General features: G+C 42.8%; 1 protein-coding gene and 1 pseudogene across 1 annotated transcript; one reads left to right on the forward strand and one right to left on the reverse strand.

Annotated features, from left to right (window-relative positions):
- Positions 1–20,628: 20,628 nt before the first annotated feature.
- Positions 20,629–22,646, reverse strand: LOC138652252 (nucleolar transcription factor 1-B-like; annotated as a pseudogene).
- A 20,248-nt stretch (positions 22,647–42,894) lies between these two features.
- LOC138651296 (uncharacterized) lies at positions 42,895–60,334 on the forward strand. Its single transcript, XM_069741385.1, has 6 exons — positions 42,895–43,077; positions 46,585–46,728; positions 49,061–49,154; positions 50,124–50,224; positions 56,890–57,021; positions 58,073–60,334. The coding sequence occupies exons 1-6, from the start codon at positions 42,918–42,920 to the stop codon at positions 58,204–58,206; spliced, it is 765 nt and encodes a 254-aa protein (XP_069597486.1). The 5' UTR covers positions 42,895–42,917; the 3' UTR covers positions 58,207–60,334.
- Positions 60,335–63,349: the final 3,015 nt, after the last annotated feature.

The following is a 63,349-nucleotide window of genomic DNA, read 5'->3' on the forward strand; positions in this document are numbered from 1 at the left end:
TATATACAGGGGAGTGGTACAGTGCAGTGTATATATACAGGACAGGAGGAGTGGTACTGTGCAGTGTATATATACAGGAGAAGTGGTTCTGTGCAGTGTATATATACAGGGGAGTGGTACAGTGCAGTGTATATATACAGGACAAGAGGAGTGGTACTGTGCAGTGTATATATACAGGAGGAGTGGTACTGTGCAGTGTATATATACAGGAGGAGTGGTACTGTGCAGTGTATATATACAGGAGGAGTGGTACTGTGCAGTGTATATATACAGGACAGGAGGAGAGGTACTGTGCAGTGTATATATACAGGAGGAGCGGTACAGTGCAGTGTATATATACAGGAGGAGTGGTACTGTGCAGTGTATATATACAGGACAGGAGGAGTGGTACTGTGCAGTGTATATATACAGGAGGAGTGGTACTGTGCAGTGTATATATACAGGAGGAGTGGTACTGTGCAGTGTATATATACAGGAGGAGTGGTACTGTGCAGTGTATATATACAGGGGAGTGGTACTGTGCAGTGTGTATATATACAGGAGGAGTGGTACTGTGCAGTGTATATATACAGGAGGAGCGGTACTGTGCAGTGTATATATACAGGAGGAGTGGTACTGTGCAGTGTATATATACAGGAGGAGTGGTACTGTGCAGTGTATAAATACAGGAGGAGCGGTACAGTGCAGTGTATATATACAGGACAGGAGGAGTGGTACTGTGCAGTGTATATATATACAGGAGGAGTGGTACTGTGCAGTGTATAAATATAGGAGGAGCGGTACAGTGCAGTGTATATATACAGGACAGGAGGAGTGGTACTGTGCAGTGTATATATACAGGAGGAGTGGTACTGTGCAGTGTATATATACAGGGGAGTGGTACTGTGCAGTGTGTATATATACAGGAGGAGTGGTACTGTGCAGTGTATATATACAGGAGGAGTGGTACTGTGCAGTGTATAAATACAGGAGGAGCGGTACAGTGCAGTGTATATATACAGGACAGGAGGAGTGGTACTGTGCAGTGTATATATACAGGAGGAGTGGTACTGTGCAGTGTATATATACAGGGGAGTGGTACTGTGCAGTGTGTATATATACAGGAGGAGTGGTACTGTGCAGTGTATATATACAGGAGGAGTGGTACTGTGCAGTGTATATATACAGGAGGAGCGGTACAGTGCAGTGTATATATACAGGACAGGAGGAGTGGTACTGTGCAGTGTATATATACAGGAGGAGTGGTACTGTGCAGTGTATATATACAGGGGAGTGATGGTACTGTGCAGTGTATATATACAGGAGGAGTGGTACTGTGCAGTGTATATATACAGGAGGAGTGGTACTGTGCAGTGTATATATACAGGAGGAGAGAAACTGTGCAGTGTATATATACAGGACAGGAGGAGTGGTACTGTGCAGTGTATATATACAGGGGAGTGGTACAGTGCAGTGTATATATACAGGACAGGAGGAGTGGTACTGTGCAGTGTATATATACAGGAGAAGTGGTACTGTGCAGTGTATATATACAGGAGGAGTGGTACTGTGCAGTGTATATATACAGGAGGAGTGGTACTGTGCAGTGTATATATACAGGACAGGAGGAGAGGTACTGTGCAGTGTATATATACAGGAGGAGTGGTACTGTGCAGTGTATATATACAGGGGAGTGGTACTGTGCAGTGTGTATATATACAGGAGGAGTGGTACTGTGCAGTGTATATATACAGGGCAGTGGTACTGTGCAGTGTATATATACAGGAGGAGTGGTACTGTGCAGTGTATATATACAGGAGGAGTGGTATTGTACAGTGTATATATACAGGACAGGAGGAGTGGTACTGTGCAGTGTATATATACAGGAGGAGTGGTACTGTGCAGTGTATTTATACAGGACAGGAGGAGCGGTACTGTGCAGTGTATATATACAGGAGGAGTGGTACTGTGCAGTGTATATATACAGGGCAGTGGTACTGTGCAGTGTATATATACAGGAGGAGTGGTACTGTGCAGTGTATATATACAGGGCAGTGGTACTGTGCAGTGTATATATACAGGGCAGTGGTACTGTGCAGTGTATATATACAGGGCAGTGGTACTGTGCGGTGTATATATACAGGGCAGTGGTGCTGTGCAGTGTATATATACAGGACAGTGGTACTGTGCAGTGTATATATAGAGGGGAGTGGTACTGTGCAGTGTATATATACAGGGCAGTGGTACTGTGCAGTGTATATATACAGGGCAGTGGTCCTGTGCAGTGTATATATACAGGGGAGTGATGGTACTGTGCAGTGTATATATTGCAGCAGCCGCCCAGGCCCCCAGCACCTGTCCTGTATATATATTATATATACTGTCATACAGGCTGTACAGATACAGTATATACATATACAGGACAGGTGCTGGGGGCCTGGGCGGCTGCTGAAGTATATAATATACAGTATATCAGCTGTGGCCGCCCCAGGTCACCCAGACTGTCAGAATACAGGGATACATCGCACTCACTCAGGCGGGTAGGAGCCCCTCCGGAATCTGCCTGTCCTGATAAGTTCAGCAGCCAGCGAGGGGCGGACAGGAGAGCAGAGCAGGAGAAGTACTCTCTCCGCCCACAAACAAAGTCACGCTGCGTTCTTAACCCCGATGTGCCTGCACTGCCTGCACTGACTGAAAAGATGCTTGTGCCAGCAGGGCTAGATGCCCGCCCCCCGCATTGTGCCGCCCGGGGCGGCCCGCACCCCCCTTCCTACGCCACTGCATGTCTGAAAAAAGGAGGAATAATTGAGTTGATACAACATTACTGTTACGATCTTGGATTCACATTAGTCTCAGATACCTATTGTGAATCCTTTCTAAAGTGGTTAAAATTTAAGGCTGCATTGAGAAATGTCCGATCTATCAAAATATAAAATAAATTAATCCGAACTGTTAATCGGCGTAACGAAGGCACAGTTCAAAACACCAGAATTATGTTTTTATTGGCCTCCGCAACATTGCAATAAAATGCAATACGAGGCGATCAAAACATTGTATGTACCCAAAATGGTATAAATAAATTCATAAGCTAAGGGTGCAAAAAATAAGCCCTCAGCAGTCCCAGATCCCGAAAAATGAAAACGCTATAAGCCTTGGAAAATGGCAACAGAAGCAAAAAATCTTTTTACACAAATGTCCGACTTTTTTTTTCACGACTTAAATAAAAAAAAAAACCTGTATATATTTGGTATCTGCTTAATTGTACAGGTCTGAAGAATAATATTGCCAGGTCAGTTTTACCATATAGTGAACCTGGTAAATGAAAAAAAAAATAAAATAAAAAACAATTGTGGAATTGCACTTTTTTTTCAATTCCATGCACTTATTTTTTTTTTTCCATTTTCCAGTAGACTATATGGTAAAATAAATGTATGTTACGATTCCTCCACTCGTGAGTGATTGCTATGCTGCCAATGGAAACTGTGTCTTGCTGAAGTGTCATTGTTTTGCTTGACAGCTTGGCTGTCCAATCCTGTGACAGACGTGCTGAGCTGTCGACGCTTTGATTAACAGCTCAGCTGTCCAATCTGTGACTGGGAGGTGCAGGACTTTCTCCAGGTGTTCCGTGTTCTGGAGATTGCCCAAACTATTTAACTGAGCTGTCTGCCCTGATCCCTGACAGATGTAGTTTGTGCTTCCTGGTGAGTGTTAGCCTGATTCTGTTGTTCTGATCTTCTGTTACCTGACTTGGACAGTGTCGTGACTATTCCTTTGTCTTGTTCTTTGGTTTTGATCTGCTGTCTCTTGATATTGACCCTGAACTGTGACCTGACTTAGTCTTTTCCCTTGATTATCTATGTGCTCTCTTGGTATTGACCCGGAAAGTCTGACTTTTCTGCTTCTCATTTTTTTCCAAGAGTAGTGACTAGCATCACAATGTAGTAATTGAAAAGTATAACTCATGCCATGAAGAAAAAGCCCTTATACAGCTATATTGATGGAAAAAGAAAAAAGTTATTGTCCTTGAAAGAAGGGGAGAAAAAAATGAAAAACTGGAAAATTGCTCAGTGGTTAATGGGAATTTGTCAAAAAATTTTGCTATTTAATCATAGATCAGCATGAAGTAGGGACAGAGTCTAATTCAGGTTGTGCTATTCACTGGACTACTTATTGTTTCAATAAAATCAGTGATTTATCAGCAGGAGATTATCACTAGAGGACTAGTTGTCTCGTGCCATGTAGTCCTCCTGCCCCAACACTGATTGGTAGCTTTCTGCCAATCAGTGTTGCGGGTGGGGTTAAAGAGAGCTCAGCATTCAGAAAACTACTAGATCTACAGCAAAGAAAACTGATTTTTATCAAAATTGCACCCATCAGCTCAGTAAGTGACACATCACAGGATACAAGGTCTCTTTCTATACATAATGCTGTTCTCGCATAGCAATAAAAACCTGGTGACTGATTCCCTTTAACGATGTAGAAATGCTTGATTTTTTTTTTTTTTCTACTCTTTAAGGAGAAATGTTGCTAAATTTTGGAAGAGTAAAGACAATGGTTTAAATTTTATCCGGATTATTACATGCAGCCAATTTTGACTGAGTTGTGTTCTAACATCAGGTATCAAAGTAATTGTGGAATTATTGCGAAAATGTCCAGATATGCTTGGCACGCTAGGTACATAGAAGAATAAATTAGGTGGCACGCCACTTTTATCACTTTGGTATAAACACAACATATTTCCCTTTATTGTGTCATTAGTAAAAGTATAGCGATCAAGCTTGGACTGGCCCATAGGAGAAGCGGGGAATCCTCCGGTGGGCCCTTGTGCCGAAGTGGGCAACACTTTATGAGCAGTAGTTGGCACAGTACACTTGATCCACTTTATACAAAGGCAACATCATTCATTTAACAATCTATCCAGGGTATTATAGAGAATAATTACATTTGTAAATGAGGCTAATGAAATATTTGCATGGAACTGAACAGCGGCCCCCCAGAGTCAAGGTTGTTGATGGGCTCTTGGCCCCTCAGCCTGACAATGATAGGGATATATCCTGTGCACACATCGCTGATCCGAAAATACCCTGGCAGAATAACTCCGACACTACATGGAAATCTGTTCTTCCTTTATGGCCACAAAACCCATAAGTGGTTATAGGTTTACAGAAATGGCTTAGCGGATGATTTCTTACTGGCAGCGATGGGTGGAATGAGCACATTGGTGGGCGATGAATGCTGGAGGACACACTGGGGGGGGCAATGCTGGAGGACACACTGGGGGGGCAATGCTGGAGGACACACTGGGGGGGGCAATGCTGGAGACACTGGGGCAGATGATTGCTGGACACACTGGGGCAATGCTGGAGACACTAGGCCAGATTGCTGGACACACTGGTGGTAATAGGCTGGACACACTGGGGCAGATTGCTGGAGACACTGGGGGTAATATGCTGGACACACTGGAGGCATGGGCAGAATGTAGACATGGGGCAGGATTGGATCATGGGGCAGGATGGGGGAGATCATATGGTGTAGAATGGATACTCATGAGTGCAGGATGGGAGAACATATGGCTGGAGCCAGGAATGAGATAAACGGGGCCAGCGTGGGGAATATTATTTGTTGTGAATACGGTTGTCGGGCTCCCTCCTGTGGTCATGAATGGTACTTCGGCTGGTTCTGTCCATGGACTTCCTCTGGTGGGTGTTTCTGAGTTTCACAGGTGACGAGGTTAATTTAACTCCACTTAGTTCTTTGCTCCATGCCACCTTTCAATGTTCCAGTATTGGTCTAGTTCACTCCTGGGTCGTTCTTGTGACCGGTCTTCCCATCAGAAGCTAAGTTCCAGCTTGTATTTCTTTGGTTTGCTATTTTTCTGTCCAGCTTGCTATTTAATTTGTTGTCTTGCTTGCTGGAAGCTCTGGGACGCAGAGGGAGCGCCTCCGCACCGTGAGTTGGTGCGGAGGGTCATTTTGCACCCTCTGCGTGGTCTTTTTGTAGGTTTTTGTGCTGACCGCAAAGTAACCTTTCCTATCCTCAGTCTGTTCAGTAAGTCGGGCCTCACTTTGCTAAATCTATTTCATCTGTTTGTATTTTCATCTTTACTCAGTCATTATATGTGGGGGGCTGCCGTTTCCTTTGGGGAATTTCTCTGCGGCAAGGTAGGCTTTATTTCTATCTTCAGGGCTAGCTAGTTTCTTAGGCTGTGCCGAGTTGCATAGGGAGCGTTGGGTGCAATCCACGGCTATTTCTAGTGTGGTTGATAGGTTTAGGGATTGTGGTCAGCAGAGTTCCCACGTCCCAGAGCTCGTCCTTATTATCAGTAACTATCAGGTCATTCCGTGTGCTCTTAACCACCAGGTCCATTATTGTCCTGACCACCAGGTCATAACAATTATTACCATAGGGGCTAATTAAGGGATATTATTACTGCAGTGATGTATTTATTTTATTTTTTGAGTATACTGTTTTAAATGGGAACAGTCCTGTTACTGTGCAGAGTGACACTATATCACCTTTTTTCTTCATGTGGTGTAATGTAGAAGTTGTGAAAAATTAAGTAATGTGTTCTGCAAGCGGAGCTCAAGATAACTGTGTTATTTTCTGCAGAAACGAGTCCTGGCTGGAAGGAATGATGGCGGTCTGTGCTGGATCAAAGATGAAGGACTTCACCTAGAGACGTCACTGGTGAGTCAGTGTTACCTATACACTGACACTATACATTGTATACTATATACAAAGGTCCTGTGTACAATGTCACCAGTGATCACTGTATTACCTATACATTATATACAGAGCTCCTGTGTATAATACCACCAGTGATCTCTGTATTACCTCTACACAGACACTGCATACTAATTACAGATCTCCTGTGAATACTGGCACTTATGGTGATAGTATTGTGTTTTGTTTTTTTCATTACTGATCAGTATTGTAGTATTCAGTCACTATGTGGTCTGGAAATGGTGTTGTGGTATTTGTCCCTTGTATGTGCTATTTGGTCACCAAGTGGTAATAAGTGGTCTTGACATGGTGCGGTTGTAGTTGTTCCTTGTATGTGATATTATTGGTCAAGATATACCTAAATTGTATTGCAGATTTTAACAAATATTTAATAGGTTACAGTAGAGTAGGGCCCGGCCATTTTTTCCCTTCACCATGACAGCGCCGCACGTGAGAGATGGCATCCGACCCCAGGAACAGGAAACCTGTAGCAGAGATATAAGAATGGGGCGGCCCCTCTCTCCTCAGTTTGGTTTCCTGTTCCTGCAGGTGGACGCCTGTCGCAGAGCTCCTACCTCCGGAGGGATACCCCCTCTGATGAGTCCGGTCCGGAGGCCGAGGTCCGCGGGGAAGCCAGCCGTAGTCGGCGGGATCGCGTGCGGTGCTGTCCGGTGTTGGGCTGCTGGGTCCGCGCCATCCCTTTCCTCGCTGGACTCCCCGGCGACCGCTCTGTGCAAGAGGCCGGTCCGGGGTTGCGGGGGCGTGTCCCTCACTGACGCTGGCACCGAAGTGAGGGATGACGACTTCCGGTCGCAGGAAGTGACGTCACACGCCGAGGGAGCCGGTGTGCTGGACACTTCCGGGCGGAAGCTGATCCAGTGGCGCGCACACCGCTCCTCTATAAAATACGGCAGCAAAGAGGAGTCGCTGGTCCTGCTCTTCAGACGGAGATGACCGAACCAGCGGTAGATCCGGAGCTGCTGATGCCTGCGCCTAAAATGTCGGAAGACACTCAAGCTGCAGGGGTACCCAGGGTCCTGGAGGGGTGAGTGCCTTTGTAAGGCAAGCTACGCACACACTGATACCTGTACACTGTGTTTTGTAGGAAGGGAAAGCCACCTCCAAGCAAAAGAATAGGGTCTGTCCACTATGTATAGCCTAGGGAGTTTTTCTTTACAACAAAAAGATCTGCCAGCCCTGTATTGACAGAACAGTTGCGGAGGAATCTTCTTCCCTATTACAAAACATTAAAACAATCATACGGGAGGAAGTTAAATCTACAGTTAAAGAACAGTTGAGACATCACACAAAGGAGACCCCCCCCCCCCCCCTCCCCCAACAAGTGAACAAGGGTCGGATGTAGATTCAGGGGATGAGCCGGGAGCCTTAACCCCCTCTGATGCCTCAGATTTAGACTCCTCAGATGAGGAGTATGGCCGCCCATGCTTTCAGTCGGAGGACATTGGAAAGCTGCTCAAACTTGTCAGAACGACTATGGGAGTAGAGAACCACGGACAATCCAAGACACCATGTTTAGCAACTTGGAGGAGAAGAAGCGAAAGTTTTTCCCCTTCCATGATAACATAATTAAATTAATAAAACGTGAGTGGAAAAAGCCTAATAAAAAGATGTCTGTCCCTCAGGCATTAAAACGCAAATACCCCTTTGATGAGGAGGTCTGTGAGAAGTGGGATAAGGCGCCTAAGTTAGATGCAGCCATCGCCAGCACTTCTAAGGGGGTTGCGTTACCATTTGAAGACATGGGAGCCCTAAGGGACCCCTTCAACAAAAAAGCAGATGCTTTTCTAAAGTCGGCTTGGGAAGCAGCGACATGGTCATTTAAACCCGGGGTTGCTGCCACTTGCACGGCACGTGCTATGGTCAAGTGGTTAGAGGAGTTAAGTGACCAAATCAAAAACAAATGCCCAAGAGAGAGGCTTCTGGAAGCATTGCCCTCTCTGCAAGGCGCCGCAAGATTCCTAGCAGACGCCTCGATAGATTCAGTTAGAAGTGCCGCACGCGTGTGTGCCTTATCTAATTCAGGAAGGAGAACATTATGGCTGAAAAATTGGACGGCTGACTTCCAATCAAAGGTCAAACTCTGCGGAGTACCCTGTGAAGGGCAATACCTTTTTGGCAAATCTCTAGACGAGATCCTTGAGAAAGCGTCGGACAAAAAGAAGCGGTTTCCACCCCCTTCCTTTCCCAGGCGCCGATGGGATACCTCTCGTTCGTCCTTTCGTGGTGGATATAGAGGGACCCGCGGCCGATCAGATGACAGGTCTAGTCGAGGCAGACCCTGGAGAGAGCAAAAGGAAAGGGGATTCCTTTTCAACAAACCTCCCCCCAAGCCTGATCCCAAAAATCAGTGACGCCAGCATTCCGGTGGGGGGAAGACTCCGGCGGTTTGTCCATCACTGGGCAGCACTGCCGGCTTCTCATTGGATAACAAATTTGTTGTCAGAAGGTCTAAAGTTCAAATTCTCCAACCTCCCACCAAATCGTGTAAAAATGACCCAGGTGGGGGGAAAAAATCAGGCCATATTAGAAAGAGAAATTTATCTCCTCATGCAAAAAGAAGTGTTAGAAGAAGTACCCCATCAAGAGATAGGGAAAGGGTTCTACAGCACTTTATTTCTAACACCAAAACCAGACGGCTCGCTAAGGGTAATATTCAACCTAAAAGCCCTAAACCATTACATTCAAATAGACAAGTTCAAGATGGAGACTTTAAAGACCGCAGTAAAAGTACTCGACCCAAACTGTTACATGGTGGTGATCGATCTTACAGACGCTTACTACCATGTGCCAATCGCCGTCCAACACCAACAATACCTAAGATTGGTGGTAAATCTGGGAAAAACCCCCGTCCATCTACAATATCAATGTCTTCCTTTTGGGGTAGCCATTGCGCCCCGTATATTCACAAAAATTATTTCCGAAGTAGCATCTTTCGTCAGGAAAGAAGACATAATGTTGGTACCCTATTTGGACGATTTTTTGATAATAGCAAAAAACAAAGAAAGTTGCAAAAGTGCGGCCGCAAGGGTGCTGGAGGTACTGACCAATTTAGGATGGATGATAAACCTGAAAAAATCAAGGCTTGTCCCAACTCAAACCCAAGAATTCCTCGGAATTGTGTTAGATTCAGTCAAGCAGGAGTGTGTCCTCCCACAGAGGAAAGTTCAATCTATCCAACAGAGGGTAGAGTCATTCCAATTACAACAGACTATCTCTCTGAGAAACGCAATGTCACTCCTAGGGGTCCTAACGGCAACGATTCCAGCAACGCGATGGGCACAAAGCCACACACGGGAGTTACAATGGCAGATACTAGCCGAACAAGAGAAAAATCCATACAATCTGAATCGGAAGATTCTTCTGTCACCAGAAGTTCAAAACTCACTAGAGTGGTGGCTGAAAACAGAAAATCTAACCAACGCAGTGCCATGGTCAGTACGAGATCCAGTAGTCATTACTACCGATGCGAGTCCGTGGGGTTGGGGGGCACATTTGGGAGATCAGGTCCTACAGGGTCAATGGGGAAACCCAATGACAACAGCGTCCTCCAATCTAAAAGAATTGTCTGCGGTGAGACTAGCACTTCTTCATATAGGGGAAAGGATTCTGGGAAGACATGTGGTAGTGTTATCCGACAACACAACAATAGCTTATATAAACCGCCAAGGGGGCACAAGATCAACATCCCTTATGGCAGAGGCCAAAGAACTTTTTATATGGGCCGAAAACAACCTTCTTTCGCTAACCGGAACATACTTGAAAGGATCAGAGAATCAAGTAGCCGACTACTTAAGCCGTCACACGTTACATCAGGGGGAGTGGTCCCTGAACCAGCAAGTATTTGGGAAAATATGTGCCAGCTGGGGCGTTCCAGACGTAGACCTGTTCGCCACAAAACAAAATCGGAAGGTGAAGAGGTTCTATTCTCTGAACCCAAGAGAGCACCCGGAGGGGGTAGACGCGTTCCTGTATCGGTGGAACTTCCATCTAGCATACGCATTCCCCCCAATACCATTAATCCCAGCAGTCCTCAGGAAAATTCGGGAGGACAAAGCACGAGTGATCCTCATAGCTCCCTTTTGGCCGAAGAGAGCGTGGTTCACGTGGCTCAGGCGCATGTCTATCTCGGACCCGTGGATCTTTCCGGATGCTCCGGATCTTCTATACCAAGGGCCAGTTCAACATCCCCAAGTTCACAGATTGCATCTCACCGCCTGGAACTTGAAAGGGGACTTCTGTTAGCAAAAGGATTCTCAAGCCCTTTGGTGACCACATTGCTTGCTAGCAGGAAAAAGGTCACCTCAGACAAATACCAAAAAATCTGGCAAAAATTCCTAGATTTTTCGGGACGACAGTTGTCTGACTCTGGTCAACAGGTCCCAGTAAAAGAAATTCTTGAATTTCTCCAAAAAGGGTTGGATAAAGGTCTGTCTACGAACACCTTAAAGGTGCAGGTCTCTGCCCTTGGTGCACTGTTCGATCAAAAACTTGCTGACCACCCTTGGATCTATAGGTTCATTCGAGCCTCCTTTACTTCCAGACCCTCAAAATTAATACCTAAGATAGCTCCCTGGGATTTGAATTTAGTTTTAAAGGCTCTTACCGTTTCCCCCTTTGAACCTCTGGATTCTATATCAATAAAATCCTTGACTCTAAAAACGGTTCTCCTAGTTGCCTTAACGTCTGCCCGCCGTACTTGTGAGTTACAAGCTATGTCGGTGAACCCTCCTTACACTAGTTTCCATGATGACAAAGTAGTTATTAAAACCGATCCTGCCTTTCTTCCGAAGGTCAATTCTAAATTTCATAGAGACCAGGAAATTATTCTGCCCTCTTTTTGTTCCCAACCAAAATCCCAGGGAGAGAAGACCTTCCATTGTCTCGATGTCAGACGCTGCCTCCTTCAATACTTAGAGGCCACAAATTCCTGGCGTCAGTCATCGGCCCTTTTTGTCACCTATCAGGGGACAAACAGGGGAAAAAAGGCCTCAAAGGCAACTATTGCACGGTGGTTGCGTACGGCTATTTCACTTTCGTATTCTTTTTCTGGTCAAGTTCCCCCACAGGGTGTTACGGCTCACTCCACGCGTGCTATAGCCACTTCTTGGGCGGAAAGGGCTAACGCCTCGATAGAACAGATTTGTAAAGCGGCAGTATGGTCATCACCCTCTACCTTCTTCCGACACTATAGGTTAGACTTAGGTCAATCAGACTTGTCTTTTGGGAGAAAGGTGTTGTCTGCTGTCGTCCCACCCTAGGAATCTTCTATTTTTTTCCTCTCACGTGCGGCGCTGTCATGGTGAAGGGAAAAATGATAATTACTTACGGGTAATTTGATTTTCCGGAACCATGACAGCGCCGCATTAATTCCCGCCCTATCTTGGTGATGGTTGTGTGATTCACAAAAAAAAAAAAAAAACTTATTGTATATGGATAAATGTATATATGCAAAGCATGTGTGTACACAAGAGCTAACGAAATAGCTATACAAATGTAAATGATACATAACTGTGTACTAACAAAGCGGTCATCTTCCATACTCTGCAAACAAACTGAGGAGAGAGGGGCCGCCCCATTCTTATATCTCTGCTACAGGTTTCCTGTTCCTGGGGGCGGATGCCATCTCTCACGTGCGGCGCTGTCATGGTTCCGGAAAATCAAATTACCCGTAAGTAATTATCATTTTCTGGAATAATCTGGTTCGGGTATATCATGACCCCCGTCACATGACCGGGGGTGCCCAGTGTGTGAACAGCCCGGGGCCCTGGCTACCCTTAATCCACCCCTGAATGCTGGAGACAGTAGGGCAGATTGGAGGACACACTGGGGGGCAATGCTGGGGGGCAATGCTGGAGGACACACTGGGGGGCAATGCTGGAGACAGTGGGGCAGATTGGAGGACACACTGGGGGCAATGCTGGAGACACTGGGGCAGATTGGAGGACACACTGGGGGGCAATGCTGGAGACACTGGGGCAGATTGGAGGACACACTGGGGGGCAATGCTGGAGACACTGGGGCAGATTGGAGGACACACAGGGGGCAATGCTGGAGACAGTGGGGCAATGCTGGAGACACTGGGGCAGATTGGAGGACACACAGGGGGCAATGCTGGAGACAGTGGGGCAGATTGCTGGACACACTGGGGCAATGCTGGAGACACTGGGGCAGATGATTGCTGGACACACTGGGGCAATGCTGGAGACACTGGGGCAGATGATTGCTGGACACACTGGGGCAATGCTGGAGACACTGGGGCACATTGCTGGACACAGTCTGGGGGCAATATGCTGGACACACTGGGGGTAATATGCTGGACACACTGGGGGCAGGACTGGAGGCATGGGCAGAATGTAGACACGGGGCATGATTGGATACATGGGGCAGGATTGTATCATGGGTCAGAATGGATACAATGGGGCAGGATGGGGAGATCATATGGTGTAGAATAGATACTCATGAGTGCAGGATGGGAGAACATATGGCTGGAGCCAGGAATGAGATAAACGGGGCCAGGGTGGGGAATATTATTACCATAGGGGCTAATTAAGGGATATTATTACTGCAGTGATGTATTTATTTTATTTTTTGAGTATACTGTTTTAAATGGGAACAGTCCTGTTACTGTGCAGAGTGACACTATATCACCTTTTTTCTTCATGTGGTGTAATGTAGAAGTTGTGAAAAATTAAGTAATGTGTTCTGCAAGCGGAGCTCAAGATAACTGTGTTATTTTCTGCAGAAACGAGTCCTGGCTGGAAGGAATGATGGCGGTCTGTGCTGGATCAAAGATGAAGGACTTCACCTAGAGACGTCACTGGTGAGTCAGTGTTACCTATACACTGACACTATACATTGTATACTATATGCAAAGGTCCTGTGTACAATGTCACCAGTGATCACTGTATTACCTATACATTATATACAGAGCTCCTGTGTATAATACCACCAGTGATCTCTGTATTACCTCTACACAGACACTGCATACTAATTACAGATCTCCTGTGAATACTGGCACTTATGGTGATAGTATTGTGTTTTGTTTTGCCTTTTTCATTACTGATCAGTATTGTAGTATTCAGTCACTATGTGGTGGTAATATGTGGTCTGGAAATGGTGGTGTGGTATTTGTCCCTTGTATGTGCTATTTGGTCACCAAGTGGTAATATGTGGTCTTGACATGGTGCGGTGGTATTTGTTTTTTGTATGTGATATTATTGGTCAAGATATACCTAAATTGTATTGCAGATTTAACAAATATTTAATAGGTTACAGTAGAGTAGGGCCCGGCCATTTTTCTGGAATAATCTGGTTCGGGTATATCATGACCCCCGTCACATGACCGGGGGGGCCCACAGTGTGTGAACAGCCCGGGGCCCTGGCTACCCTTAATCCACCCCTGTATGTGTCTGATGTCTCCAACCTTGTGGCACAGCATCTCACTGCAGGGACAACCCCTTCTTGTTCCTCATGTTTGGCTACGTTAAAATAAAAATACCTATACTCTCCTCCCGCGTCGGCACCGTTCCAGCAGTGTCGGAACTCGCGTTCCTGGGGCTCATGTGAGATTATTACGTCACACGATCTCTGCTTCCAATCTGCCTCGGCTTCAATTTAACCACCTTCAAGCCAGGGCTACGACTACTCTGACTGCCTCTTGATCGATTTGTCCAAAGGTGGGGACAGTGAAACCGGTGCTGATTGGGCTCTGAGCTAACGTGTTATAACAACCTCATGTGAGCCCCAGGAACACAAGTGCCAGCACTTCTAGAACAGCGCCGACATCAGAGGTGAATGTAATTGTATTCAATCTAACGGTACCAAACATGGGGGATGAGAAGGGCTTGTCTAAGTAGTTGACAACCCCTTGAAGATGAATTAATTGCTTAAATTGTTATGGGTTATGTGACAAAACACTCTGGGATCGCCTTTGCTGGGGTCAAAGGACACGTGGTTTGTGCATTGAATCTGAGGCGTACAGCAGGTTTCTGAGCAGGCTGACCTCAGGTCAGATTTATTAATGTGAAAGCAACACAAAAAACAAAACATAAAAATAAACCCTAGCCTGTCTGACACTAACTAAACAAATACGTTGCTATCTCAACAACTGGGGGGGCTTCTCCCACCCAGCTAACATCACACAGATGTTGAGCAGAGCTCTTCACTCACGTTTGTCTCACACAGGCAGGCAATCTGTGTGCCCCAGGCAGACACTGGAAACACCCAGCTGGTCATCTTTTATTCCTGCAATCATTAACCCATTAGCACCCTGAAGATACTGAGTGGCCTAATTCACATAGGACAAACACCTGGGCGAGATATACCTGCCTCCATCTACCACACCAACATGAGTCTTACATATTCCCCCCCCCTTGCTCAGACCACTTCGGTCGAGCAAGAACACTTTTGAAACAGTGCACTCGGGATAGGGCATCGGCGTTCCCCATCTGCACCCCAGGTCGGTGCTCCACCGTAAAAGAGTAAGCCTGCAGGGCAAGGAACCACCTGGTTACCCGACTATTACGGTCCTTGTGGAGGTGCATCCACTTGAGAGGGGCATGGTCTGTGACCAGCCTAAACTTCCTACCAGCCAGGTAATACTTGAGGGAGTCGAGAGCCCATTTAATGGCTAGGCACTCTTTTTCAACCACGGCATACCTCTGCTCATGTACATTCAGTTTCTGACTGAGATAGAGGACCGGGTGTTCGACTCCGTCCCTCACCTGGGAAAGTACAGCTCCGACACCAGTATCAGAGGCATCAGTTTGTACCACAAACTCGCTGCTGAAATCAGGAGTCACTAGTACGGGCTGAGAGCACAAAGCCCGTTTCAGGCTGTGGAAGGCCTCTTCAGCAGCTGAGGTCCATTTTACCATGACGGAACCCTTCCCCTTGGTAATATCCGTCAAGGGAGTAGCCATGGCTGCAAAATTGGGTATGAACCGGCGATAATAGCCGGCAATCCCCAGGAAAGCCTGCACTTGTTTCTTGTTCACTGGTTGTGGCCAGCCCTGAATTGCCTGTATTTTGTCGATCTGGGGTTTAACCACTCCTCGGCCAATCACGTAGCCCAAGTATCGGGCTTCTTCAAGCCCGATGTGGCATTTCTTGTGGTTTGCCGTTAAACCTGCATCTCGCAGGTCATCAATCATGGCTTGTACCTTCTGGAGATGAGTTTCCCAGTCCATGCTGTAAATTACGATGTCATCCAGGTAGGCAGAAGCGTACTGTCTGTGAGGCCTCAAGACTCGATCCATCAATCTCTGGAACGTTGCGGGAGCTCCGTGAAGTCCAAACGGCATATAGACATACTGGAACAGACCTTCCGGTGTAGCAAATGCCGTCTTCTCTCTGGCCGCCTCGGCCAGAGGAATCTGCCAGTACCCCTTTGTTAAATCCAGGGTCGTAATGTATCGGGCTTTACCAAGCCGGTCGATCAACTCATCGACCCGGGGCATAGGGTACGCATCAAATTTAGAAACTGCATTCAGTTTCCTAAAGTCATTACAAAACCGGATGGAGCCATCCGGTTTAGGTATCAACACAATTGGACTGGACCAGGCGCTGTGTGACTCCTCAATGACTCCTAAGTCCAACATTGCCATCACTTCCCGGGAGACGGCTTCACGGCGGGCTTCCGGAATCCGGTAGGGCTTCACATGAACAGTGACGCCAGGCTCTGTGACAATCTCATGTTTCACCAACTTCGTCCGGCCAGGTTTTTCGGAGAAAAACTGTCGGTTCTGTAACAAAAATTGCTTAACCTCAGATTTTTGTCGTTCTGAGAGAGTCTCAGCAACCTGCACCTCTGGTACAGTAGGTGAACAAACCGGACGGGGCAGATCCGCCGTTAGGGCAGAGCGGTCTTTCCAGGATTTTATCAGATTCACATGATAAATCTGTTCCGGTTTTCTCTTACCCGGCTGGTACACTTTATAGTTCACTTCACCAACTCTTTCTCGGACCTCAAATGGGCCCTGCCATTTCGCCAGGAATTTACTATCCACCGTAGGGATTAGGACCAACACCCTATCGCCGGGTGCAAATGTACGGACCTTAGCGCCTCTATCATAACTTTGCCTCTGGGCTCCCTGGGCCTGTAACATATGGTCCCTAACAATGGGCATGACAGCGGCAATACGATCCTGCATTTGTGTTACATGGTCGATCACCGTTTTAAAGGGAGTGACTTGACCTTCCCAGGTTTCTTTTGCGACGTCCAGCAGTCCCCGGGGACGACGGGCGTACAACAGTTCGAAAGGCGAAAATCCTGTGGAAGACTGGGGAACTTCCCTAATGGCAAACAGCAAATAGGGTAACAAGTAATCCCAGTTCTTCCCATCTTTGTCTATCGCCTTCCGGAGCATCTGTTTTAAGGTTTTGTTGAAGCGCTCAACCAGGCCATCTGTTTGAGGGTGATAGACAGACGTACGCAACGGGTCTATTTGTAAGAGCCTGCAGAGCTCCTTCATTACCCTCGACATAAAGGGAGTCCCCTGGTCGGTGAGTATCTGTTTTGGAATTCCCACCCGACTAAACACTTGTACCAATTCCTTGGCGATCGTCTTGGTAGCTGTGTTACGCAAAGGGACGGCTTCCGGGTAACGAGTGGCATAGTCCACGATGACGAGGATATGTTGGTGCCCACGTGCGGATCGGGGAAGGGGCCCAACCAAATCCATCCCAATTCTCTCAAAAGGGAACCCGATGATAGGAAGGGGTACCAAAGGGCTACGGAACTGAGATTTAGGGGCCGCGATTTGGCACTCTGGACAGGACTCACAATAGTTACGCACATCACAATGTATTCCAGGCCACACAAAACAATGCAATATCCTTTCTGTGGTTTTCTGTACCCCCAGATGTCCCCCCATTATATGTCCGTGGGCCAAATCCAGTACCTTCCGCCGATAAGGTTTGGGTACCACTAACCGTTGCACTGTGTCTTCCCCTTTTTTTTTTCTACCTGGTAGAGCAAATCATTTTCAAGAACCATATACGGGTACGCTAGCCTAGTGTCAGGTTCTACGGGTACCCCATCTATCATTTTTACATTTTTCCTAGCCGGAGTCAGGGTAGGATCTTTCATTTGCTCGCTGTGGAAGTAATCCACCTGGACTCCCAAATCTGGCAGGCAGGGTGCCGGATGGCTGTCTGCCTCCGCCTCTCGCTGAGGTTCCTCTGTTTCCCCCGCCATGACGGAGAAGGGGTACTGAAGGTTAGATTCACTAACCTCCCCAGCAACATCTTCCTGTGGGGTCTCCTCTAGGGACTCGGGACCTCCAGATGGCATGGGAGAAGATTCACGGGTACAGCTACCGTGAAGGAGTAACTGATTCTCCCACAACTGCCAGAAATAGGGAAAATCCCTGCCCAGGATTACATCATGTAACAATGCGGGAACGAGTCCCACTTTGTGCTGCACTGACCCATAGGGAGTAGAAATCCATATGACCGCTGTTAAGTACGAGCGGGTGTCACCATGCACACACGTCACAGAAAACTTGTCAGACGGACCAGACGGAAGTGCCACTAGACTAGCTTTCACCAGTCACCACACTTCCAGAGTCTAGTAATGCCACAACATTTTTCCCATTAACAGATAATTCACACAGGTGTTTCACTGTATCATTTTGACCCGCATTCACACTCACTAGCTGTGTAACCAAAGACATACGTTTTCTAGAGTCTATAACGTCGCACTGCATGGGTTCAGCGGTAACAGGACAGTTCGCAGAAACATGACCCTTCTCATGGCAGCGGAAACACCTAACAGGTCCCCTACTGAGACCACCGTCCAATACTCTTGGTCTCGGAGTGCGAGCAGTCCCGGACTCCTCCCCCACAGTTTTAAGCGATTTTCCTTCACCCGTGGTCCCTGGAACAGTCTTACCGGTTCCACGAGGAGGAGGCACAGTCCGGGGTTTGGCGGTGTCGTCGGGAAGTCCTTCTGCCACAGAATAACGCTCGACCAACTCCACAAGTTGATCCGCTGTCGTGGGATTTCCTTGGCTTACCCACCTTTTCTGCGCTGGGGGTAGTACTCTCAGGTACTTGTCCAGGACAACACGCTGGATTATTTCGGGTATTGTCAGTACCTCGGGTTGCAGCCATTTCTTTGTCAAGTAGATCAGGTCGAACATCTGAGACCGCGCTGGTTTATCTTGCTGGTATGTCCACTGATGTACCCTCTGTGCACGGACAGCCGTCGTCACACCCAGCCGGGCCAGGATCTCAGCTTTCAGCTTCTCAAAGTCCTGAGCGACCTCCGGGTCCAAATCATGGTAAGCTTTTTGGGCCTCGCCGGAGAGAAACGGGGCAATCAAATCGGCCCATCGTGCCTTCGGCCACTTCTCTCTCAATGCCGTCCGCTCAAAAGTTGTCAGATATGCCTCGACGTCATCTTCTGCAGTCAGCTTTTGCCAGTATCGACTCACATGGATCCTTCTGGACTCTGCTTCCGGGTCAGCGTCAGGCATGCTCACCAGGCGCTGCGCCACCTGTTGGAGAAGTTGGCGGTCTGCAACCGTCATGTCCAGTAACTCCTTCAGCTGTGCGGCCATCAAGCGATTAGCTTTGTGCTGTGCGGCAGTGGCCTGCTGCTGTACGGCAGTGGACTGTACTAAGGCTTTCACCACGTCTTCCATGCTGTCGCCTGTGCCACGGTATGCCCGCATTCTCCACCACAATGTGACAAAACACTCTGGGATCGCCTTTGCTGGGGTCAAAGGACACGTGGTTTGTGCATTGAATCTGAGGCGTACAGCAGGTTTCTGAGCAGGCTGACCTCAGGTCAGATTTATTACCGTGAAAGCAACACAAAAAACAAAACATAAAAATAAACCCTAGCCTGTCCGGCACTAACTAAACAAATACATTGCTATCTCAACAACTGGGGGGGCTTCTCCCACCCAGCTAACATCATACAGATCTTGAGCAGAGCTCTTCACTCACGTTTGTCTCACACAGGCAGGCAATCTGTGTGCCCCAGGCAGACACTGGAAACACCCAGCTGGTCATCTTTTATTCCTGCAATCATTAACCCATTAGCACCCTGAAGATACTGAATGGCCTAATTCACATAGGACAAACACCTGGGCGAGATATACCTGCCTCCATCTACCACACCAGCATGAGTCTTACAGTTAATTTAATAAGAGTTTGGTTAAAGAAGTCCTCCTCCTCCCTCTTAATATAAGGCAGTTATATTATATAGCACTGTGTACTTACAATTGCTCATTTTGCCTTTCTACCCAGTAAATTCTTCTCTTTTCTCTGCTCTATGTAGAAATAGGAAGTCTCTTTTCTCTGCGTGAGTAATCCCCCTCTTCAACTCCTGACCCAGCTATTCCGCATCTCCCCCCGCCTCGCCAGGGACTTTTGCAGTGATGACTCATGCAGGGAAAATTTACCTCCTGTTAATTATTAATCATGTGATGTATACTGTATACCTAATTGAAAAGAGAAGAAATAACGAGGTAGTTAAAATGAGCAATTGTAAGTACGCAGTGCCATATAATATGATGACTGCAATGCAAGAAGGTAAAAACTTTGATGGGCTTGACACGAGAATTTTGCCAGTGTGGACATGTCCACAGAGCTACATGTGAAAGGGGCTGGCCGACACCCCCATTTCAGAAGACCAGTCCCTTCTTTGTCTATGCATTTCCAGTAACAGAGGGGGCTGGACTACCTATTGAAGTCGGCCAGCCCTCTTCACACACAACATTGACGACATGTCCATCATGTGGCTTTTCCACAAACTGAAAGTGGTTTTGCTGGGTCTGGCTCCGTCATCTTGAGATCAGTGCATCTTTCATGACTAGCAAATATTCATTGCAAACACAACTAAAGATATTTTATCCTGCTGGACCATCCCATTCAAATACGTCAGCTCTGTCTTCTTTACACTCCCCTCTTCACAGCTATCAGTTCTCCATCAGAGTCAGAAGAAGATGAAGAACTGGATCCCGATTCATTATCATCGTCATCTTCCTCGTCGTCATATTCATTCTCTTCACCATCTTCACGGTCTTCTTCACTGCTGGAATCTGAAGAGTCTCCATCATCAGAAGAATCCTTTGTCCTCGTCATCATCATCTGATCTGCTTTGAGCGGACGGTTTTGGATTTGGGACTTGGCGATTTCAGCTTTGTTGTACTCTTGCGCTTATTAGATGTCTGCTCTCTGTAAGCTGCCCGGTCCTGAGATGATAAACCCTTCATCCATGTATCAAGTTGCACACGGTACACTCTCTGCTGATCTTCTGCCAGCTTCTTGTAAAACTCCTTCTGACTGGGGGAAATCCGTTGCCAGCGGCTGCCAATTTCTACCATGCGCTCTTTCAGTGGGAGATGATTTAGCTCGCCATTTGAGAGAAGCTCCTGTGAGAACTTCTGATAACCATTCATTGGAGCTTTTTTGGGTTCTCCCTGAAACTTAATTTTCTTCGCAGGAGCTGCAGTGGCTGGAGCAGATCTCATGTCACTTAGTTCTCTCTCATATCGTTTCTGGTCCTCTGCTGCTTTTTTTTTATCCACATTATTTTTTCCTTCTCCATATTCAACCAAGTGGACTCCATGCACTTTAAGGCTTTGGCTCGGTCATTCTTAAACCTGGCAAGTACGCAGTGCCATATAATATGATGACTGCAATGCAAGAAGGTAAAAACTTTGATGGGCTTGACACGAGAATTTTGCCAGTGTGGACATGTCCACAGAGCTACATGTGAAAAGGGCTGGCCGACACCCCCATTTCAGACCAGTCCCTTCTTTGTCTATGCATTTCCAGTAACAGAGAGGGGGCTGGACTACCTATTGAAGTAGTCGGCCAGCCCTCTTCACACACAACAAGGTAGTCCCCAATCACGCTCTGTTGCCAGATTTCTTCAGAGGTTTTCGGTGTTTCTGGGAGTTTCCCCCGCTCATCTGCAGCCTTCTTCTTAGGTTTGCTCTTTGTCTTGTTAGCATCCTGAGTAGTCACCTTCGATGCTGGATTGCTTTTCTTGCTAATGCCTACCATCTTTTCTTCTGTGAGGACCCTCTTCTGTTCCTCTTCAGGGAGGCTCTCAAGGAAACGCATCAACTCTACTTCATATTCTTTCTTTTTCTGTTCACACTTCTTGTGGTAAGCATCTTTTTCCTTCTGAGAGAGTAGTTTCCACCGTTGACTGCAAAGGACCATACGCTCCGTGCTGGGGACATCCTTCATATTGGCCATTAGTTCTGCACAGTACATGGCATAGCTGTTTGGAGGTGGTTTCGTTGGTCGGCCGTCAAACTTGTCTTTAAGCTGGCGTTCGGCCTTGGTAAGTGTGGAGCGGGTGATGCCCTCCTCAGTGAGGTTCATTTCTGGGTGTTTCTGGATGTATTCTCGCATTATGTTCTCGTATTGCTTGCGATGTTCCAGTGCTTTGTGGATCCATTTGAGACGTTTCTTATCTGACAGTTGAGACCACTGCTTTGACAGGGAGTCCTTCACATCCTTGGTCCTGGCATCAGGCTTAATTTTCAGGTAGACTTTCCTCTCGTGATTGTACCACAGTTGTTGAGGAGTCTTGGGTTTTTCAGGGACGTCAGATTTCTTGGTAGTCTGCATGAGGTCTGGATGTTCCTCTCTGAATTTTGCAAGGTTCCTCTCAAATTCTAGCTTCTCTTTGGAAATCCTGAACATACTTCATCTTCTTTTTCTCTGGTAATTCTTTATACTTTTTGGACAGGATTTTGGGTTAGGTCTAGGTTGCTCATCTCTGGATGTAGCTTGGCGTATTTGGCCCTCTTCTCCATGAAGAAGCGGAAATAGGGTGTGAGCGGCTTCTTGGGGAATTCAGGATGTTTCTTCAGCTTTTTTCCTTTGTATGGGTTCTTCACATGTTCCTCTGCGCTATTATTTTCAGATCTGGACACCATTCAAGTACTTTAAGTAGTATCTAAAGAATTTTTATTTCTGTTAGACAATCCTCTAAACGACACCTATCCCCTATAATCGAGTCAAACCTGAAACTCTCCACTTTACAAGGAAGCGGACTCTACGGAAACACAAAGTGAAGGCAGCCATTTCAGGCTTTGAAGGACTCTTCATGAAGCCCCCTCGATGAGCTGCATTGTGTCCAAAATGGCTGCTTTCTCTGTGCATGGGGTAAAAACTTCTTCAGGGCTTCAATAGCCTCATAGGGCAAGAGACTTGTCACCATTTATAGGTTATGCTGTACAGTCGGTATTAGCACCGTGAACCTTTACACCCACTTTTTGACCTGGAATGATATGCAGAGCTTTTCAATTGTTTCTTTCCTGGCCCTTTTTATTTGTATTTTTTTTTTTAAATATCTTTTGGTTTACTTTCCTATTATGTCTGCCCACTTGCTTTTCTACTGTACCCTGCCTGTCACTTACTTGACCCTATCACGTATACTTGGTTGTGTCGGTTGTAGTTTATCCTCCCTCCTCTTATGTATTTTTAACTTGCATCACTTGTGGTTTTTTTTTTTTTTTTTTTCTTTTCTGTGCCCATAAAACGGTAGGACATTCTAATGAAGACCATTTGCAAAGTGGCTTTATTTTCAATCCTAGTGCATTGGAAAACAATGGCAGTGAAGGTGGACATGTCCATTAAGTAATGTAAATTTTACTGGAGGCAGTGCATTCTTCGAAGTGAGGATTGTACCACCCAAACGCTATCATCAGTTGTGTTTTTTTTTTTTTTGTTTTTTTTTTGTTTTTTTTGCTTCTACTTAGACTTTCTTCTTCACTCGGACACCATATTAGAATTTAAGGTTGTGTTTTCATAGCACTCATTTCGACATGATGATTATCTTCTAGGTGCTGGGTCTATGCTAAAAACTCGAGTTGCCAAGAATGCATGGGTGGCTGTATCTATTCACTTCTGAGTGGTCCAAAAAATGGCCACGCATTTTTGGAACTTGTGTAGATGAGAATTGAGAGCCATGCAGTCATTTTTTTTTTAATTCTCATTACTGGGTCTGGTTTTCGTAAGTGGGAGCTGTCTCTATCAGTGTTGGCAATAACACTTAATAACCCTCCAGAGAATGGCGGTACAGCAGGAAAGCAAGAGGTTTTCATATGTCAAATACATGTTACATATGTGTGAGGTCAAGTGCCCCTATTGTTTACAGGAAATACAGCCATTTTGTTCCTCATTTCATTGAGGTGTCCTGAGAACAAAATGGCCGCCTCTGTTAACGATAACCAAGGCACAATCCAACTAAGAGTAGTAAATATAACAGTTTTGTTTTTGTTTTTTTAACATATCCAGCTTATTTTAGTGTGTTTATTGAATTAGCATTTCCCCTTCTAATTTTTTTTCTTTGTTTCTCGATCTGGGTGGGAGACCATTTTAAGAAACTTTTTTTTTTTCCCCTGTTTGATGGGAGGGGGGATTTAAATGTAGATTCTTACTTTGCTGGTTGAATGCATGGTGAGAGGAAAAAAAATGTTTCTATTCTTTTCCAGGTTTTCCTACTATAGACGACTATATCTGATTCGCCTGACTATTTGTGATCCATTTTATTAATAAAAGCAAGATAAATATTGGCAATGTTTGCTGCATTTCTCTTTCCTATGTATAGGTGTCATACATGCTGCTCATTCCATTGTTCTGCACACATTTTAATACATTTGGCAATCTGGAAATATTAGGCTAATAGAAAGAAAGGACTGTACTAAATATCAGTCTCCTGTCTCTATTGAATAAATGTCGAAACAGCAGCAGCATGGAAGATAATATACATCAATACTAAGCAGTGTTGCTATGAATCCAGCTCTGGGATGAGATAAACACTTACTAAAAGCAACAGCATTATCGTTGTTGTTTACTCTTTATTTGCTGTTTTGTTGAGATCAACTTTCAGATTATCGGTACTAGTGACTGTAATAATGATTCATTCCAAAACTTTCACTTTTTTTATTACTTGAAGCATGTTTTGGAAAGTAGTTTTTACATAATTTCTAACCTTTTTAGACATGCATGTTCCTGTATAAAAGAAAGCTAATTATCATTCAAAAATTGACAAACGCAAGACGGATTTCATCATCCAAGGTATCATGATAATAAGGATAACGGCGCCAACATGACAATATCTGTAGGTTATTCAGCACAATCCTGCTGACGGGTTCCCTTTAAAAAATAAAATACCCTAATAAAATGATTTATAAAAATAATCACGTTGTCAATTTTTGCATGATAATTAATTTTCTATTATATAGGGACTTGCATGTCTAAAAAGGTTAGAAATCATTTCAAAACTACTTTCCAAAACGCGCTTCAAGTAATAAACACTGGTGAAAAGTTTTGGAATGAGTCATCACTACAGTCACTAGTGCCGATAATCTGAAGGTTGATCTCATGCAGAACTGTCATATTACACTTGTAAGCTGCTTCAGCTTTCATCAGAACTTGGTGTATCGCTTTTTCCATTATTGTTCTTGCCAACCGTCCCAAATTTTTAGGTACAGACCTGGTAAAAATTCAAGTCATTTCCAGACCAAAAAAGGTGCAGTAAAATTAATCCTGCCCAAAAGTGGGTGTTCCGGCAGACTGGGGAGTTCTGGGGCGTGGCTTTGTGTGGAACTTAAAGGGACTGTGTCACCTGAATTTGGCGGGACTGGTTTTGGGTCATATGGGTGGAGTTTTCGGGTGTGTGATTCACCCTTTCCAGATTTTGTGCTCACTTGAAAAGAAAATACTATGTCCCTGAAATAGATTTGCTAATAATGTGTATGAGAAAATACGTCCTCTTTAAAGGGAACCTGTCACCTGAATTTGGCGGGACCAGTTTTTGGTCATATGGGCAGAGTTTTCGGGTGATTGATTCACCCTTTCCTTACCCGCTGGCTGCATGCTGGCTGTAATATTGGATTGAAGTTCATTCTCTGTCCTCTGTAGTACACACCTGCGCAAGGCAATCTTGCCTTGCGCATGCGCAGTATGCTTTGCCCAACTGCGAGCAAAGCCGAAAAGCATTAGTGCGCCGGCGCATGCGCACTAATGCTTTTCGGCTTTGCTCGCAGTTGGGCAAAGCATACTGCGCGTGCGAAAGGCAAGATTGCCTTGCGCAGGCGTGTACTATGGAGGACAGAGAATGAACTTCAATCCAATATTGCAGCCAGCATGCAGCCAGCGGGTAAGGAAAGGGTGAATCAATCACCCGAAAACTCTGCCCATATGACCAAAAACTGGTCCCGCCAAATTCAGGTGACAGGTTCCCTTTAAAGAGGACGTATTTTCTCATACACATTATTAGCAAATCTATTTCAGGGACATAGTATTTTCTTTTCAAGTGAGCACAAAATCTGGCATTAACTTTGAGGAGGGGGAGCTGATTCTTGTGCTGCCAATTGGAAGAAGCAAACCAAAAAGTCACTATCGACCCTCTAACATGCCTTGACATACAACTTCGTATAAAAGTCATATGACAAGGCTCGTTAAACGGTTGATATTTACTTTTAGGATTGCAACTTCCAACAGAAGTTCCATGCAATGTTCCAGAGGAACATTGCATGGCTAATAAGACTCCTGACTTTGACATGCCAGACCAGGGATGTCACTCTCCACAAGAAGAAACATTGCCCCTTAGATCTTGGTCCATTGATTAAATTGCGAAAATTGATTTTAATTTTTTTTTCTCGTAAATTTCCACCCAAAAATATGAAAACATGAACTCCCAATGAGCTGCTTCTAAAGAAATAGATTAATCCTTTAAAGCATCTATGTGGGAGGTACAGTCCCTTCAAACATTAAGCCAATTTTCTGATTGCATACAGTTTTCATCAGCCAAGCTAAGAAGTTGCAAAATAAGAAGTTTTACCTCTGTGAGCTCCTGTTACATGCTGCACACCATTCTCTCACACACAGTGGTATCTTTCAACTCATAGGCAGGAAGTCTCACAAAGCTGTCAAGTGAGACAGTGGAGAGCCCGACTGCAGCCAAATCTAGCTTCCCTCACAAATCGAGGTTTTATTACTAAATTAGAGGGTACATTGTTAAAATATATACTGCATATTAAAGAAAATGTTATAGATGTTAATCCACTTTTACGTAGTTTCCAGGGGAAAAAAATTGTAGTTTTAAAGAGGTTGATTAGTAACCTCAGCTATGAATTCTTCTGCTTGTTTAGTTTTCTCTGAAAGTCTCGTACACATAGGGTTTTTTCAGTCCCAAAAAAAGATGGTATGCTGTGGTGCATGTATGATAAAGTCATTGACGTTCTGGGACTCTGTCTTCACAATATATTGTAAGGTCAGTGATGTTAAGGCTACCCCAAAAATTGCATTGTTATCAGTCCTACCTGTTTGTTTCAGATGTGTTAAGCAGGATGTAGCGTGACACTTGTGGCAGCGAGAAACTGTAATTCCTAGGCACTGTAAAACGCAGCAGACAAGAAAGTGGGCTATAACTTTTAGTTCATATGCAAATGAGGATGCTTCAGTGCACCCCAGGTATGGCAGAGCATTTGGTGTACTGTAATGCCTCCTCATTGGCATATTGGGGTCTTTACTCCATTTTGGAATGACAGTGCTCGCTTCCTAAGGCGAACACTGTCTGAATACTGCATTTTCATCCCTGTCTCTTCTCTGCTGAGGCCTCACTGCACTTTCAGGTGTATTAGTGTAGCGAGCAGCGTAAGAAGAAAGGAGGCAGGGAGGAGCACACAAGCGGCCGCACACACAGACAGCATTCAGGCAGGGCTCACTCTGAGAAGAGTCCAGTCAATCAGAAGCAAGGGAAGGACCCCAATACGCAAATGAGGAGGTGTAACAGTGCAGCAAATTCTCAGCCTCGCCAAGGGTGAACTGAAGCCTCCTCATTTGCATATAGCTATTTTTTTCAGGCTCTGTACCAGTAAAAGGTAGAGTGCTAGTATGGTTGTTAGCGATACACTGCTGTATAGCCTCTTTAAAATACATTTTGGGGTCAAAGACTCCCTATAAATAGAACCTGTCACCAGGTTTGGTCCATACGAGTTACGGCCATTACCCTTCAAGACTAATCTACAGCATTCTATAATGCTGTAGATAAGCCCCTGATTCGACCTGGAAGAGAAAAAAATAACTTTAATTTATACTCACTTGGGGGTGGTCCAGTCCGATGGGTGTCGCAGATCCTGGTCAGGCGCCTCCCATCTTGTGACGCCGCCCAACTACTTGCTTCACAGGCTCCCCGGCATCGCACTTCTGCGCAGGCGTACTTATCTTCTCTGAGGGCACAGCAAAGTACTGCAGTGCGCAGGCGCTGGGCCTCTTACCTTTCCCGGTGCCTGCGCACTGCAGTACTTTGCTCTACCCTCAACAGGGCAGATAAGTAAGCCTGCACAGGAGCGTAATACTGGGGAGACTGTGTGGATGACGCATGGACACATCATCCACATGATGCAAGCAGGAGGAAGGGAATCATGAGAAGATGGGAGGTGCTGAACCAGGACCTGCCACACCCATTGTACCGGACCACCCCCAGGTGAGTATAATAAAAGTTCTTTTTCTTCTTTTGCAGGTCGGATTGGGGGCTTATCTACAGTAGTATAGAATGCTGTATATCAGCCCTGAAAGGTGGTGGCCGTAACTCGTATCAGCCAAACCTGGTGACTGGTTCCCTTTCATAATCTTTGTTTCCTATTGCTTATAATGCAGGCAGCCTTGGTTGGAGCCATATCTTGTTGCTGCTTCAGAAACTCTATGCGAAATGTCTATCTATGGGCCTTTTCATACTCCCTTTTTTTTTTTTTTTTTTTTTTTTTCCCCATTTTCATTGGTTCCGTCTGCCGAAACTCCATTTTGCATGGGGTTCGAACGTAAGCCCCGACGGGACCGATGAACATGGGACGAAGCGTGGTGTTGAAAGCTCTCTAAGATGTTCTCAGAGGTCCTAATGCAATTCTAATTTTTCTAATTATATTTTACTTGTATTTTCACAAAAAAAAATTGAAAATTGATTAAGCATAATTATGAATTCAGGAGTAGCAATCAGTGGAGTCGAAGGTTTTGGACTTTCCCCCAATGGTCACTATTTCTGGCGTAAGACTTACAAAAATAGAGGTTCTTATTAGAGGCCTAAGCACTACATGGTTTCAAGATTACGAGCTGCTGATCCCTGAACCGCGTGACACGTAGTTTCACATTACGACAAATTGTCTGCTTGTGCATTTTTAATATAAGAATATTGTGGTGAACCAATGTATGTGTCAGTCAGTTGGATTTATTCTCTGAAAATTTTATTCACACGGTGAGACTAGGTGAAGCGGCTGATGACCCTGCAAAAAAATAAATGAGTCATTATTTTAACAAGAAAAAGTATTTCTTTTGCAGCTGAGACAAATCTCTATCAAGTGTCAATAGGCAAGAGGTTATAATAATGTGTTTAGCTAGAAAACGGTTTTGTAGAGATATGTGAAAATGTTGACATTTTGGACATAAACCTCATTGATCGCTACTGTCTGACAGTATGGCTGTCTTTGTTGTCCATAGCAACCAATCAGAGTTCAGCTTTCATTTTCCAAAAGGTAGTTCAAGAAATGAAAACTGAGCTTTGATTGGTTGCAATGAAGGACAGACAGACATACTATTGGACAGTTTCGATAACTTAGGCCCTGAAGTGTCTTTGGATTTTGCATTCATGCTTCCCTATTTATGAAAGTATGTGGAGATCCATTATAATTTTTAAAGGGGATGCCTGGTGAAAGCAAGTTATCATCTACCCCAGGGGTGTCAAACTGCACTCCTCGAGGGCTGCAAACAGGTCATGTTTTCAGGATTTCCTTGTACTGCACAGGTGATAATTTAATAACCTACACAAATGAGTTGGTGATTAAATTATCACCTGTGCAGTATAAGGAAATCATAAAAACATGACCTGTTTGCAGCCCTAGAGGAATGCAGTTTGACACCCCTGATCTACCCAAAGGACAGATGATAACTTAGTGATCATGGGGGTCCAACCACTGGGACAGGCTCCGATTGGCAAATCTGGGCACATTTATCCCCACTGAAAAATGGATTGGCAGTGCACAACTCTATTTATTTTCAATGGAGCTGGCTGAAAAAGTTGAAACCAGCACTTGGCAGTCCCATAGTAAATTAATGGAATGGCGGTCAGTCATGAGCAGTGCCGTCTTTTGTAATGGGCCGAATAGTGTCACATTCTCGCAATTTGATGGGGTTCCCTGCAATCAGACTGCAAACCAATTAATAAGTTGTCACGTATCCTGTGGATTATGGATAACTTGTTTTCACCGGTCAACCCCTTTAAGTTGAGGTACTTCAGCCAGGCTCGTTGTAAACTCGTACATGAAATTAAGGACAGTTAGACAAACTCCATAGAAACACATCGACAGTGGTTCGGGTTGTACTCAAGAGTAAATGTTGAACCGTCATAGGATGCCTATGCAGTATGAATGGATTTGCTCCAACCAGGCATCATGTTGGTGGATTATTTTAAAGGCCAAGAAGAGGTTAAAAAAATGATACTCTCCTTTTCTTGCACCCCCTCTACCACCAGCACTGTTGCTGGGACATCTGCCTGGTCTTTTTCTTTTCTATCACTTGACTCGCTGCATTCTGGCATCAAGGCCAGTCTGAAGCCTATGACTTGCCAAACGTGGTCATGTTGACGAGGGACCCTGCACGTCAAGACGTATGTTGCCCCTTCACGTAACCACATTAGATCAAATTGATGCCTATGATTGGCTCCATATGGTCACATGAAGAAGGTGATTCACATCATGATGTGCGTCTCTCTCCCCATGTGTTCAAACTAGATCAATCTCAGACCTCTGATTGTCCTCACGTGGTCCCATGAGGAGGGAACGGATGTCATGACATGATCTTATGGTTCAATCACAAGCTTCAGATTGACCTGAATGCCAGAATCGAGTGAGCCAACTGATGGAAGACAACTGAACAGCTGGGAGAACTCGGTGCAAAAAAATTGCCTAATTTTGCTACATTGCTCACTGCAGAGTTTCACTTTGCCTCTGGAGATGGCATAAAAAAGAACTGGGCATCTGGATTTCATAAAATGGGTTTCCATGGTTGAGCAACTGCCCGCAAGATCACAATGAGTAATGCCAAGTGTCTACTGTGGAGAAGTCTACACATGCTCTCCACAATGATGAGTCGACTGCCTGGAAGTCTAATGGATGGATCTGCATTTTGGCTGATTGAGGAACCATGTCTTTCAGAAGGCATAGTGCCCAGTGTTAAATTCAGTAATGGGGGGACAATGGTTTGGGTGTGTTTATCAGATGTTCGGCTAGGTCTATCATGTCCCATGATGCATAATGTTATTTCTGCATCATAGAAAGACATACGATGCAGTTTTATGCATCCCACTTTGTGGCAACAGTTTGGCAAAGGCGCTTTCCTCTTCCAGGATGACCGTGTACCTGTGGATATTGCAAAATCCAAGAAACAATGGGATAAGAAATTGAGTGACTGCACTGACTTTAACCCCATTTAATTCCTTAGATAAAGTGGACAGCCGGATGCGGGAAAGAGCTTCTCATTCACCATCAATATCTGACCACAAAAATGCTCCTTTTGGACTAATAGGGACAATCCAAAATCTTATGAAAAACTTTCCTCAAGAGTGTTGAGCTGGGATAATTGTAATAAGATGCCCAACTTCATGTTTACACCTGTGGTTTCAGAATTAGATACCCAACAAGTTTCTATGAAGGGTGCCGTAACTGCTCCTATGTTTCCGGTAAGTGTTCCAATTTCTCATGATAGCAATGCTATCAGTGGCGTTATTAGAATCCGAAGGGCCTCAATGCAAGATTTGAACTGGGCACCCCCCGCTGCATGTTGGTCAGATGTATGGGCCCTTCTACTATTCGAAATCCTACAAGAACATGCAAGTTGCACCTCCTCCCCCATTGTGTAGTAATGTCCCCCATCTTGGGCTCCTTCCTGGTATATGTCTTTCTTATGCTGGTCACCATCCTGGTATACATATCTTGCATCATGGTATCATATTTTTCAGACTATAAGATGCACTTTTCCTCAAAAAATTTTTTGGGGAAAATGGGGGTGCATCTTATAATCAGAATATACTTATAATTACAGTGGTGGCGGTCCCAGTCTTACGCTGCAGCCTCCCTTCCCAGGCTGGTGTGGCTCTCTGTTGCAGCGGTGGCCTGTTGGGTGGTGGTACTCTGTACATACTCACATTCCTGTCACATCCCCCAGCGTCAGCTTCCCGCACTGACTGTGTAAGCGCCGGCCGTAAAGCAGAGCGGTGATTTCACAGCTGTGCTCTGCTTTACGGCCGGCGCTGACAGTCAGTGCGGGAAGCTGACGCCGGGGGACGTGACAGGAATGTGAGTATGTACTGTTTTTTTTTTTTTTTACTTTTACAATGGTAACCAGGGTAAATATCGGGTTACTAAGTGCGGTCCTGGTTACCAGTGAACACATCGCTGGATCGGTGTCACACACGCCGATCCAGCGATGACAGCGGGTGATCAGCGACCAAGGATCTCCCAGCAGGGGCCTGATCGTTGGTCGCTGTCACGCATAACAATTTCGTTAACGATATCGTTGCTACGTCATAAAAAGCAACGATATCGTTAACGAAATCGTTATGTGTGAAGGTACCTTAAGTGTATGAAGGTGACCCGACTCCATACGCAGGAGAAGCAGCAAGCGTGATATTTAAAACATACTTAAACAAAAATAATAAAAACTTACTTTTAATCTTTTCCCCAAATAAAAAACCAAAAATAAATATTAACATATTTGATGTTGCGACAGCAAAAAAGAAGCCATACCCATCAGATTTCACTTACATAAGCAAAAGAAGAAAAAAAAGCAAAATACCATTGACGGGGTTTTTGGCATTGCATGGTCTCCCAAAAACTACATTGAAAAAGCAATCAAAGCATATGCAAACCACAATAACAAAATAAAAACTGGTGATACAATCATCTTTTTTATTTTTACAAATTTCTCAAATTTTTTTTCACCACGTAAAACATAAAAGACACACATTTGGTAGCCCCACAATTATAACGGTCTGAACAATCGTGCAGTTGAGTCATTTTTACTGCACAGTGAATGGTTTTTTATGGAAAAATTAACAAGTTTTTGTACAAAAAAACAAGACCCCATATGGCCATAAAGAAGGAAAAATGGTAAAAAACAGACTACAAATGGTACAACTAAAAGGCTACGTTCCCACGATGAGGTTTTGGTGATTTTTTTTTAACCTGCATATTTTCGAAAAGATTCAAGTTTACTTAACTGGTGCCGAAATTCTGCAACATCAAAAATCACCAAAAACTTATTTTGGGAATATAGCCCTATAAGGATGCAATGAGCTCCAGAACTTTATTATAACTTTTTACTTTATCATCTACTTTACAACAATAAAATATTAAATAATTCTACTGTAGAAGCCATAAGTGTTCATGTGGTCTGAAGCAGGAGGAGTATGCTGTGGTTAAAGACTAAATGAATCGAATGTATATGTCTTTACAGCAAAAAAAACCCTCATGATTCAAGAAGGCACTCCTGACCTTTGGGAGCTAGCGTCTATGACATATGGTTTTATGAGGTGATCAAGTAGATAGTAAATCAACCTTTACATTTGTGTGAGATTTATCAGGTGTAAATCATAGACATATAGTGATACCACAAATATTATGCTGCATTTGCAGTAAAAAGGCAATAAAAGCAAAAGTATAACTTAACCTTATCCTGTAAACACAAAAAATGCTCAAAAGAATTAATAAAAAAAATTCCTTCCTTAATCTCTACCTTTTCTTCAATCCTATTTTATCTCGTATTGCAATTATAACTGAGAAATATTTACAGAGATCTTCTCTGTGTCTCAGAAGATCGGCTAATTCCGTCCTCCCTGGACCTCTATATGGGTAAAAGACAATTGGCTGCAGCAGGAGCCTCCCCCTTCTGCCCAGTCTGCAGTAGAACCAATGATTTCTAAGCCCTGACCAACGCGGTTGAGAAGGGTCGGGGCTTCAGTTGGTCACCCGTTTGGCTACAGCTCTGACATTCCAACCAATCAGCATCTTCTGATTGACTGCAGCACTCATGTTCCGCTCGTTGCCAATAGAAGAAACCAGGTGTTGCCAGCGGAGCATAGGAATGCTGTTGGTCCAGTAGGTGAGTATAATTGTTTCCTTTTCACTTTACCACCACCCTGGCCAAATTAATAAAGTATTTTAAGGGAATCTGTCAGCAGGTTTTCACTTTGTAATCCTAGAGCAGTATGATTCCTACGTTGTCATTTACTAGGCTTTTTTTGCTGTTTTAATGCAATCAGTATTTTATCAGCAAGATATTATCATGACAGGACTAGATGCCTTGAGTCTCCTAGCTCATCCAGCTCCCACCACTGATTAGTAGCTTAATGTCAATATACAATATACACAGAAAGCTGCCAATCAGTGGTGTGGGCAGGGTCATACACAGAAAACAGCCAATTAGTTGTGTGGGCGGGGTTATACACAGCTCAGAATTCTGAGCTCTGCTAGATCTGCAGCACAGAAAACTGTGATTCTATCACAACTGCTGCAAAGTGATACAATGCTGTAATCATGGTCTCTGTTTCTACATCATCATGATGTTGGATTACATGGCAAAATCTGCTGACAGATTCTCTTTAAGTGCATGGGATATCCCCTTTAGAATCACTTACAGCAGTTAAAATAAGTTCATAGGAGGAGCCAAGAGAACCTTCAGGGTTAGAAAAGTATTTGTGTAGAAAAATGGGCCAAAATCACACCTGAGCAATGCATGTGACTAGTTTCTCCATACACAAGGTTTCTTGTAGCTGTCATCACCAACAAAGGCTTTTGTGTAAAGTATTAAATTAATTTTAGTAAGCTTGTTCAAGTAGAGATTGTCAAACCCAAACAGTAAAGTTCAGGGTCTGTACCGAACACTTACTGATCGAGCACGGACAGGAAGTCTGTGTTTCTGTTTGGATTCGGCACCCCAAACGTCTGGTGTATCTGATGCTGCTATCTGCAGAGACAGTGCTAGAAACATCTGCGGCTCTGATCGGCAGCAAGATTGTTACCAACGGTCAGAAAGCTGCAGTTTTCATGCTGACAGATGACAGTGTGAGCCAGCAACTGTGTCCAGGGGTAAAACTTTACCACCGGTCACAGGAATCACCTGATGGGAGTACTCTCATCAGCCTACCCCTGCTGTCTCTGCTAACAACGAGAGCAGGAACCAGCTGATGGGAGTATGGGAAAATATATATATAATTTTTTTTAAATGTCATGGGTTCCCCTCTATTTTTAATAATCAGCATGGCAAAGCTGAGGGCTGCAACCCCAACAATTTTCACTCTGTTTTATTTTTTTTAGTTGGAATTGCTTCTTATCTAATGGGGTTTGCCTATTATAGATTTATGTAATTTTAAGATAAGGATTCAATAATATTTAAACTTTATTTTAATTTTGAAAGAAAAAAATGTTCTCTAATGGGAGGGGGGATTTAACGTCAACATATTATTGAGGTAAAGAGTGGTTTAGTCACACAAAGGGGATTTTATAACTGCTGGTCAATCAGACATAGTATTTACTGACAGAATGAAGTTCTCATATTAGTCATAATTTTATGGCTTTTAGCAGCCTGTGGTTTCTTCTTTTGCAGCTGCAGTGAAAATAATATTTAAAAAGGTGAATTTTTCATTGCCAGAAGTTAATAAAGTTCGTTGCTTGTGTAAAAAGTAGCATGACGAGTACAATTTGTAAGGCAAAATGGTCAAATGACCACAAGGACGTGAAGGGTTTGAGGTGTGGTAAGGATTATATTTATCGGTGCGCCCATAAAGTTACCAGATTGCCTTGTCCTGTGGAAGGGTGGAAGAACTTGCAAGACGATTAAAAACTGTTCCCTAAACACCCTCTTACAATAGACTTGGACATTCAACTCTTTGACCATCTTTTGTTCATGGACAGAATGGTGGCTCAGTGTTCAGCATGGTGGCTCAATATTTAGGACTGAAAAGGATGGTTCACTACTAAGACAACGCCTTCTTGATCACAATGTTTGATGCCCACAGGGCCGGCCTGGCCATTTGGCAATTCTGGTAAATGCCAGAAGGGCTGGTCTGGTCGTGGGCTGCCTTGTGTGCTATGTTGTTAACAGAATCAATGTTCTCAAGACACCCATACTGTTAACAGTTGTGACGGAGCACAAAGCCGGTCACTCCATCACGTACCCCAGCAGGCCATGGGTATAATTAGAAATATTGGTGTTGTAGTAAAACTTCCTTTCCTCCATCCAGGGTAATAGTAGTAATATATTTCCATCTGGTACTTGGGGACGGGGACAACATGGGCCTGTGTGATTTCAAATGCCAGGGCTGAATTTCATCCCCAGTCCGTACCTGGATGCCCATAAAATAATATAAGCTTATACTTAGCTCCCGTGCCGGCGCCGTTCTAGTGGTGCCAGCACTTGCTGTCCCCAGGGCTCTTGTGCAGTTGTTGTGACACGTGAGACCAGCGGCCATTCAGCATAGCAGGGTCAATACAGGAAGAAAAAAAAACAGTGGAGAAAGAAGAAAAATGAAAAGCTACAGCCTTTAGTACCAGCACCTAATGCTGCCAAGGAGAGACCTGCTACAAATTCCTTGGATCAAAGGGGAATTGAGCCAGGCTTCTTTCTTCTAATCCTTTTTAAAAGTTTTCTTGCCTGATTAAAAAAAAAGTATTTTATGAGTCCAGGTGAAGCTTCAGCTCTAGCTGGACTCCGAAATGCTCATTTTAATGTCAGATATTCTGACAATGATTTTCATAGTAAGTACACGTGTACAGGCCAGTATTCTGTTTGGAAGTGACGGTTATTCTTTTGTTGTTTTTATGTGTAGGTGCCCTGACTGAGCACTCCACCCATCAGCCCAGGAGAGGTATCACATTAGGCAGGTTCCCAGCATAAGAAGATCGCCTTGTGGTTGGCTGCTGGGCATGCATGAATTGGACAAATTATGTGCTAGGAATCTTCCCTTTTTCCTATTTTCTAGAGCAGTAACGCAATTAAAATTTAATATATTTCATGTTTACATGCTTTAGCGTTAAAAAAAATAAAGAGCACAATTTTCTTTGTTAGTAAGCTAAAAGAGCTATTGAATAATGTGTGCAGCTTGTATTGTAAAATGTGGTGACTTGTCCACTTTTAGGGGAGTAGGACAATGAGTTGATGATGAAAAAGTAGCCTTTTAATAGTAATACATATCAGCAGCGTAATAGTGTAACTATCAGGGTAGCAGTTATAACGGTTACTTTTGCATTGAGGGTCACAGATGAGGATCAGCAAGTAACCACTGTGAATGGAGGGATGTTAGGAATGTTTTATATCGTGTTCAGGTCCTATGCATGCACACCGGAAGAGTACAGACAAATATATTTTGCAAGCGCATGCAACTGAGCGTAGGAGTTGGTTGTGAGGATCGCTTTGGTTACTTACCTTGGTCTATTTATCCTCAACGAGTCATTATAAGGCCAATGTTTAGTTTCATTTGCATGGCAGAACTTCACAGGAGACCATCATTATACTGTGGTTTGAACTTGGGGTCTATTCCCCATAAGGGGGCTTAAAAATAAAATAAAAAACATAAATAAATGTTTATTAAAAAAAAGTCTATAACTTTGAATCACCATCCCTTTTTTCAGTTTAAAAATTAAAAAATAAACATATTTGGTAGCGTCTGAAAAAAACTCTTATCTATCAAGATATTTAAATGTAAAAATTGCCATTTTTCTCTTGTTGCATCTCCCTAAAAATGCAATAAAATGCCATCAAATCATCGTAAAAATAGAAACGTCAGCTTGCCACGCAAGAAAAAAATCCCTTGTACTGACCACAATTTTTATTCTTTTTTGGACTAAACCATATAAAACCTTTACAAGTTTGGTATCATCACAATTGCCCTGATTTGAAGAATTACATTGCCAGGTCATTTTTGATGCACAACGGATGCTGCAAAAAGCAAATCCAAAACCAATGGTAGAAATTTTTTTTTTCACCACCCTTGGATTTTTTTACTCTCTTTTAGTATAATTACATGATAAAAATTAATGGTATCATTCAAAGCTACAACTCTTCCTGCTAAAACGAGCTCTCATATAGCTATGTGGATGGAAAAACAAGAAAGTTATGTTTACTGGAAGGGGAGGAAAAACTATAATAATCGACCAGTCGCGATGAGTTTCGAGCAAGAAGATGGGAACTGAGATCTCTAAATTCCCAATTTAACACAGGCCATATGCACTTTGCCATATTTTCCAGCTTCTTACCGCACTGCCGTCCTTTACAAAACATTAGCCAATGTGATCAATGTGACTTAGATGAATTGTTAGGTTTGATGATAGACGTGATGCGCTATGTAAAGTGAAGTGAAATTGAAACTTACTGAGTCATTGTCTGGGTCTTCTGCACGTGGTCTCATTCATCAGCGTATAAAAAAAAAATAAGTCATGCAAACTGGGTTAAGTTAGATCTTGAGACTCCCTGATTTCTCGAGACCACAACGTCCAATTTCCTTCTGAAAACGCGTGCATGTTTACCCGTAATATACACATTGCGAGAGCAGTGGTTTATAAAAAAAAAAAAAAAAAGTGGAAGTGCCACGTGAAGGTGCATAGCTAAGGGTTAATCCCAAAAAATCAAGTCATACCTTATCCATAGAATAGGAGATAACTTGATGATCCCCAGCAATCTTAAAATTGGTGCTTTGGAGCCACGAGTGCAGTGCTCTGCTGTCCTGAATGGAATGGAGGTGCACATATTCGTCCTCCGCTCCATTAGTCGTTAACGTAGCTGCCGAAAAAAAAATTAGTAAAGCGCTCAGCTTTCACCGGCACTTCCATAGATTATGAATGGTGCAGAGGCCGAGCATGTGTACCTTTGCTCCATTCAAGATGAGGCTGTGAATAATAGGGAGATTCAATTGGTCAAGATAGAGATAAGAAAGGTGTCAGCAACAAAGCCAGACTGTCAAATGAGGGTACAAAGATGCCCAGAGATGATAAGGGAGAGGTGCGGAAAGAGGAAAAGGGGAGCTCTGACGACAGGGAGAGGGAGAACTTGGTGACCACCCCTAAAGACTCACTAATTCTGAACCCTAGGCTCCCTATCACCCCAGACAGGTTATTTCACCCCGTGCACCATCACATGCCTAAGCCCTGGCTTCCCCTGGATAGTATGATCGACTCCCCCTGACCGAAGGCACGCCAACGAAACGCGCGTAGAGGCAGTGGCACCATCATCAGGGTATTGGTAAGTTTCAATCCTCTTATGTGTTGATGTTTTCCCTTGTTCAGTGTTTAACATGTCGCCCTTGATTTGTGCCAGTATAATACGGGTACGCCACTATGGTTGGATAGAACTTAGGCTGATTGCATGATATCAATAGTGTCCTTTTACTTTAGTTGGAACTATTACTGCGATTAGGGAACATCTTGAGGTATAATTATTATATCATTATATTCTTAATATTACCAACCCTGTGATGGTGCCACTTTTATATCTGTTTAGATCAATTACAAGCATGTTTTGGCTACTGTTTTTTAATTATATATATATATATATATATATATATATATATATATATATATATATATAGTATGTGTGTTTTAAGTACAAATATTGTTATAGTGATTGTTCTATATACGCTGTTTTTTTTTATATGTTTACTTGTGAGTAGCGTAGAACAGGCGTTCCTACATATCTTACTTGGACTCAATAGTTTTCTGAATACTTTTTTCAGTTCTAACATTGTGCTAATTGTGCATCCTTTAAGCTAGAGGTAACCATCTGATGTTTGACATCCAGAAAGAGACAGACAGGGGAAAAACATACAAAAAAAATGGAAGTCCACAGGTGTCAATAAGGAACACAACTTCTCCATAAATACCTTCTCCAAAGAAGTAATGCGCAGGATAGAAACTCTATAACTGGCAAGGGAGGAATCTAGGAGAGGGTTTAAATAATGAAAGGGGAGTAGTCCCAATTAGTTGCAGCTGACACAGGGACCAGATTAAATAAGGAATTCTTAACCCCTTCCATACCACAGGAAATCATAGACCTGTTTAACTAATGAATGGCGGCACAGCAACCAAAGAGGACCTGTCATCAGATAACCCAGTGTTTCTCAACTCCAGTCCTCAAGACCCCACAACAGGTCACGCTTTCAGGATTTCCTTTGTATTGCACAGGTGATAATTTCATCACCTGCTCAAGCATTAATTCCATCACCTGTGCAATACTAAGAAAATCCTGAAAACATGACCTGTTGTGGGGTCTTGAGGACTGGAGTTGAGAAACACTGAGCTAACCGCTGTGATCTTCTAATGCCAGACACACCACAGGTCCCAGCAGGTTGTGGAACATTCATGACACAGACTCAGTGTGACTGATCAGTAATAAAGAGGATCTGTCATCTGCTGCATTTGAATTGCATGCACGCCTTTTTTTTCTTCATTCTAAATTTACTAGAAAGCAGCAGCAAGCCAGCACAAATATTTTTTACAGAAAAAAAATCTGAAATCCGTGTCAATCAGATATTGTGTGCTTGCTTGTCACAAGAGATTGTTTTTTTTTTATTTATTGTGAAAAAAGGGGAGGGGTAGGGAAGAATAATTATTATTTTAAAACACAAATCAAAATTCGCCAAAATGTAGACATTTAACAGTGACTGTATACCTCACAAAGTGTGCGTTTAACAAATATTTTTTTCCCCATCTGTTTTACTAGTTAAATTTTACATCCCTATCCAAAAAAGTGGAAAAGGTGGCACTCACCAGATAAAATCCATGCTTTATTAGACAAACTTGTAAAATTACATCTTCAGCTGGAGGGAGGGCAGCGGAGTGCGAGGATGAGGGGCCGTTTCACGCTGAATAGTGCTTCTACGAGTCAGTGCCCTGTGGAATCACTATTCAGCGTGAAACGGCCCATCGTCCTCGTACTCCACAGCCCTCCCTCCAGCTGAAGATGTAATTTTAAAAGTAAAACATGGATTTTATCTGGTGAGTGCCACCTTTTTCACTTTTTTGGATACAGCATCATTGTTTCTTCTATGGTGAGCACCCGAAGATTTCGGTAATTGAACCTAAGGCCCCTTTTGCACATCAGTTTTTTTGCCGTCAGTCACAACCTGTTGGCTTGACGGACCGACTGATACATCGCAGGTTGTGAAAAACTGATGCGACGGATTCGGTTTTTGACAGATCCAACTAGTAGATCTGGCTAATTGGATCCTAAATAAATTGGAGCATGCTCAGTTAAAAAACTTAACCCATTGCCGGATTCCGTCATTTGGCAGATCCGGCGCCCATAGGCTTCCATTCGAGCAAACGATGGATGGTGACGGATCCGTCGCTGTCCGATTTTTTTTTTTTTATTTTTTTTTTTTTTGAAGCACACAAAAAAACGTTACTTTGTCCATCGTCTCTGGCCACCGGACAAACAATTTTTGATGGATCCGGCGAACGACGGATGAAACGTGAGGCCATCCATTGCAATCTGTCGCTAATACAAGTCTATGAGAAAAAAACAGATCCGGTGGCATCAGTCACCGGATCCGTTTTTTTCAAAATTCGACGGATTGCGACTGATAGCAAAAAACTGATGTGTGAAAGGGGCCTAAGCGGTATTGTTTTCAGCATTGTTTATTTATTTCTGACAGCCAGCGGCGGTGCGCTGCTCTTTTGAACTTTGTGAGATTCAAATTTTACATCCGTATATGCCCTGCTGCACGTGCTGGCTTTTTGGATGTGTACCTACCTAGCATTTGTTATTGTCATTTTTGAGTAGAGGGTTAAATTTTGTTAAAATAGAAAAAAAAATTAAAGTTGACATTTACCTGTGCATGCTTACTTTTGCACACCTGTTTCACAAGTCCAATTTCTTCCCACACTTATACTGTGGTCTGCTGACACATTTTACTTTCTGTACGTGTACTTATCTAACATTTGTTATTACTTCCTTTTTGTCAAGGGTTGAATGATTAGGACTGAAAAGACTATTAAACATTAATTATAATGTTGTACAAAATGTATGGTGAAAGAGAAAGTGGCACTAGCAAGTGGCACTAGCAATGGAAAGGGTAGCGTAAAAGAAAAAAAAAGCTACCCTAAGAATGTGACAGCAGGAGAAGCACTACCACCACTCTCACCAGCTGTCAGGGCAGTAGTACTGCCACAATTGGTCTCCTTTGCTTCGGGCGAGCATATTAGCTACTGCATCCCAAATATTCATAATCGCATACATGTCATGGAAGAGAACCCAAAGATGGGCAGAGTAAAGTACTGCAGTGAGCGCATTCGCACTGCAGGACTTTGCCCTGCCCTCAACATGGCAGAGAAGTCTACCTGCACAGGAGCGCGATGTCGAGGATGTCCATGCAGGGATGCATTATCCACACAAAGCAAGAAAGATTGGAGGCGCCAGGACCAAAACCAACGACACCCCTCGGACCAGACCACCCAGCAGGAGAGTATAGTAAAAGTCATTTTTCTTCTCTTACAGGTTGGGTTGGGGGCTTATATGCAGCATTATGGAATACTGTATATCAGCCATGAAAGGTGGTGGCCATATATCATATCGGCCAAACCTGGCAACAGGTTTGCTTTAAGAATATCAGAATTTAGAAACCCAAGAACTGGATGGTTCCTTGCTCTTCAGACAATGCTATGTCATTCATCTCACTCTATTCTCTTAATCATTCAAAGGGGAGTTTTACCCTCTAAGTGCAATAACTCTGCTCCAGTTGCCTCAAAAGTTCTCACGAACTTGGTATGCCACCTCTTCTGGGCATGGCTTCCAGTAGTGTTTGTTGCCGGGCACCATGCACTTTTCCAGCTTGAAGGCAATCTCATTACAGACCACCAAACTCCGCTCTAGCTGCTGGCCGTGCATTGACGTATCACAACTCACATGGTCATTCTCTCTGCCAGGCAATACCATGGGGGCTTTTCTTGCTCACTCTCAAGGGAGGCAATACTTTGGCTCTCTTCTGGTCACTCTCTGTGCTTGCCATCTTGCTGCTTTCAGCTCCTTTCTGTTGTGGCTTCCTCCTTGCGAACACAGGAAATTTGTCTGACTCTTAAAGCTTCCTCCCACCGTGAGGATGTATAAAAGACTGACATTTGCCGTATATCTTCCATCAGTGATTCAGTGAGTGATTCTGAACTGTGCGTTGAGTCATGAAAATGGGTCTTACTTGGAGGATGGGTTCATTGATGGCGCTGTGGTGTGTGATACTCATGGAAGGCATTACTACACGTGCTGCTGAGAAATGCCCTGAGGATAATTACAGGGTGGTCATGAACGGACGTTCATTATGCTGCCAGCCATGTGAACAAAGTAAGTATCATCTAGATGTCAAGATTTACATTGCCATAAATTGAATGTTATTTTGCTTCCATCTTACATTTCAATGTAAATTTTTACATGTATAGTAGAATTGGATCTCACCAATCTGACCTGAATGAACCTTAAGAATGGGTTCCTTGAAGCATACGGCTGTCAGGGGACAAGTACCTGGAATTCCTACTCATTTGTATGGGAATTCCGACAACACGTGAAGGAGACCCATTCTCAAGGAAGAGCGTAGAATCATAGAATGTTAGAGTAATAGAATGTTAGAGTCAAATAAGCTTAGAGTTGGAATGTGACCTCAAGGCTCATCGTGTCATCGTGAAGACCAATGATGGTCCCATTGGTTGCATTTACTCTACATTTTTTACATAGACAGTAGATATGCCACAAATGTTTAAGATTGATTACCCCTCTAAGGAAATTTGTGAAATACTTGAATTTATCACAATTTTCAGTCTCTGTCATAGCTTATTAGCAATTCACCTGCATTCGTACCTGAAATCTCCAGTGTCTATGGATCTTATTTTTTTAAGAAAAACTTACTGAGTCATGTTGTTATTGAAGCTCATCTAAAAAAAAATCCATTTCCAGTGGCAATTTCTAGAAACATGAATAATGCATTTTTTTTATTTTTCAATTCATTTTATTTTTCATTGCGCCCCACATAAGATGATATTTCCCATGTAACTGGTGCTGGTATATTACCCCAGTTGCAGGGGAAATGCGGCTTACTGGATTCCTAATAGAACTGTCTTGGTCTCTTTTGACCCAGCATCTCCTGCTCCCTCCCTATAAACAACGATCACATGACCACTGTGCAAGTAGGATGAAGGGTAATCCATGCTTCTTATTACGGCATACACAGTGCTTGTTCAGTGCTGTGTTTACAGCAATCGAGAAGGCAGAGATGGTAATAAACCATCTCTGCCTTCTCTATTGAGAATTCTGCTGTATCGGACAACCGGATCCCTGCTCCCTCAGCTGCATGTGAAGCTGCACTACTATGCAGTGACATTTTAGAATGTCATTGCAGAATAACTCCTTGAAAAGAAAAATCAATAGTTTCATATGCATCATTGATTTTAAATATACATTTAAAAAAATTAAATGATGGTTACTCTTTAAACATTTCGGGGGGGGGGGGGGGCAAAGGGCCACCTTTTGCTATGCATCATCTCTATTATCTTGAGGTCCATAGTTATACTCCTGCACATATGATATAGTGAGCATAGTATGAGCCTAGGTAATATGCACATTATTGCGGTAATTTACATGATATGCCTAAACCATTGACCTCATTCCTTTGTGGTAAACCACTAGGAAATAATGCGTTTTATAAAGGGGACAGTAAAATGTGAAAACTTCTACTTTTTATTGTATACATTTTAATAATAACTTTCTAGAGGTTTTCGAGTGACTTTGCTGCCGCGTCATTCACTTCCAACTATTTGTGGTACAGTCTCAAGTCTATTTGTTTACCTGGAATCATGCGCAGCGATTCTAAGCTTGATGGTCTGTAATTCAGAATTAGTGGGTGGGGGAATTTTCTTACCAGTCTGTGTTAGAACAGAAAAAGTACGGCTGGTCATAGACGTAAAATAACCTTTCAGAAAAAAAAAAAATCACCAATGTCTGATTCACCCAACGACATGGACGATTGAAAAGAGTGTTGGACTGGAAGAGCGTGACTGTTCTGATCTCTTTTATTAGAATACGTACATCCAACCTCCACAGTAGGACTGTCATCACATATTCCTGGACATTCAAGAGCAGCTATATATTCTATTACGTGTCTTCGTTTGATGCCTCCAAACCACTGGACTCCAGCTGGAGTAGGAGGAACATTTTCAACATATCTCACCCAACATTTCTGTCAACAGGGTATGAAATTCCAGACATGGACCCAAACTTTCTATACTGATTTTTGCTACATATGACGATTATTCTACCATTTTGGTAATATACACCGAAAGAATTGTAGCCCAATAACAACCAATCAGGCAATCTTAAAAGCATAATTAGTTTCAAATGTTTTCATGATCTTAATACAGACCTCTGTATGTCAACTACTAATAACCAAGAAGGAAGATCATTGATCCAGTAACAGAGGTTCATTAGTGTGATGTTCTTCTTTAAAGTCTACAGTTGATGCAGAAACAGCCAATCCCAGCAGTAAAGTGATTACCCAACATTAAAATGGTTATCGGGGACTTTGCTTGTCTTTACCTATGGATCTAAGAACATATAAACTGGTAGTTGATAACTACCTGCCTGTGTTGCCCCGTGACGATCTCTGCCAGATCAGAGCCATTGCGGACCACTTCTGGCAGTGATTTTGCATCTTCCCCTGATGTCCCACCTAAGGAGGGAAAGAAATATGTGCTCCATGTTTGATATTGTTATTATTTAGTGGAAGAGATCTGACAGAGAACCGCTCACCTAGATGGGTTGTGTGCGATACAGTATGTACAATAGTAGATCCAAATGAAGGCTTCTGCTTTGACCGCTGAGCTCACACTGGATGGGTGGTGAACAAGTGAAGGTACAAAAAAGTGGAGTCAAATCAACTCCAAAACGCATTGCATGTACCCATGAATAAACTTGTTACATTCTCAAAATTCGTGATACCTTTAGCCGTGCCCAGGATATACCACTCCACTCTTTTTCGTCCATGATGTCACATCAACAGAGGAGCTTCTTCTGATCTGCTCTGCTGATCTGATATCTCAGTTGCCTAAGTGCGGACAACCAGCTGTCAATCAGCATGACAGAGCAGAGCGTAAGACCAAGAGCTTCTCTGTTGATGTGAGGTCAAACGAATCCTCAGAATCTGATGGCTAACCCCTTTAATAAACAGGGAAGGCGTACACAAATAGTATAAAATAGCCAAAGACTCTATGGTCACCTTGCCAAATGTTTGTCTTCTGTACCTTGTCTGATGTTTCTTACCTCTAAACTACACGAATATCCTAGCATGTAGGTGCAGGCACAATGTGCATTTTTAGGTATTTTAAACTACTATGGTGGAGTTTGATTTATTGACATCTTGGCCACCCATTTTCTTTTATTTTAAAAAAGTGGCCCATGGTCATCTAATAATAAAAGAAAAATTTGTACTCGCCTACCGGAACTCTGCTGTCCTTTGGCACGGCTGCGTGTGCCCCAGTGGTCTCCTCGCTTCCGCTTAATGTAAGGTCATCCAGTGATGGCTACAGCCAATCAATTCATCAGCGAGAGGAGAAAGCAAACAGATGAACAACTTCCCTAAGTGGGGACTAAAAATCTGGTCATGATACAAAAAAAGAACCTCAAAAATTCTATTCTGCCATTTCTTCTTAGCTATATTGTCTTTGGAGAAACGGTGAGTCAGCCAAGAGAGCCACCGCTATGGCTGGCACTCAAACGTTATCATGTAATTTTAGATTCCTGAACAGCAAATCCATCTAGTACTGGAGAAATTAAAATATACATTGTTGTTTTTTTCATTTGCAGGTGAAGAATCCCTTGCTTGTCGAAATTCAGACCAACTATTAGAAGAGTGTCGCTGCAGACAAGGCTTTGGCTGTAATTCTAAAAGTTGCAATTCATGTGTCAAGTTGCCAGACTGTAAAAAGAAATCTCAACTCAGGAGATCGGGTAATGTTTCTTCCTTTACTATTTTAGAATATTGAAAACAGAAAATGGAGCTATTATAGTTTCTATAGAGGCGGACACCAGAATTCCCTAAATATACCTTGTTGGGCGGGGGTTGAGGGGCAGGCAGAGTATGGAAGCACCTAGTGCGTCTCTGAAAGGGGCAGATTTATCGATGGCCAACACTTATGCTGTCAGTTCTCTCCAAATTCTCTTTCTTGCTGTATTGGCGCAAACTGAGCCTCCAATTATTCAAATCAGAACTAGAACACAAATTTTGGGGGAAATTTGTGGCCAATTCAATTAGTTAATAATAGAATGATTCTCTATCCGAGACATATAAGAAACTTTGTAATATACCTTAACAGAAAACCGTGAGATTCTATGAGCTGTCCCAGGCCAAAGGTGTAAATGGAGAAGAGCAGGGGCCCAAGGACTGAACCTTGTGGGACTCCGACAGATAGGGGGCGAGGTGAGGAGGTGGTGTGTGTGAGTGGGAGACGCTGAATGTCCGGTCAGTTAGGTATGACGAGATCCAGGATAGGGCCAAGTCTATGATGACAAGGGATTAGAGGGTCTGTAGTAATAGGGTCTGTAGTAATAACTGTGTCAAAGGCAGCCGACAGGTCGAGGAGGAGGAGGAAGGAGTTGTGTCACTTGATATTGACGGTTAATAGATCATTGGTGACCTTAGCTAGGGCAGTTTCAGTGGAGTGGTGTGACCGGAAGCCAGAATGTAAGCGGTCAGAGGGAGCAAGAAGAGAGATGGGAGGACAGTTCAAGGTAGACGTGTTGTTCCAGTAGTTTGGAGGCATAGGGGAGAAGTGATATAGGGCGATAGCTAGATACAGAGGATGGGTCAAGAGAGGGCTTTTTGAGAATAGGTGTGATATATAAGGAGAGCCCATACTAAACAGCCAGCCTCTTCCTGTAAGAGTTGCCACACATTCCTTAAAAAATGCAGTAAAAAGTGTTCAAAGCAGGAAATGCTCTTCAAAATGGTATCAATAAAAACATCAGCTCACTATGCAAAAATGCAATCACTCGCATAGCTACATTAACAGAAAAATAAAAATGTATGAGTCTCTGCAAATGAAGACACAAATGAATTTTTTGGGTTTTCACAAATATCCAACTTTTCTTTTCCACTTAAAAAATAAAAAAAACTTTACAAGTTCAGTATCATTGTAATTGTAGTGGCCTGTAGAGTTATTAATCATAATAAGCATAATGGACATCGTAAAATCCCCAAAAATGGTGGAATTTAGTTTTATTTTTCACCCCACTTGGATTTTTTTTCTATTATATGAATGGTATTATTCCAAGGTACAACTGTGGAAACAAATCCTCATACAGATATTTTGGCAGAAAAAAAGACTCTTGGAAGAAGGGGATAAAAAAAATAGCATGAAAACGAAAAATTGCCCAATCAGGATGGAGTGAAAAGTTTTGCTTAACAGAGTAGAGTCTTATTCTAGCATATGAGAAGTTTAGTACGGTTCCATGCTTAACCATGGAAATTGTGTCTCATCTCTTGAAAAAAACGATGAGACAAATTTAAGCCTAAAGGGGTTTTCCCACAGACAAAGCTCATTTTAATCAATAAATTCCACAATTGGATATGTTTAAATAAAATGTTCCTGTGCCGAGATAATCTTATAAATGTGCACCTGCTGTGTACTATATAATAGCTGTGTCTGACCGTACAGGAACATGGTCTAATCATACCACATCTCCTGGGCAGGGGAGGAAGCAAAAGAGTATACAGACAGGACAGCATGGGGTAGCAGCTTATTCTTTCTGTTTGGTAAAACTTGTTTTTAAACTGGCAAGGAAATGTTTTATCTCACAAAAAAAATGAGCTGCTATACCCGACTGTATTGACTTTATACTCTTATTTGTTTCCTCCCCTGGCCAGGAGCTGTGGTATGTGCCGACCATGAACTGGAGCAGCTCTGCGTGGTCAGACACAGCCATTACACAGTACACAGCAGGAGCACATCTATAAGATTTTCTCAGCACAGGAACATTATTTTTTAACATGTTCACTTGTGGAATTGAATATCATTCAAGGATCTATTGATTAAAATGTATTTTGATTGTAGGAAAACCCTTTAAGTTACACAGGAAATATTGGTTGATTTTCCCCAAAAGTGTGAAATCTTATTCTAGCGACAATTTGAGACTTACGATGTAAACTGAAACGTTTCTATGTTTATGTTTAAAAAAAAAAACAGCAGTTCATGTGATGTGATCATTTTATGTCTGACTATTGATAATCAAACCCATGATTATGGATACAATTCCAATATTCATCATGTCTATTCATTTCTAGAGAAGGAGAGCACAGTGTATGAGTATTATTGTGAAGAGAGTTCGCCTAGGTCGCCTATTAATGAAGAAACTGGAATCTACAAGCCTGGTGAAGGGTGAGTGAATATCATAAGTTCTGATCACCGTATTTTGAATATGGAACATGTAAGATTACTTCTGAATTTGGTAAACGAAATTTCTGGGATTTTGAGAAAGTTGCCTTTGAGCACCAATTGGTGTAAAATAACTCCATCCGGCAATGCCCGTGCTCTGGCGGTCTTTGCCACTTCTGCATGACAACATGTCCATCATTCGTGTGATTACTGCAGCTAATCACTGTCCTTAGTGATGATGCACATTCATTCTGATGTCAGTGAGTGGCTGCAGTAGTCCCATGAATGATGGAGGTGCCATCATCGCTGCAAAATCGGTGAGGACCACCAGAGCTGTGATGAATGATGATTTTTTTTTCTACCGTTTGCTGTTCTTAGGGAAATAAAAAATAAAAAACCCAGACTACTCTTTAACCATTATGATTTTCTCGGCACCTTTTGGAGTCAGATGCTCCTGATTTATTAAGAGGTGCAATTAGGAGCATCTAAGAAGTAGACTGGAGTAAGATTTCTGGCGTTAGTAAGACCAAAGCTCATCATGAATTAGATGAGCTGTGGCATGACACCCAAACCTGCCCCACCACCACCAAACTGGCATGAAAACTCCAAAAGTATCAAACTTTTTGAGAAACCTGAAGTTGAGAAAGTTTTCGCAACTTTTCAAATTGATATACGCCAGAATTCTACCCATATTGCTCCAATGAATCATATGGATTTCTAACTGTCCCCAACTTCTTGCCGATTTTTATCCATTAAATTAGCGAGAGATAGGACACTGAATTATTGGAGCAAAAATAATGCTTTTCTACACAATATTATGACTACGTTTCAGAAACTTATTGGGCAACATACTCTGCCGCAATCAGAGCTACGGTCAACCAGTTGCACTAGTATTTGATGTAAAATAAATGACTGTATTCTTATCAGAAACGTTCAGAGATATGTAGTTAGTCTTTGTTTTCTTATCTACAGTCAAATCTCCATTACAGAACGTAGCAGAAATTACTCCTCCATGTCTTCAACCCAGAAAGCTGAGAGTAAATCGGGCACACCACTTGTCGAAGGCAACAAAGGTAAATGTGACAATGGATCATTCAAGATCTATTTTCGATTCTTTGGTCATGCACATTAGGTAGCTACAGTATTGGCCAAACAATTGTTCAGCCAACGGCTATCTCACCAGACTCTATAATGCACAATAACGGCAGAACACAATGTGTTCTCTATGAAAGAGCCACCGCTAGGATTATTGGGCAGTGGCTTATTTCCTCTCCAAACTTAGGGATCAGGCGTTTGAGTTTAAACCACCCAATCCTTACATTCTCCAACGTAATCTGTCTGAGGACGTTCAGGAGGCTCCGTGTACATAATAAGAAGGTAGGTTAGGCTGACTTTTAGCTAATTTGCATAGATGCTTTTATAAGAAAATTATACACAATAATGGGAATAAACCAAAAGAAACCAATCACGTTGGTCATGTTGCATCTACTGAGACTCATATTTACTGTCATTTTGTTCAAAAAGGTTCAGAATATCTTGAAATATATTGGGCTAAATTAACACTTCAGCTAATTTGAACATAAAGGTTGAGCTCAGCAATTGTGTATTATGTTTTATCCCAGTTCAGATGCATCTACTGTATATATTTTGCACCCCTCATTTTGAGCAACTCTGTCTCTGTTCTAACCACTAATTCAGTAAATGCTCTACTGCAAAGACAAGAGGTCAGCCTCTGTATCCCCCTTAACTGTTCAAAGCCAATCTGACAAATCTCTAATGCTTCCCCACCCTGCAGTTCTTGTTTCTATAGATGTTTAACAGATAGTTGAAAATATAATTTCTGTCTTTAGTAAGAAAACAGAAATACAGTGAGGGAATCTATACAAGGATTGGCTGCAGTGTAAACTCCCATCACTCACACTGTCGGTCTATAGTATCTGAAAGTGTTATGTAGAGTTTATAGTAGTCTATAAGATGCAGCTTTACACAGCTTCCTCTGCCTCCTGCTTGTCAGATCTGTCAGGGAGAAACCTATCAAGAGCAGGAGCCAAAGGAGATGGACTGAATAGCATCACATAGAGTATATTACAATTTTAAAGATTGCAGTTCTTGTCTTCAAGCTAAAGATTAGAGTTTATGGTGTGTTTGGGTAATGTGAGGTGGTCTTACAATGCTGAGATGGGTGGTAAGGAAAATAGTGTTTAGGAAAGCGCTATGGAGTGTGTCTTAATTATTTTTTTTCATCTAGGGGTATGCTCAGTCCTACTGTATAATTGGGACAAATATGAATTTAATGTTTATTGTGTATACATATATATATATATTGTAAGGAGGCAGCTTGACAAGTCATGGATGGGAGGTATGTGTTCCCGAGATGCCAAGTCTCAGTGATGTAGGATCCGGAGAAGTAGGCTCCAGCATATTTAGTGCTGAGAGGTGTTTTTATGTGCCCCGTATATGGGTCTGGATTTTACGAGCAGCTAAAAGAGCTGAGTGGGATCAGCAGCTCACTTACCGCCAGTCCAGGTCTTTGATGGTCTAATTTATGGTAGCTGTGGCTGTCTCACTTGGTCTGTGTGTTTTGCAAGGTGAGGAAGCCTTGCATGTGCTGCTCACACCCTGCTGGAGTCTGAGAGGAAAAGACTCAAATTGAACGCCTGAGTCGTGTGTTATATGGACTGGTTATTTTTCTGTTTTGTTCTGTGATACCTTTGTTTGCCTGGAAGAACCTGTGTTATTTTTGTTACTACTGATAGTCTATGAGCTCAAACTCTTAATATACCACGTGATATACCACTTGTGTGTGAACCAGCACCTATCACAGAGTCGATCCCTCACTATATATATATATAGCAATAATTTATTGTTTAGGCCTGCAAATAAATTTGCAAAGGGCTGAAAAATCTTGATCGTAAACTTAGTCTATCATTGCTGCCCCCAAAGTTCCCAAAAATGATCAGTTCTTGAAAATAAACACCTTTTCTCTAGAAGCTCAGCTTGTGGTAAGCAGAAATGACAAGTTAACTCTCCGGAAGTTACAGACGCAGTGATTAAGAAGTCTTTGAATCTCTTCTCTTCCTCTGTGGAAAAATTTTACCCAGCGCAGCCAACATACTGTATATGAAATGTGTCACTCTCATCTCTATATATTTTCTTTGCATGTTTTTACATAATATCAAACACTAAAAAAAAAACGCTTATTATTTCACAAAGCAAATACTGCCAATATTATATATGTATGTGTGTGTATATGTATATATATATATATATATATATATACTGAAGAGCCCGGTGTTGCCTGGGCATAGTAAATATCTGTGGTTAGTTAAAGCACCTCACATCTTATTTTCCCATCACGCCTCTCATTTTCCCAATCACATCTCTCAGTTTCTCCCTCACTCCTCTCATTCCCCCCCTAACACTTGTCTTTTCGACCTCACATCTGTCATTTTCCGATCACTCCACTATTTTCCCTCACTCCTCTCAGTTTGCACTCACACCTTTTCATTTTCACCTCACACCCCTCATTTTCACCTCAGTATATACATGTTTGTCATCTCCCTTATAAATAGTATACACCTGTATGTCATCTCCTGTATATAGTATATACCTGTATGTCATCTCCCCTGTATATAGTATATACCTGCTGTGTCATCTCCCCTGTATATAGTATATATCTGTGTCTCCTCCTGTATATAGTATATACCTGTATGTCATCTCCTGTATATAGCATATACCTGTAGGTCATCTGCTTCTGTATATAGTATATACCTGTGTGTCATCTCCTTCTGTATATAGTATATACCTGTATGTCATCTCCTCCTCTATATAGTATATACCTGTGTCATCTCTCCTGTATATAGTATATACCTGTGTCATCTCCCCTGTGTATAGTATATGTCATCTCCCCTGTATATAGTATATACCTGTGTCATCTCCCCTGTGTATAGTGTATATATATATGTGTGTCATCTCCCCTGTATATAGTATATATCTGTATGTCCTTTCCTCCTGTATTAGACCTCATTCACACGTTATTTGCCCAGTATTTTTACCTCAGTATTTGTAAGCTAAATTGGCAGCCTGATAAATCCCCAGCCAACAGCAAGCCCTCCCCCTGGCAGTATATATTAGCTCACACATACACATAATAGACAGGTCATGTGACTGACAGCTGCCGTATTTCCTATATGGTACATTTGTTGCTCTTGTAGTTTGTCTGCTTATTAATCAGATTTTTATTTTTGAAGGATAATACCAGACTTGTGTGTGTTTTAGGGCGAGTTTCGTTTGTCAAGTTGTGTGTTGAGTTGCGTGTGGCGACATACATATAGCGACTTTTGTGAGATGAGTTTTGTGTGGCGACATGTGTGTAGCAACTTTTTGTGTCGAGTTGCATGTGACAGGTGTTAAGGACTGGCGGAACGCACCAAGTATAGATGGTAAGAAACTAGGTGCGTTCGCAGTCCGAGGTCCACCGTGCAGGTAAAAGACCCTGCAGCTAGCAAGACGGACAATATGGCGGTACACTAAAGGATACACGCGTGGGTTAAACCTCACCCAGCGTGAAGAAAGCGATCCTGTTAATTCACAGGACCGCAGTACCGCACTAGTGCGCGAGCAAGTGGTCAGCGGACTTAACCCCAGAAGGGATTGGAGCCCGATTAGACCCTTGCTGGCGTAACACCGCAACTGGGTGTGTAGAGAACCTTAAGAAATATAAGTGCACAAGAGTGCGAGCGATGCCGCACTAACGGACGCCACTAACCACCCAGACTCGGGTATGGAAAGCGCAAGGCAGGCGCATGGCGCCGTACTGGCAGGCACAGCTACAGGACGCTGAGATGTGTGTTTAGTGCTGTAGGATAAGTCGGGCGCTAGGTAGCAGCCATACACCTTCCGCGAACAGACATTCAATAGGGTAGGGGTTTCCAAGGACGACTTGCACTCACAACATACACACATTAGCAATTGTTTGACAATACTAGCGCATGGCCGTGCGGTCATGCGCAGTTTATATAGCAGCAGCACAGGAAGTGGCCACAGCACTTTTGCCCTTCTAGGACCTGCCAAGAGGACCAATGGAATGTGCTGCAGAGCCTGAGCACATGACCCTCGATCTCCAACGGGAGACCTTACGCTGGGCATGCTCAGTACATGCAGACAAGGACTTAGTCCCAGAGAAGTCCGCTCGCTGCTGACCAGCACTGACTTTAATGGCAGAGACTGGAGAAGCAGCACTAACTCTCAGAACAGAGTGAGAATGAGCAAGACGCTGGGACCGACGTCCTTGCTGAGCAGGCTCCACTGCGGCTGGACAAGAATGGGAGACCGCAGCGGAAGTGGCTCGAGATTCCCCCTGTGCAGAAGCGGGAACTCGACCCCTAACAACAGGTTAGTGTAGCAAGTTGTGTGCAGCAAGTTTTGCGCATGGTGAGTTTTGCGCGTGGCGAGTTTTATGTATGGTGCCTTTTGAGTATGTGCAAGTTTTATGTGAGGCAACTTTTGCATGTGTTGCAACTTTTGTGCATGTGGCAATTTTTCCGCGTGTGCAAGTTTTGCGTGTGGCGAGTTTTCCATGAGGTGAGTTTTGCACTTGTGGCGAGTTTTGCGTGAGCCTAGTTTTTGCATGTGGTGAGTTTTGCGCGTGGCGAGTTTTGAGCGGCGACTTTTGTGTTTCGACTTTTATGTGGCGAGGTTGGTGTATGTGTGGTGACATGTGTGCTGAGGGTAATGTGTTCAAGCACGTGGTAGTGTGTGGCGCATTTTGTGTGTGTGTTCATATCCCCGTGTGTGGTGAGTATCCCATGTCGGGGCCCCACCTTAGCAACTGTACGGTATATACTCTTTGGCTCCATCGCTCTCATTCTTTAAGTCCCCCTTGTTCACATCTCAATTTGCCTCCAACACTTTTCCTTATGTAGATAGGGGCAAAATTGTTTGGTGAATTGGAAAGCGCGAGGTTAAAATTTCACCTCACAACATAGCCTATGACGCTCTCGGGGTCCAGACGTGTGACTGCAAAATTTTGTGGCTGTAGCTGCGACGCCTCCAACACTTTTCCTTTCACTTTTTCCCCATTATGTAGATAGGGGCAAAATTGTTTGGTGAATTGGAAAGCGCGGGGTTAAAATTTTGCCTCACAACATAGCCTATGACGCTCTCGGGGTCCAGACATGTGACTGTGCAAAATTTTGTGGCTGTAGCTGCGACGGTACAGATGTCAATCTCGGACATACACACATACACACATACACACACACATTCAGCTTTATATATTAGATATATATATATTTATAATGTATGAGAGAGAGAGTAAAAAATTGGAACAGCACCAAAAAACTACCTCAGTTAACGTGCAAAGCTTTTCAAACCAACAATTCAATGGTTCCATAGAATATAGTAAGAAAAGAAACATAGCACAAAAAATTGAAAAAAGTGGACCTTATTTCCCATTGGCATGGTGACGTTTCAGATATAGTATCCTTTCTCAAGCTCATTACCATCGTTAGGAAAGGCCAGGTGAAGCAAATTTCCCAGCTTTATAAAAACCCAGCCTCATCTAACCTTGTGCCAAAAAACAGCAGCCATGGGTTTTTCTAAGCAGCTGCCCAGGACTATGAAAATGGTGGAAGCCCACAAAGCAGGAGAAGGCTATAGGAAGATAGCAAAGTGTTTTCAAGTTGCCCTTTCCTCAGTTTGAAATGTAGTTAAGAAATGGCAGTTATCTTGACCTCAACTGTTCCTGTTAAGGCCTGGAAGACCAATCTAAATTTTAGTCACAGCAGCTCGTAGGATTGCTAGAGAGGCAAATCAGAACCCCCACTTGACTGCAAAAGACCTTCAGAAAGATTTAAGATTCTGGAGTTGTAGTACATTGTTCTACTTTTCAGAGGCACCTGCACAAATACACTTCATGAAAAAGTCATCAGAAGAGAACCTCTCCTGCACCATCACCATAAAATTCAGTATCAGAAGTATGCAAAGGAACATCTAAATAAGCTTGATGCATTTTGTAAACAAGTCCTGAGAACCAAAGAGGTTAAAATATAACTCTTTGGCCCCAATGATCAAAGGTATGCATGGGGGAAAAAAGGAACAGAATTTCAGGTGAAGAACATCTTGTCACCCATTAAGCATGGGGGTGGATCAGTCATGCTTTGGGGTTGTGTTGCAGCCAATGGAATGGGGGAACATTTCACAGGTAAAGGGAAAGAATGGATTCAATGAAATTTCAACCATTTCTAGATGCAAACATAACACCATCTGTAAAAAGCTGAAGATGAAAAGAGGATAGCTTCTACAAATAGATAATGATCCTAAACACACAATAGACAACCTCAAAAGGCACAAGCTGAAGGTTTTACAATGGCCCTCACAGTCCCATGATCATTGAAAATCTGTGGCTAGGCCTCAAAATAGCAGAGGATGCAAGTCGGCCCAGGAATCTCACAGAATTGGAAGAATTTTCCAAGGAAGAATGGGTGAAAATCCCTCAAACAAGAATTGAAAGACTCTTGGCTGGTTACAAAAAAGTTTGTGATGGTTTCAAAAGGGGGTGCTGCTAGGTACTAACCATGCAGGGTGCTCATACTTTTGCATTGGCCCATTTAACTTTTTGTAATTTTTTAAATGTAAAATATGAATATGTGTCTATTTGCCTAAAGTACAATATGGCATTCCTATCATTAGTTTCCACGTACTGTATCTTTGATATCCTCTCTCTTATTTTCCCCAGGAACTGTTTTCACCAGCTGGACTTCTCTGGCGCTATACTTGGCTTTAGCGGTGTTTATTATCGTGTTAATAACAGTTACCATTCACCTTCTCATATGGAAAATGAAGGCAGTGCAAATATTGAAAATTGCAGGTGTGTATTATAATGTACAGTAAATAACGCCATAAAGCAGAATTAAACTTATAAAATCAATGCAAAGTTAAAAGGAAACTATCAGGTCCCTTGACTGTCATCAAGCGTTACAAAGTGGTGACAATTTTTGGGGAAATTTTTTACAAAAATTTAATTTGCTTTTGTTGTCTTTTTCCAAGACTTGTAACATTTTAATTTTTCATGATCTGGGGCTGGGTGATGGCTTATCTTTTTAGACCCTGACCTGACTATTTACTGATACCATTTTGATGTAGATACGATGTTTTGATGGCCTGTTATTGCAGTTTATTGTGGCGGCCAAAAAACATAATTCTGGCATTTTGAATTTATTCTCGTTATGCCGTTTATCGATCGGATTAATTTACTTTATATTTTGATAAGTCAGGCTTTTACTAATACAGCAGTACCGAATACATGTATTTTTTATTTTTCACAGAAAGATTATAATGATAGGCACAGGGATCATCAGCAGACCCTCTGCTGTCATGACAACCCATCATTGCCTCGAAATCGCGTCACTGGCGCCAATGAGAGCATGGATCAACGTCCCAGCTGCCGGTGCTTGTTAAATGCCGCTGTCAGATCCATCCATGGCTGTTAAAGTCACATGGTGGCTGTTTAAATTAGCCATCATATGTAGCGATAGATGTAGGCTCAGCATCCGAGCCCGCATGGACACAACTTTTGACGTACATGTATGAAATAATTAATGATAATTCATGCTGAGGGTGAAACTGGTGAAAAATGCAGCCTACAAGTCCTGGAAAAGCCAAAATTAGTGTTGCACACATATCATAGCCTTTTCCGAAAAGTCACCTGAAACTACAGATAAAATCTTTACAATTTCTGGTTCAAAATTTACTAAGATTACAATTATTGAATATAAATTAGTAAGATTATGAAATGACAACAAAAAGCTCAAAACTACTTTGTGCTGTTTGGATGTAAATGTCGAAGTTGATTTTTTTTTAATTTCTTTTAGCTTTTTCAATGTTTTGTCTCTATCGTAAATAAATGTTAATTTCTTTAGGAGATCAATTCCCACCTCACATCATCGTTAATAAGAATGCTAAGGAAGACACAGATTCCTGGAGCTGTCAATATCCTGAAGAAGAACATGGAGAAGAACATGGAAACGGCCTAGTACATAAGCTCGATGTCTAGTGAATCAACCAAGAGGGCTTCAGAGCGAGAAACAACGACAAACTGACCTTGTTTCTTCGAACTGATTCTTTGCATGTGATGTAATGCCTACTGGACAGTCTTTAGGAAAATGGGCAAATGGCAAAATACTCAATGTTCGAGAACAGCAAACGGTTCTAGTGGAATATTGTGGTTGCATAGGTTTATTTCAAGTGAAGAAGATGAAATGGAAACTACGTTTCCACTTGACATTTTCTCACCAAAAGTTTCAATTTTTTATATCCGCAATGGGTGAAAACTACTCACCAACTAGTTGTAGACTAAAGTATTATCATAGTGCAAATATGACAGTGTTGTTAGCTACTTGTTTGTCCCTGTTTTGTGTCTACACAGAGTGCATACCCCTTAAAATACTGCTTCATGGTTCACACTTGGACATCTCCAGTGAAAAAACAACATTTCACAGATCTCTTACAGACCCATGTCCATTATTATGTATGCAAAGGCATCCCATTCGAAGGATCTTCAATCTTCATATTCTACTTTTTACTAATTCACTAACAGAACGCTGTCTGGCTTATTACAGATATAGTTGAGCTGTACATTCTACATTCTCTGTATCTTAGCGGGGAGAAAGTAAAGGGCTGCAATAAGTCAAATCTCCTAGTATTCCTCAGACTGAAATGAAAGGAACGAGCAGCATGAAAGTGAATATAACGAACCAGGAACAAAGTATAGACCACTCCACTGGAAACAAAAAAATTTCACAGCGCTCTTAGATACCCATATACAGTTTATATAAAAAAAACTATCCTTCAAAAGTCTGTCTTCATGCTGTGGTCTTCATGCTTCTTCATCCTGAAAGATGTCTGATTTGTTACAGATGCATGTAGAAAAGCCGCTGAGACACCATCACGTGTTTCTCAACGCAAGCAATAAATAGCCAGGTCTTTCACCGGGAATGAACAACCACGGGAAGGGCAGCATCCAAAAAGGAAAACCACCTATGCCAAAACATGGTATCCATCCACGGACAGCTGTTTCGGGGTATTTGCCCCTCATCAGTGTGGAGTAGGAAACTTGCTATTAGGAGCAGTGCCTGGTAAAAGGACTATAAACATAGGTGGTTTTCCTTTTGGGATGCTGCCCTTCCTGTGGTTGTTCCTTCCCGGTGAAAGACCTGGCTATTTATTGCTTGCATTGAGAAACACGTGATGGTGTCTCCGCGGCTTTTCTACATGCATTTGCATATTTCCCATAAGGGATGGGGGCAGTGTTCTGGATCACTGCGTTGAGAAACACGTGATGGTGTCTCCACGGTGTTGGATGTTTTGATCTCCCCGAGGTCATTCATCCTTATGATTTGTTACAGATACAGTTGAGCTGTAGTCCGGTCTCGGTCACAGTTTCTACATTATTTGTACCTTAGCGGGGAGAAAGTAAAGGGCTACAATAAGACAAATCCAAATGGAAGAAGTCAGCAACGTGCAAGTGGAAATGACTAACTTAAAGCATAGCATAGAAAATTCCAGTAAAAAATTGAATATTTCACAGCGTTTTTAGATGCCCATATGCAGTAGATATAGAAAAATGTCCTCTTCAGAGCTCAGTCTTCATGCTGTGGTCTTCATGCTTCTTCTTTAATCCTATAATACAGTTGAGTCCGATCTCGGTCACCGTTTCTACATTATCTGTATCTTAGCAGGGAGAAAGTAAAGGGCTGCCATAACTCAAATCTCCTCCTACTATGCCTTATGCTGAAATAGAAGGAGTGAGAAGTATGCAAGTGGATATGAATAACCTAACGAACAGCATAGACCACTCCAGTGAAAGTTTTCATAGTGCTCTTAGATATCCACATACTGTATACATGCAAACACTTACCCTTCGAAAGCTTTGGTTTTGGTGGGCTGTGATCTTCACGATTCTTCTCCTTCTTCCTGATGATGTTGGATTTGTTAGAGATGATGTTGAGCTATAGTCCTGTCTCAGGTACTGTTTCTACATCTTTTGTATCTTAGCAGGGAGAAAGTAAAGTGCTGCAATAAGTCAAATCTCCTCCTACTAGGACTCGCAGTGAAGTGAAAGGAGTGAGCAGCTCCCAAGTGGGTATTACCAACCTAATGCATAGCCTAGACCCGGGGTGTCAAACTGCATTCCTCGAGGGCTGCAAACAGGTCATGTTTTCAGGATTTCCTTGTACTGCACCGGTGATAATTTAATCACCAACTCATTATTTGTGTAGGTGATTAAATTATCACCTGTGCAGTACAAGGAAATCCTGAAAACATGACCTGTTTGCAGCCCTCGAGGAATGCAGTTTGACACCCCTGGCCTAGACTAGTCCACTGAAAATTGAAAATTTCACAGTGCACTTACGTACCCATACACAGTATATATTTTGGTTCTGGATACCCTTATATTCAGGACATATAGCAAAATTAGAGGGATCCTTTAATCATGATTCACTTTTTGAGTCTTGCACATGACTTTATTGGCCTTAACTTTTTTTTGTTTTATGTTCTAAATAATTATTTTGTATGTCATTTGTTTTTCAGTTTTTTCAACTTTAGGTTTTTGGAAATTTTATACTAAAATATAAAAAGTAAACTGCCGAACTATTTTGTCATATTGATAAATTAATTCATAGTATCGGGAAAAAAAAAGGTAGACGATGGGTGTTTGTTGGGTTAAGGCAAAGTGTTTTATTGTGTTTTGTATTTTTTTTTGTAACTTGTGTATTACTTTTTCTTTTTTATGTATATAAAATGTCATAAAAAGAAATCTGGTAACATTCAATCTTTGTGCCTACTGTTTTCATATTCTGCTACACCTTGAAGAGTCCCTGTTAATCCTTGGCTAAAATATTATCATAGCTGATCTACGGCTACAAAGAACTAAGAGCTCCGCCATAGTGAGGGCATACGCACACTGAATTCAGGAAAAGTAGTCACATTGTGGGCAAGTTAAAGGGAAGGACAGCCTCTATTTCTTATATGGATAAATGGTATGTTGTCGAAGAAAAGCTTTAAAGGGATGACTGCCTGAAAGCCCTGAAAGACAACCCATAGCTCCAGTCCTGAGAAATAGAAACATACACATAAGGGTATATGATGATAAAAGCACAATAGGAAGCTGACAGTTCATTGAGGTACAAGGCCAGGTGGCCGGAGGGTCACAAATTGTCTTCTCCGAACATCTCCATGGTGCCAGATGACCAGTGGATACCAATCCTGGCTTTCCCAAATGTATCCATCGGGCTCAAGTGACCGATGGGTCCAAATACTGACTACCCCAAACATATCCATGGTTTTATTGGTGGTCAATGAAGCAGATTGACGGACTACACCTCAACAAACCTGGGAAACACACATTCGCCAGAAGACTCGCTACACTCATCAGGAGGGCGTTAAACTAGAAGAAGAGGGGACGGGAAGAAAAACATTAGACTCGAACAAAGACGACCCAGGAAAACATACTCAGAAGGGAGGTAAGAACATTTCTAAAACAATCCACAGTGAGGAGATTGGAACAAAACAAAATCCTCTAAACTGCATGCTCGCAAACGCCAGAAGCCTGACAAACAAGATGGAAGAACTAGAAGCAGAAATATCTACAGGTAACTTTGACATAGTGGGAATAACCGAGACATGGTTAGATGAAAGCTATGACTGGGCAGTTAACTTACAGGGTTACAGTCTGTTTAGAAAGGATCGTAAAAATCGGAGAGGAGGAGGGGTTTGTCTCTATGTAAAGTCTTGTCTAAAGTCCACTTTAAGGGAGGATATTAGCGAAGGGAATGAGGATGTCGAGTCCATATGGGTTGAAATTCATGGAGGGAAAAATGGTAACAAAATTCTCATTGGGGTCTGTTACAAACCCCCAAATATAACAGAAAGCATGGAAAGTCTACTTCTAAAGCAGATAGATGAAGCTGCAACCCATAATGAGGTCCTGGTTATGGGGGACTTTAACTACCCGGATATTAACTGGGAAACAGAAACCTGTGAAACCCATAAAGGCAACAGGTTTCTGCTAATAACCAAGAAAAATTATCTTTCACAATTGGTGCAGAATCCAACCAGAGGAGCAGCACTTTTAGACCTAATACTATCTAATAGACCTGACAGAATAACAAATCTGCAGGTGGTTGGGCATTTAGGAAATAGCGACCACAATATTGTGCAGTTTCACCTGTCTTTCACTAGGGGGACTTGTCAGGGAGTCACAAAAACATTGAACTTTAGGAAGGCAAAGTTTGAACAGCTTAGAGATGCCCTTAATCTGGTAGACTGGGACAATATCCTCAGAAATGAGAATACAGATAATAAATGGGAAATGTTTAAGAACATCCTAAATAGGCAGTGTAAGCGGTTTATACCTTGTGGGAATAAAAGGACTAGAAATAGGAAAAACCCAATGTGGCTAAACAAAGAAGTAAGACAGGCAATTAACAGTAAAAAGAAAGCATTTGCACTACTAAAGCAGGATGGCACCATTGAAGCTCTAAAAAACTATAGGGAGAAAAATACTTTATCTAAAAAACTAATTAAAGCTGCCAAAAAGGAAACAGAGAAGCACATTGCTAAGGAGAGTAAAACTAATCCCAAACTGTTCTTCAACTATATCAATAGTAAAAGAATAAAAACTGAAAATGTAGGCCCCTTAAAAAATAGTGAGGAAAGAATGGTTGTAGATGACGAGGAAAAAGCTAACATATTAAACACCTTCTTCTCCACGGTATTCACGGTGGAAAATGAAATGCTAGGTGAAATCCCAAGAAACAATGAAAACCCTATATTAAGGGTCACCAATCTAACCCAAGAAGAGGTGCGAAACCGGCTAAATAAGATTAAAATAGATAAATCTCCGGGTCCGGATGGCATACACCCACGAGTACTAAGAGAACTAAGTAATGTAATAGATAAACCATTATTTCTTATTTTTAGTGACTCTATAGCGACAGGGTCTGTTCCGCAGGACTGGCGCATAGCAAATGTGGTGCCAATATTCAAAAAGGGCTCTAAAAGTGAACCTGGAAATTATAGGCCAGTAAGTCTAACCTCTATTGTTGGTAAAATATTTGAAGGGTTTCTGAGGGATGTTATTCTGGATTATCTCAATGAGAATAACTGTTTAACTCCATATCAGCATGGGTTTATGA

The sequence above is a fragment of the Ranitomeya imitator genome, chromosome 10 (assembly GCF_032444005.1).
Source record: "Ranitomeya imitator isolate aRanImi1 chromosome 10, aRanImi1.pri, whole genome shotgun sequence".
NCBI lineage: Eukaryota > Metazoa > Chordata > Amphibia > Anura > Dendrobatidae > Ranitomeya > Ranitomeya imitator.

What these genes read in the sequence shown, in the direction of transcription:
- LOC138651296 (XM_069741385.1), top strand. Translation starts at nt 42,918, where the DNA reads ATGAAAATGGGTCTTACTTGGAGGATGGGTTCATTGATGGCGCTGTGG. An exon ending in CTGCCAGCCATGTGAACAAA is followed by an intron (nt 43,078 to 46,584) that starts GTAAGTATCATC and finishes TTTCATTTGCAG; the next exon opens with GTGAAGAATCCCTTGCTTGT. An exon ending in ATCTCAACTCAGGAGATCGG is followed by an intron (nt 46,729 to 49,060) that starts GTAATGTTTCTT and finishes ATTCATTTCTAG; the next exon opens with AGAAGGAGAGCACAGTGTAT.